At 36.1% G+C, this 72089-nt stretch overlaps 1 protein-coding gene across 3 annotated transcripts; it reads right to left on the bottom strand.

Annotated features, from left to right (window-relative positions):
* Positions 1–31338: 31338 nt before the first annotated feature.
* RWDD3 (RWD domain containing 3) lies at positions 31339–56712 on the bottom strand. 3 transcript variants are annotated; one of them, XR_011974737.1, is made up of 4 exons: positions 56565–56694; positions 34135–34703; positions 32041–32156; positions 31339–31942 (listed from the first exon to the last, which is right to left on the bottom strand). XR_011974737.1 is itself a non-coding variant. In XM_072644073.1 (4 exons), exons 1-4 carry the CDS (start codon positions 56647–56649, stop codon positions 31828–31830), a joined length of 804 nt encoding a protein of 267 aa, XP_072500174.1. In that variant the 5' UTR covers positions 56650–56712; the 3' UTR covers positions 31339–31827. The 3 variants fall into 3 exon arrangements, 2 of the variants coding, with proteins under 2 accessions (XP_072500174.1, XP_072500175.1); XM_072644073.1 differs by having other exon boundaries at positions 34216–34703; positions 56565–56712; XM_072644074.1 differs by lacking the exon at positions 56565–56694 and adding an exon at positions 54835–55050 and having other exon boundaries at positions 34216–34703.
* Between the last annotated feature and the right edge of the window lie 15377 nt (positions 56713–72089).

Genomic DNA, 72089 nt, shown 5'->3' with positions numbered 1-72089 from the left:
TTGAGGGAAAAGTTGTCATTCTTAATTAAAAGGAGTCTTATTTTTTAGTATAAGTGCCTTCAGGTATCTATTAATACTGTAAATCATTAGATTAATAGAGAAAGATTCTGCCCCTACCTCTATTTAAAGAACACTTAGTGTGTAGCTAATATAGCTTATAACCATTTAGTAGTGTTTCTCAGGGTCCACCTCCTGGCCTACCTTTTTCTTATGATAAAGTGCTCTCCACATATTTGAAAGGATTTCTTCTATTTCATTGTGTATGCCAAAACAATTTTTTAAATGCATAAGCCATCAAAATTTAAGGAAAAAAACCTCAGTGACTGTACATTAATTATATCTTTATTAAACCTGTACTTTTCCATAGGGTTATGTGAAGATGAAAATGAGGCTTAGTTTAATAACAAAGCATGCTTCCCTAGCACTACAAAAATTATGAAATTTTAATGTTTAATGTGTTCCTTAATTATATAAAACTGCAAAGAATAACATCCTTGAAATTTACTATGCAAATGCTCCTAATTTATGACAGATTGCTACTTCAAATACAAGTATTAAATCTCTATTAGATTTGTTGAGGTAATGTACTAATATGCATCACTAAGGTCTTAAATTTCTAAGTAGCAATGCTGTTTGTTAGATGCAAATAAGGATTACCTTAATTAAAACACACCATCCCTGGTCTCTCAGAAGATTTAGCTCAGTCTTTATATAGGGCAGGTTCATTATCTATCTCAAGTTAATAAAAATATGACCTACTGTGATTATTTCCTTTAAATTTTAATTACTAATTTGTTAATAGAAATAAAGTAGTAAAGACTTTTAAAGATGATCCAAAGGCAATTTTGAAAACTTAATTAAAATACCTCCTGATACTCTCAAAAGGAATTTAGCATTAAGTGATGGTCTCAAAAATATAATATCAGATAACTCCATTAAAAGATGGCAGAATGGCATATATCAGAAATAGTATGTTCTTCAATCACCTCTTGAAACGATATTCAAATGAAGTCATCTTAAACTTTGCACATTTACTTGAAATGTTCAATATTTAAAATATTCATATTTTATATTATAAAAGATATTATTGTTACTATAGTCAGAATTTCTTTAATACTTTAAGTATTTTATCTCCCTTCAATATTACAGCAACTCAGTGGAGCAGATGTTATTATTACCCTCGTTTTACAAACTTGAGTGTGACTTGTCCAGGGTCATAGACTAGGAAGAATCTGTACTCAGCTCTTATCTGATGCCAAGTATAACACTATCTATTCCACCACTTAGATACAATAAATACTTGTTTTAAAAAAAAAAAGTAATAAATATCCTTTTATTAATATGTTTTCTTAATATATAAATGTTAAAGTGCTACAGTCAGAGATTTTCAGGAAATCAGGATTGCTTAATTCATATCACCACAGAAGGGGTTTTTTTTTTCTTTTCCCTTTCACTCAAGACCTGTGCAAAACTATGAAACTGATAATGTGGTTCATAAAATTCACCACCAGAGTTCTGAAGGCAATCACACATAAGAAAATGCAATCTGAATTTCAGGGCTGCATACATATATTGTTGATATTACCTGTGATAACACTGGTTTAGCAAGTAATCTTTAAGGCCAATGCAATTCATAGATTTTATTCAGATTCGCCACCCCTAGTCAATAGCAGTAGATACAGAAATGAGAAGGTGGCAAGCATCATGCTCTTTTCAATAAGCCAAGTTTTTATTATACTCAAAATGTATTTAGCAGCTCTTATGCAGCAAGCCTGACGATGTTATGGGTGAGTAATGCTATGTATATTATGCATCATGAGACTACTTTCAGCAACTGAAATCCCTGAATTCATTAACCATGATAAATCTTTTTCCCCACACAGATCCATTTAATGGAAAGGCACTTTGCCATAACTAAAAGTATTCCAGCACTACATTCAATTTAACATGAAATCTTTTAAATATTGGAAATCCACTCTTCAGAAATTAAAGCTACTGATTTGAGTGGAAAAAAAATTAAGCATGAAAAGAATATAATGGAGAAACAATGAACCTAAAGACCTGTTGCATGTCTATGATTAAATTCTTCCAGGAAAAATAGGAAGTTCATTTGCACAAACTTGACTGTGAGTCACACATGTTATATAGAAGTGTAAACATAGGTGCATGTAAGCATGTATTACATTTTCTCTATGACTAGACCTATCTCAGCTGAAATTGCCTACCTAAATTCTATCATCATCTCTAGTTCTCTTTTAATTCACTGAAGGAAGTTTCATCATAATACAGAATGGGAATGACCCCTACCCCACGACTATTTTAGCTCTGATACCTAAACTAGTTAAGTTTTGGGGGTTTTTTTTAATTAAATCAATCAAAACAGAGTGAACAGGACCAGTACACCTCCACCAACCAATAAAAGCCATTGTGTAAGTGGTTGGTCATTCCCAAGCAAGGAAGAATTTATCTCAGAACTGGGAGGAGATATTCTAAGGGTCTGGATTCAAGAGGTCAAGAGCAAGCATAGCATCTCCAGTATACCTTTGAAGAACAAACAAGACTAATCTGTGGCAGAGAATTGAGATGTCAAGGAACGCCATTGGTTCTACAAATATCTCAGACTGGAGGACCCAAACTGAGGGGAGTCCCAAGAAATAGCTGCTCTCCCCAACTTCCTTTCCCAGTGTTTATCCGTCTACAGACACTATAACAAAATCTGCTTTTTTGTTACCCAAATGTTTCCAGCAAACTCAATTTTGTCTCAACCACAAAGAGGCTGGGATTAACTAGAGATCAATGTAAATGTTAAGATTTGGTACAGAACCCATCATCTGCCTAGTGTTAGGAATTTCTTAACTCTTCGCTTGGAGCAAATGTCACTAAACTCAGACCTTTTCATCTAAGATAATTTCCTAAAGCTGAAGAGAGGAAACCAAGTATAGTTTATAGGGTATTATATTTCCCTGTGGGCTTATAATACACTAATTGTTGTAATAGACTATTTACAATAATAACAATTATTGTCATTTATATAATTCTTTAAGATTTGCAAAGTAATTTACATACATTATGTCATTTGATCCTCAACAATCTTGTGATGACCATAAACCCCCAAGAGTCAAATTAAAATTGTGCTTATTCACAATACAAGTAGCCTGTGAGTGAGCATAAAGCTTTCTTCAAAATTCAGCTCAGATGGCACATCTTCCATGAGACCTTTTTTGATCCCCTAGCTACTAACACTTCCCCATCCCAAAAAATTACCATATATTTCCTTTGTAAATACTTACATATGTATATGGAGTTTATCTCCAACAGACTATAAACCACTTAAGTGCAGAAATGATTCCATTTTTGGCTTTGTATCCCCAGAAAGTAACATACTGCCTGGCTTACTAAAGTACATGCTTAATAAAAGCTTGTCAATCAATTGTTTGTTTGTTTGTTTTAAGAGAGGATGAAAACCAAGGAAGTTACAACAATATTTTGATTCAAAATAATGAAGGTCTTCCTAAGAATTAATATTGCCTAAAATTTAGTAGATTGTCTTAAAAAGTAGTGCTACACACACACACACACACACACACACACACACACACACACATCCCTTTAAATACTCTAATTTCCCCATTCCTCAATCTACTCAATTCCCTAATTCTACTTTAGCTCTACATAAGGATAATCATACAACAGCTCTTTTGATCACCTACATTCTACTTTCATGCTCACTACCCAACCATATTTTCTAATATTAGATTCTAATTGAATATTTGATAAAAATTTACTTGCAAATCCATCCAGTCCTGCAGTTTTTTTCTTTGGGAAGTCCTTTAACACTTATTCAGTATCTTTTTTGGAGATTAGAGTATTTAAACTTTCCCTTTTTTGTTAACCTGGGTAATTTATGGGGCTCTTTTTTAAAATATTCCTTTATTTCATTTGTTATCAGTTTTATTGGAATCCAATTTGTCAAAATAGTTCACATAATTTCCTTTATTTCCTCTTCATTTGTTGTACTTTCTCCTTTTTCATTTTTATATTAGCACATTGATTTTTCTCTTTTTTATCAGATTAAACAGTCATTTGTCTATCTTTTTAGTTTTCTCAAAAAATCAAATGCTACGGTAGAGCCAAAATGGTGGAGCAGAAAGACATACTCTAGCTCTTCCTCCAGAGCCCATAAAACACCTGTAAAAAATGACTCTAAACAAATTCTGGAGCAGCAGAAGCCACAAAACAACAGAGTGAAAGAGATTTCCAGCCCAAGGCAGCCTGGAAGGTCAACAAGAACGGTCCATCACAAAGGGCGCTAAGTGGAGCACAGCCCATAGAGACCAACCCAGCTTTGGCCACACAGCACCAACAGGAACAGGACAAGAACAGGCCTAGAGGGCAGAATCCCTGGCAGCAGCTGTGGTTCTCAGATCCCTCAACCCACAAACACCAAAGACAGCTTCAAGGGTCAGTGAGAAAGTTTTTTCACCTGGGGGAAAAGGGAGCAGGGTCCCCTCCTAACCCCAACCCCAGGCGTCAGTGGTGGTGGCGGCAGCAGTAACATCCACTTTTGGAGCCCTTGGCCTAAAGCCCCTGGGGGAACTGAGCTGAAGAGTGCTGTCTGGCTTGGTAGAGCTGATGGAGGCTTGGGAAAGGGAATTTTACTTGAAGATCCTGGGCAGAAAAGCTTTGGTAGTTCCCAGAACAGAACACAGGCCAGGAGAGGAGTAAACTCCTCTCTCTTGATTGTGCCACCTTGGAGGAACTGAGAATTTACAGGTCCCCAGAGTATACCCTGCCTCTTGACAAAGGACTCAAATGTCAAGTAACTGGCTGGGAAAATGCCACAAAAAAGAGGAAAAAATAAGACTATAGAAGATTACTTTCTTGGTGAACAGGTATTTTCTTCCATCCTTTTGGATGAGGAAGAACAATGCTCACCATCAGAGGAAGACGTAAAAGTCAAGCCTTCTGCATTAAAAAGCTCCAAAATAAATATACAATGGTCCCAGGCCATGAAAGAGCTTAAAAAGGATTTTGAAAATCAAGTAAGAGAGGTGGAGGAAAAAATGAGAAGAGAAATGAGAGTGATGCAAGAAAATCATGAAAAACAAGTCAACAGTTTGCTAAAGGAGACTCAAAAAAATGCCAAAGAAAATAACACCTTGAAAAATAGGCTAATTCAATCAGCAAAAGAGGTCCAAAAAGTCAATGAGGAGAAGAATGCTTTTAAAAAGCAGAATCGGCCAAATGGAAAAGAAGGTTCAAAAGTTCACTGAAGAAAATAGCTCTTTAAAAATTAGAATGGAGCAGATGGAAGCTAATGACTTTATGAGAAACCAAGAAATTACAAAACAAAACCAAAAGAATGAAAAAATAGAAGATAATGTGAACTATCTCATTGGAAAAACAAATGACCTGGAAAATAGATCCAGGAGAGACAATTTAAAACTTATGGGACTACCTGAAAGCCATGATCATACAAAGAGGCTAGATATCATCTTTCATGAAATTATCAAGGAAAACTGCCCTGATATTCTAGAACCAGAGGGCAAAATATTGAAAGAATTCACTGATCACCTTCTGAAAGAAAGGCAAAAAAAGAAACTTCTAGGAATATTGTAGCCAAATTCCAGAGTTCCCAGGTCAAGGAGAAAATATTGCAATCAGCTAGAAAGAAACAATTCGAGTATTGTGGAAATACAATCAGGATAACACAAGATCTAGCAGCTTCTACATTAAGGGATCATCACAGAGCTTGGAATATGATATTCCAGAAGTCGAAGGAACTAGGATTAAAACCAAGAATCACCTACCCAGTAAAACTGAGTATAATATTTTAGGGGGAAAAAGTGGTCATTCAACTAAATAGAGGACTTTCAAGCATTCTTGATGAAAAGACCAGAGCTGAATAGAAAATTTGACTTTCAAACACAAGAATCAAGAGAAACATGAAAAGGTAAACAGGAAAGAGAAATCACAAGGGACTTTCTAAAGTTGAACTGTTTACATTCTTACATGGAAAGATAATATTTGTAACTCTTGAAACTTTTCTCAGTATTTGGGTAGTTGGAGAGATTATACACACACACACACACACACACACACACACACACACGTATATAGACAGAGACCACAGGGTGAGTTGAATAGGAAGGGATGGCATCTAAAAAAATAAAATTATGGGGTGAGAGAGGATTATATCAGGAGGAGAAAGGGAGAAATGGAATGGGGCAAATTATCTCTCATAAAAGAGGCAAGAAAGAGCTTTTTCAATGGTGGGGAAAAGGGGGGAGGTGAGAAGGGAAAAGTGAAGCTTACTCTCATCACATTTGGCTTAAGGAAGTATAACATGCCCACTCAATTTGGTATAAAAATCTATCTTACACTACAGGAAAGTAGGGGAGAAGGGAAGAGGTGGGGAAGGGGGGATGATGAAAAGGAAGGCAAATGGAAGGAGGGAACAATTAGAAGTAAACACTTTTGGGGAGGGACAAGGTCAAAAGAGAGAATAGAATAAATGGGGGGCAGGATAGGATGGAGGGAAATATAGTTAGTCTTACACAACATGACTATTATGGAAGTTGTTTGCAAAACTACACATGTATGGACTATATTGAATTGCTGGCCTTCTCAGTGGGGATGGATGGGGAGGGAGGAAGGGAGAGAAGTTGAAACTCAAAGTTTTAGGAATGAATGTTGAGAATTGTTTTTGCATACAACTGGAAAATAAGAAATACAGGTAATGGGGTATAGAAATTTATCTTGCCTTTCAAGAAAGAAGATGGGGATAAGGGAAGGGAGGGGTGTGATAGAAGGGAGGGCAGATTGGGGAAATGGATAATCAGAATGCACGGCATTTTGGGGGAGAGGGGAGAGATGGAGAGAAAATTTGGAACTCAAAATTTTGTGGAAGTGAATGTTGAAAACAAAATAAATAAACAGAAAAAGAGAGAAAATCAAATGCTAGCTTTAACAAGCAAATCATTTTCACAATTTCTATTTTTGTATTTGACTTTTTAAATTTCTTGCTCTTCCAGTTTTTAAGTTGAATGTTCAATTAATTTATCTGTTCCTTTTTGTTGTTGTTGTTAATGAAAGCATTTAGAGATACAGATTTTCCCTAAAGCTTATTTAGACTGCTTCTCAGATTTTAAGGATGTCTCATTGCTGTTGTTTTCTTTTATAAATTTTTGTTTCTATAATTACTCCCACCAATTCCTTAGGACTGAATTGTTTAATTTTCATTTTGTTTTAATCCTTTCTTCAAATGTCCTTTACTCATTATGATTTGTGTTTAATAATTTTAAAGAGGTATTTAATAATTTTCTTTTTTCCTTCTCTTCATGAAATTGTTATGCCTAGCACATGATCAATTTTTGTAAAGTTCCTTTGCACAACATATTTTATATATGTACACACACATGTGTATGTATGTGTGTATATGTGTGTATAAATATATGTATGTATGTATTCCTTTCTAGTCCCATTCTGTAACTATCAGAGGTCTATCATACCTAATATTTCTAAAATTCTATTCTGATCCTTAACACCTTTCTTGTTTATCTTTTTATCATTAGATTTGTCTAACTCTGAAATGTTGAAGTCCCCCACTACTATGCTTTTGTTATTTTTCTCTATAATTCAGTTAACTTTTCCTGTAACTGCTTAGTGCTATGCCATTTGGTGTACATATTAATATTACTTTTTGTGCATAATATATATATACTGGTATATATATTATTATATACTTAATATCTTGAATATTGACATTGTATTATCTATAATACACTTAATTACATTATGCTTATCTCATCTTTACTGTTGCCTGATCTGAAAGCATGATTGCTACTTTTGCTTTCTGAAATTAGCCTGGAGTATAATAAATTCTGCTCCAGCTCCTTATTTTAAAATTAATTTTAACTCTGTGTGAATCCTCATGTTTCAGGTGTGCTGCTTGTAAATAATATATTCTCAAATGCTGCTTTCTTTTCCATTCTACTACCTTCCTCTGTTTAATGGTGATATTCCACTTACATTTGTAGTTATGATTATTATTTCCATATTTTCCTCCATCTTATCCTCTTATAGTTCTTCTCTCCCCTGCCTTTATCTTTTTTTTTTTTTTTTTTTTTGCAAAGAATGAGGGGGCAAAGTTAAAATGGCAGAGAGGAAGAATTTTTGTCTAGCTTTCCCAGTATACCTTCTCCCCAACAACCTATAAAATGCAGGAAAACAAATTCTGATCAGAAAATCCAAGAAAACTTCACACTGAGTTATTTTTCTGGCTGACAGAAACTTAGGGAGATGGAGATATTTGTGTCACTGGAGGAGGGGTTGGCCAGGAGAGGCATGTGGAGAGAATATTAGAATATTATAATTATTGTATTATATTATATATATTATAATATTATTATTATAATAATATAAAGCACTCAGGGAAGGAAGGAGGTTCAAGACAAAGCAACAGGGAAGAATGAGATCCCAGGGGACTCCCTAACTTACACTGAATTCAGAAATGGGTCCCATCTGACAACTCTATCTCTGTCCCATTACCCAGTGACAGGTCACAGATCCAGAAGAGAGAGGAGCAGTTGTTGTGAGTGGGGTGCACTAAATGAATACTGAGGAAGGAACAAGTTCTGGAAATGTTGCTGTGTGGCTGTCAGCCCAGAAGTAGAGCAATGACCCAGTTTTGACCTAAGCTTGAAGTGGAATGACAAGGGCAGTGGAATGACCCAAAGAGTTTAATCACTCTGAACCTGTAGAAAACCTCCCCCTGGGTTAATTGTGACTGGGTACAACAGAAATCTGCTGGAGTTCAACCACACACAGGCTAACAGACAGTTGGGTAACTTCTGTTACTCTCTGAAAACTTTATTTTGTTTTATTTGGTTGGGATGTGTAGAGGGGACCTGAGCTCCTCTATAACTTTTACATTGCTATCTTAACCACATAGAGGATATCAGGAAGTATTAAAAAGGTCAGTCAAGCCCAATTTTGTTGACTCTGGCTCTTCCTAGGAAGGGGATCGGGGAACAGGGTTTTCTGGAAATGGAGGGTTCATTGATCTCTAATTGCCAAATCTAATGGCCTACTCTCAATCTTTATCCTTCTTGACATCTCTACTGGTCTGACATTGTTGATTACCTTCTCCTACTAGATACCTTTCAGATACATTGTAATTACTAGATACAGAATCAATATCAGTACCAAGATCTGCTAAGCACCTTACTGTGTGTGAGGAACTATGCTAAGCACTGGGAATACAAAGAAAGGCATAAGATTGTCCTTGCTTTCAAGGAACTCGCAATCTAATGGCAGAGACAAGACTAGAAGAAGCTGAAATGGGAGGTTACCCCGTTAGGGGCATCATGAAGTTCTGCAGGGATGGGTAATGATACAAAGATGTATGAGTTACAGAGTAGAATTAAACTGACAAAATGATGAGTTTCTGGAGATCATGAAACCCAGAGTAGCCAGGAAGAAAATGACAAGCTAAATTTCCTGGATACTCTTCTTAAATGGGGCAAGAAGATTAAGTGACTTTACCCAGAGAAATACAACCACTTTGTGTCAGAGGCAAGAATTAATTGAGGCCTTCCTGCTTTGACTCCAAGGACAAGTCTATACTCCTCATCCCTTGCTGCTTCTCTCCAGATATAATTAGACAAAAAGAGTTCTCATTTATATAGTGCATTAAAGTTCATAGCTAAGGGGGCACAGTGGATAGAGCACTGGACTTGGAATCAGGAAGACCCATCATCTTCCTGAGTTCAAATCTGACATCAGACATTTACTAGCTATGTGACCCTGCGCAAGTCATGTAACCCTGTTTGCCTTAGTTTCCAATCTTCTTTAAAAAGAGATGGAGAAGGAATTAAAAACCACTCCAGTATCTTTGCCAAGAAAACCCTCAATGGGGTCACAAGAAGTTGAACATAACTGAAATAACTGAACAAAGTACTTTCATCTCAACAAGGACTATTATAGACATTTCACAGATGGGGAAACTGAGGATCAGAAGTTATATGATTTTTTTTCTGGTCACACATCTAGCCTTCAAACCCATCTGTCTAGAGATAGAGAGATTTATGGCTCTTCCCACCCTTGTCACCTAATTGCCATATAGACTTGAATTTTTTACTTAGTCTTTCTAGTCCTAAATTTCTGTATCTGTGAAACAGAGGTAATAGTTTTCACCCTACAGGAATTCTTGCTGAATTAGATTTTTTTAATATTTATAAGTATCTTGAAGCCTTTGGCAACGGATTTTACATACACACATATATATACATACACACATACAAGTATGTGTATAGATATAGATAGAGATGAGATAGATATGGATATATAGATTAGATATAGATATATGAACACAATATTCCTAGAATCTATTTCTCAAATTTTAAAAGTTTAGGTCTTCTCAACAGCTTCCTCTGGTTCTCAAAATCAATCAACATTGCAACACAATAAATTTTTATTTCAAATTATTTTTAAGTATCTCTAATGTATGTATTTTTTTTAACTTGGATAGAAGATGTTTTCAGAATTGCTTTGGGTATTCAGAACTTTTTTCCTTAGGCAATACATGAATAAATACCTATCATATATTATTTACTTATATAAAATGTTTTCCTACTTGCTTGGAGTCTTCAGAATTGTTATTCTTTCATTATCTCTGTCTTAGAACTTGAAAATGATAAAGGTAAGAGTCAAAATGCACCTCCCAAAGTCATTGTCTACATTCTGGGTTAAATTTTTAAGGAAAAAGATTTGTCACCATGTGGGTGAAAAGTCACAGTCATAGACATAGTCAAGGTCATACACTCAGTATAATAGGTTGGGATTAAACAGGTGAAGGTCAATATGGTTGAATGAAATAGAACATCTTGTTCTCTCTTTTTTTTTTTTCTTAAGTTTGATAAAAAACGAAATTGAATATGGTTGATTAGACACTACTTATTCCCTGATAAGTTAACCTTTCTCCACTACAAGTTTCTGGTTGGAAATTTGATAGCAAAACCATCACGTGTCCTAAAATTGATCTTCTGAACTCTACTATGGGAAGACATTAAGACTTCTATGCATACTAATTAACCTCTGTAGCCTGTCATGATAACTGAAGCATAAACTTAGAGGCATGATTTATATGTCAGAGAAAGTAAAGAACCATAGAAGATGCATCTCTTCACTTTTTTTTCCTCTTTTACCTTAATTTGTCAAACATTGTGGGAAAGAAATGAGAATCCAAATCCCATAAAAACAAGACTAAGTTCTAGTTTAAACTAAGTTAAGATTTAAGAAATGGTTTTACAAGTGACTGGCCCATTAGAATGATACTGACATTGTCAAGTGTAAATTCTGACATTTTCTATTCCTCTGAAGTTTTCCTGTCCTGTTTCTCATATATGGGGCTTTTGTTTGTTGTTTGTTTGTTTTGTATAATAAAGAGGAGGCAAGTTCAGTTTTATCACTTGTGATATGGTTAAACTTTATCAATAGTACATTGATTAACTATCAATTATTTTTAAATAGGGCTTACTTTACTCACAATGATCTGTTTGACATTTTTCAGAATCAGTACCTGGCTGAATTAGTTCCTCCCTATGCTTGCACTAATATGTAATTACATGGGGAGAGGAGGAAATTTTAAAAAGAAAAACACTGCTTCTAGCCTGAAACTCTAAGTATCTCGTTTCAGCCAGCAGCAAGTTTCTGCAATTAAATTATAAACTACGAGTAATAAAGATTTATAATGGAAACACTGATAAGATCTTAACTATAGTGCCACCATCTGAAATGTTCTAATGCAGTATATGAAGAGGTTATTTGCATTAAATTATCTTTAAGAAATGCAAATAAAACAAAGGAAAACATAAAGCTTGCTGTATGATAAGCATAAAATTAAAGTCCTTGAATACATAATTGTTCCATACTCAAAGTATTAAGAGACTTTTTTTCTTGAAGTTCAAAGATTCCCTAAGTTAATGTACAAAAATGTTTTTATATTCTAGGCAATGATTTTTTTTCCCTTCCATATCAGAAAAGAGTCAGTTATGTAGTTGTGTGTGTGTGTGTTTCTTACTAGAAGAGAATACTATATGATTTACTCAATACCAACTAATATGAATACTAAAGCTTACACATATAAAAATCCAAAACAGTAACTATGGGCTGCTGTTAAAATGTTTGTATTTCCTAATTCTGCAACTACTGCTGTAGTTGATACCAATTAAATACATCCAATACTTTGCTCACAATAACTGAATTTACATAATGGAAAAAGTAAACACAAAATTATTCTAAAAACACCTTTCAGGATATCATGTAAAAGTACTTTAAAGAGATGGTACAATCTTTTTTTTTTTAAGTTTTATTGATGTTTTGTTTCTACATTACAAACATTTACAACAATCTCTTGTAACAAAACAGTTGAGGAAAAGTAACAATATAGTGACCACATGTGAAATTGCATGTAACATTACACATTTGTAGCAACTCCCCCTACCATTTTTCTGTTTAAAAAAAAAAGTTTTAAGTAACAGAAATCTATTTTCTCTTCCTCCTACCCTACCATCTCCCATGCCATTGGGGCAGGATAAAGATAAGAAAAACAAGCTCTTGGTAGAAAATATAGTCAAGCAAAACAAATTCCTTTGTTGACTATATATACAAATATGTGTGTCTATGTATGTATGTATGTATGTTGTATATATGTATGTTGCATGGGTATATAAATGGCAGCTCTATGGTTCAGTGGATAAAGTGCTGGGCCTCAAGTCAAGAAGACTTGAGTTCAACCCACATAAATCATCAGTATTTCTATATATTACTAACAAAGTCCAACCGCAAGAGATAGAAAATTCCATTTAAAATGAATGAAGACAAAAGAAAACATTTGGGAGTCTGCCTGCCAAGACAAACTGAAGATAATATGAATACAATTACAAAACACTTCTCACACAAATAAAGTCAGATCTAAACAACTGGAAAACTATTAATTGCTCATGAATAGGCCAAGCTAATAGCACCATATCAATCAAACTACCAAAAAATTATTTTATAAAGTTGGAAAAAAAATAATAAAATTCACATGGAAGAACAAAAGGTCAAGAATATCAAGGGAATTAATGAAAAAATGCAAAGGCAGGTGGCTTCAGTGAACTATATTATAATGAAGCAATCATCAGAACTATTTGGTACTGGCTAAGAAAGAGTGGTGGATCAGTGGAATATGTTAGGCACACAAGACACAGTCAATGACTATCATAATCTACAGTTAGATAAACCCAAAGACTCCAGCTTCTGGGTTGAGAACTCATTATTTGAGAAAAACTGCTGGGGAAAGTGGAAAACAGTATGGCAGAAACTAAGCATAGAGACAGACCAACATCTCACAGCCTATACCAAGATAAGGTCAAAATGGGTATGTGATTTAAACATAAAAGGTAACACCATAAGCAAATTAGGAGACGAAGGAATAGTTTATCTGTCAGGCCTATGGAAGAGGGAAGAATTTATGACCAACAATGAGATAGAGAGCATTATGAAATGCAAAGTGGATAATTTTTATTACATTAAATTAAAAAGGTTTTGCACAAACAAACCAATGCAACCAACATTAGAAGAAAAGCAAAAAAGCTGAGAAACAATTTTTATAGCCAGTGTTTTTGATAAAAGGTCTCATTTCTCAAAAACATAGAAAACTGAGTCCAGTTTATTAGAATACAAGTCATTCCCCAATTGATAAATGATCAAAGGATATGTACAGGCAATTTTCAGAGGAAGAAATAAAAGTTATCTGTAGTCATATTAAAAAAAGCTCTAAATCACTATTGATTGGAGAAATACAAATGGAAACAGCTCTAAGGTACCACTTCACACCTATCAGATTGGCTACACAAAAGAAAAATAATAAATGTTGGAGAAGATGTGGGAAAATTGGAACACTAATGCACCGTTACAGGTGGACTTGTGAACTGATCTAGCTATTCTAAAGAGTGATTTGGAACTATGCCCAAAGGGCAACCAAACTATGCATACCCTTTGATCCAACAATATCACTACTAGGTCTGTATCCCAAAGAGATCACAAAAAAGAGTAAAGGACCTACATGTGCAAAAATATTTATAGCAGCTCTTTTAGTGATGGCAAAAAATTGAAAATTAAGGGCATGTCCATCAATTGAGGAAAGGTAGAACAAGCTGTGGTATATGAATGTAATTGAATACTATTGTTCTATAAGAAATGGTGAGCAGGCAGATCTCTGAAAAACCTGGAAAGACATGAATATAAGCTGAGAGAAGTGAGCAGAACCAGAATACTGTACACAGTAACAGCAACATTGTGAGATGACCAACTTTGATAGACTTAGCTCTTCTCAGCAATACAACGATCCAAGACAATTCCAAAAGACTCATGACAGAAAATGCCCTTCCCAGTCAGAGAAAAAACTGTGGAGTCTAAATGTAGGTTGAAGCATACTATTTTCACTTTTTGTTTTTTCTTTCTTGTGGCTTTTTTCCTTTTGTTCTGTTTCTTTTTTCACAACATATCTAATGTGGAAATATGCTTAACATGATTGTACATGTATAAGCTGTATTCGACTGCTTGCTATCTGGGGAAGGGGGGGAGCAAAGGGAAGTAAGGAAAAAAATTTGGAACTCAAAATCTTACAAAAATGAATGTTGAAAATTACCTTTATGTGTAATTGGAAAAAAAATAAAATACTATTAAATTTTTTTATAAAAAAGACCTGAATTTAAATCTTGCCTCAGACACTTACTAGCTATGTTACCCTGGGCTAATCACCTAACTTCTGTTTGCCTTAATTCACTGGAGAAGGACCCTAAATCTACCACCTCTCAGTCAGGAGGTGTTTTTTCAGCATGTTTTGTCTTCAGTCCTCTGAAATTACAGATGGTTATTTTATTGATCACCATTCTTACAGGTTTCAAAGTTGTTAAAGACAGTATAATACTAAAGAAAGGATACATATGATCAAGGAAAACTTTAAATTTTAACACCAAAATAAAGCCTTACAAAACTACCACCTTTGAAGTCACATTTACTTTAGAAAAAGGAAAAGAAAAATCAAATTTAAAATTAGTTAAATCACTTCCAATTAATAAATAAATTTCTAATGTCTTGAAAATGCTGGTCTGCTTTACCTCACTTGATCGTCATTACCCACACAAATCCAAGCAGCAAAGGTTATTCTCAAGAAATCTTGCCTAGGTTTCATTTGTTTTCCAGAGTGATTTTTTTTTAATCTTGCCAGTGAAGAGTGCTAAACAGATGACCTCATTCTATCATTTTTACATTTAATTTTTTTCATATCTACAAGGTATTTGATCCTTTTTATATCTCTAAATATAGCTGCAAAAATATTGAATTTGGTATAATAGCTTTACATTTCAACTTTGGACAAAAGCTAAGGAATGTGTTCTTACAAAGAGCAGTCTAAAGCTTTCCAATCTTCATTGTTCAATCCAGCTTTTAACTTTGTGTCCCATTTGAACAAACCATATTCAGCTATGTAGGGGACCTTCATCTAGCACTATGATCACGTTTATTGCTGAATAATTAGAGACAAAAGTCTCTAGACTGTACCATTTCAAGTCTTTCAGTCATACCCTACCATTTTACATTCCTCCTTATTTCTGTATTATAACTGAAAGCAGTATTATCAACCCAAATACAAAACTGTATTACCATTTTATGTAAAAATAATTAAAAGTGAAAATGGTTTAAAATATACTTTAAAAATCTTTTTAGGGTCCAGATTGGAAAATATATACAATATAAAAAGTGCTACCAGATAAAAAAGTCTTGTTAATAATCAATTCTGCTATTGCCTCATTAAATAAGCTTATGTGGATAAAAATGACATCTACCATATGTTCCAGTAAAAATCACGTTAGAAAAATTACTACATTATTTAAGGCTTGATCAACTTAGAAGTTCCCTAGTTTCTTCCCATAATGGCTAGGAGAAGAGATTTTCTCTTGTCCAAGTTGGTCCATTAGTTAATTGCTGGTCCCAAAGTTTACATTCATTGTCAGCAAAGAAAATCACATAGTTAAATGGTTTGTTTTATAAAGATTAGTTGAAAAGTCTACCTTCTTTTGGGGAGCTAAAAAAGTTGAAGATAGATTGACCTGGAATACCTGTTATCAAGTCTTCCATAAGATAAAATTTCCAGAAACAAAACAAGGGGAAGTTTAAGTTCTTCCACACTCTGGTAACATTATACCTAGCTTTATTTTTTTAAGGGGAAACGTGACTAGAATTATAGGAAGTTTGGAAATCATATCATATGAAGAATAATTGCAGTAACTGAGGATGTTTAAAAAATATTACTGCTCTTTGTGAAGGAACCAAGAGGTGAAAATTTCAGGGAAGAAGATTTCAGCTCATTATAACTACAGCTCTCCAACGATGGAGCAAGCTACCTCAAAGATTGTGATAGTTCCATGAGTAAAGGTAATCAGGTGCAATCTAGATAACTGCCTGTCAGAGATCCATTTGGTTCAAGATTATAGTAGAAGATTTCTAAGGTCCCTTCTAAATTTTGACTCTGATTCTAAATTAAAGGAAACACACAAGTTTATGTTATAAAGGATTTCAGTGTATATTCACCATAATTACAACGAATGATTTTTTTTAAATCTGGTTTTAAAGAATAGAATATAGGTTATAGTAGAAGCACACAATGTTTTTAATTATAGAGGGAAAGATGTCCCAATTTAATTTTTTTAGAAGACTGTGACTAATAATATATAATATTTGTGAAACTAATGAAATAATTGCAGGCAGATTCTAGGACACAGGTGGCATGCTATTACAAACATAAATAAATCAAAACTATATAGTGAGGGAGCTTTTGGATTTTTGAGGAGGAAGAAATTCTAAAAGTTTACTATGAATATAATTCAGGAATAGTTCAGAAGCCAAGAGAAGACTTTTTTTAGCCTACACAAATACGCCAAAGATGTTACAAAGGGACAAACAACAAAAAGTGGCAACAGAAAAGATAAGCAATGTAAGTTGAAAAAAGAACACAAGAAGGACACCAAGGTTGCAAGCCTGGGTGACTGTGCCCTCAACACTAATTGCAAAGTCCGGAAGAATAAAAGGTTTGGGGAGAAAGAAAAAAAGTTCTGTTTTGGACATACTGATTTTGAGATGCCCAGGGAACATTCAGTTCAGGATGTCCAAAAGGCAGTTGGCTATGGAAGAGAGGTGTTCAGGAGAGAGACTAGAGATGGATATATAGATTTTTGAATCATCTTCAAAGAGATGGTAATTGAATTCATGGGAGCTAATGAGATCACCAAGAGGAAGAAGAGGGTGCAGGACAGAGCCTTGGATGACAGCCTTGGTTAGTAGGTCATCCTGGATGAATGCAATGAGGAAGGAAGGCAAAGTCCTTTCCTAGAGTCTGAACTGAACAACTGGAACCTAAGTGTAAAGTGAAATGGTAGTAATTAAAAATCACAAAGTGGTGCCAGGAGGTCAAGCCCCATAGCTTGCTGCTAGAAGAAGAAAGTGAAATTTAGTTGTATAGTGAAATCATTGTACCAAGGGAAGTAATCAATGAAGGGCAATGCAAAGACTTCCATGCCTCAATAAATGTGGAGGTCTTCCCCTTTTATATATGTCATGACAATTGCTATTCATAATGATGGCTTTTGATTTCAACTCCACAAACATGCTCCCAAGCCAGGTACCCTCTGGTGAATCCCCTTTTTCAGCTTCTTTTTGTGATTGTCTTTTCCCATTAGATTGTAAACTCTTTTAGAGCAAAGGATATCTTTCATTCTCTTATTTTGTAGCCCCAGTACTTAGCACTGTGCCTGCCACGTAGCAGGTGCTTAATAAATGAATATTGACTAGCCCTATGTAGCAGCAAGCACCCTGACATACCCAGGATGATCTACTAGCACAGGTTCTTTGATCTGTTTTTTTAAGAAGAAAGCAACTTTAAAGGAGGGGTCAACAATCTACTTCAATTACATTCACCAATGTAATTGAAAATACAAGCAGAGAAATAAAGACCAACAGACAGGGCTTCTATCTGTCTGACCATAAGCAATACATACATCACAGATCAACAGACAGATCCAACTGTCTGACCATTACATACATACAGAGTTATCAGAGAGAGAAGTACCAACATCTGGGTTTTCAAATGGGGTGGAGGGGGATCAACTCTCATTAACCTTATACCCCATTTCATCAAGAAAAGACTATATTATGCAGGTGTCCCACTCCTGAAAAAAGATTATTATCATAGAGAAATAGCTAAAGCATTTTAGAAATATCCTCATCAAAAATAGTTTACATATTATTGGCCAAAGGATTAACCTTCAGTTACCTGGGAACTTCCCTTATCCAGGACACATCATTCCCTTGATAGTACCAAATAACTAAGGTATTATTCAAAATGTATACATTCACATATATGTAGTCTACTTTTCTCTATAAGCAATGGGAAAAGATATAGTGAAAAAATATAGTGAAAAGAGCAGTGGACCTGGCACCAGGAAGACCTTGGTTACTTTGAATACCTGCTCCTATGCTGCCTAACTGTGAGATTCTGAGCAAGTCACTTAATCAGTTTGAGCCTCAGTTCCTTCCTTTGGAAAATTGGGAATAATAAGCCCTCCACTACCATATAGGGGCATTGTGATAAAAATGCTTTTAAAACTTTAAGGGACTAATATGAATATAAACTACTATATTATACCTTTCTGATTGGCTTTCTAGGAAATAAGTATTTGCATGGACTGACTAAACCAATACAAATCAAACAATGAGCCTTGTGAAAACCAAAGATTATAGAGTTAGAACTCAGATCCCTGAGTTCAACCCCTTTGTTTTAAAGATAAGGAAAATCGGGCTGAAGGGAGCTGAGCGATTTGCTCAGGGTTCCATAAGCTCTTAAGTGACTGAGACAGAATTTGAACAGACCTCAGTCTCTGTAATTCTTGGTAAAACTCTATCCACTATGACATGTAGCTGCCTTTCAAGAGACTTAAAATTTTCTCCTTTTCTCCTTCCTTTTAAGGATTGTTATGAAAACTGTACTTTGTAAGCCCTAAAATAATATAAAATCTAAATTGTCATTGTCATAATTATCATAATTCAAAATACATTTGCACAAGAAAAATGCCTAATTTAGTATAGTCTCACTGGCTATTGTCTTAGTACCTACAAATTTTTTAATATACATTTGCTGTTGTTTTCTTGTTTTGGTTGGGTCCAACTCTTCATGATCCCACTTGGGATTTTCTTAGCAAAAGTACCAGAGTGGTTTGCCATTTCACTCTCTAGCTTGTTTGACAGATGAGGAAATTAAGGTAGAGTTAAGTGAATCGCTCAGAGACATGCAGCTAGTAAAAACCTGAGGCCACATTTGAACTTAGGCCTTCCTGACTCCAGGTTCAGTGTTCCATCCACTGCACCATCTAGCTGCTTTTTATATATTTACAGAACACTGGAAGATTATTTAAAGCTTATTAAGTTGATTTCCACTTTCCTAAAAACATAGGTGAAATCTAAGAAAGTATCAAGTGGTATTTTGGAATATGTACAAGTACACAGCTTGTACCTCTGACCTCTGGTCAAAGGGCAGTTATTACAGAAGTCTCAATTGCCAACTGACAAATGATCAAAGGATATTGACAGGCAGATTTCAGAACAAGAAATTCACTCTATGAATCGCCAGATGAAAAAATTTTCCAAGTCACTATTCATTAGTGAAATGCAAATAAAGCAGCTCTGAGGGCCTACCTCATACTCAACAGACTAGCATACTTGATTTTTTAAGAAAGAAACAAATGTTGAAGAGGCTGTGGGGAAACAGGAACATAATGTACTATTGGTAAAACTGTCAATTTGTCTAGTCATCCTGGAAAGCAATCTAGAACTGTACCTCAAAGGTTACAAAATGTTTATAACCTTTTATCCAGGAACACCACTACTCAGTTTATGCCCTAAAGAAATTCTTTTTAATAGAAGAATTCATGTGTACCAACATATTTATGGCAGCTCTTTTTTTACTGACAAAGACCTAGAAATTAAGGGGGTACCTGTCAATTGGGAAATAGCTTTGCTCTCTACAAAATGACAAAGGGGACAGTTGTAGAGAAATCTGGGAAAACTTGTATGAATTGATGCAGAGTAAATTAAGCAGAATCAGAAGAGCAATTTATATTATAACATCAAAAATGTAATAAGAAATGGGGTAAAAAACAACTTTTTAAGACTAAGAATTCTAACCACAATTCCAGAGAATTAAACGTCCTAACTACCTCTCTGACAGAAGTGTGATGGACTCAAGGTACAGACTGAGACATATGTTTTTGGATATGGCAATGCTAGAATTTAGTCTGAGTGCTAATTTGTCATATTTGTTACAAGGATTTTGTTTTTCCTTTTTTTCCCCCTAGGGATGGAGGTGGGAAAAAGAAAATCTATTTATAGATTTTTTAAAAAATAAAGAAATTGTAACAACCAAAAAGAAACAATTCAAGTGTTGTGGAAATACAATCAGGATAACACAGGATTTAGCAGCTTCTATGCTAGGGGATCAAAGGGCTTGGAATATGATATTCCAGAGGTCAAAGGAGATAGGATTAAAGCCAAGAATCACCTACCCTCTCAAAAGTGAGTATAATACTTCAGGGGGAAAAAAATGGAATTTCAATGAAATAGATGACTTTTAAGCATTCTTGTTGAGAAGACCAGAGCAGAATAGAAAATCTGATTTTCAAATACAAGAATCAAGAGAAACATGAAAAGGTAAACAGGAAAGAGAAGTCCTAAGGAATTCATTAAAGTTGAACTGTTTACATTCTTACATTGAAAGATGTTATTTGTAACTCATGAGATCTTTTTCAGTATTAGGGTAGTTAGAGGGAATATATATATTTGTATATGTAGGTGTATATGGGTATGTATGTGGGTGTATATTATATATGTGTAGGTATGTATATGTTCATGGCTGTATGTATGTATATATACACATGTGTATATGTGTGTATACATATATATACATATACGCAGAGGGCACAGGGTAAGCTGCATATGAAAGCAGAATACCTAAAAACAATAAAATTTACTGTTAAATGGAATGTACTAGGAGTAAGAGAAAGGGAGAGGTAGAATGTAGCAAATCATCTCACATAAAAGAAAGAAGAAAAAGCTTTTTTACAAAGGAGGAAAAGAGGAGGGAGATGAAAGGAAATAATTGAGCCTTACTCTCATGGGATTTGGCTTAAGGAGGGAATAACACACACTCCATTGGATATGGAAATCTATTTCACCCTGCAGGAAGGCAAGGAGGAAGGGGCTAGGAGAGGGAAGATAATAGAAAGGACAGCAAATTGGGAAATGGGAAAATCAGAAACAAACACTATTGTGGGAAGACAGGTCAAAGGTGAGAATGGAATAAGTGGAGGGCGTGATAGGACAGAGGGAAATGTGGTTAGTCTTTTACAGCGTAACTTTTATGGAAGAGCTTTGCATTGTTACACATGTATGACCTATATGGAATTGCTTGTTTTCTCAATGAGGGTGGGTGGGGAGGGAGAGAAAGAATACAGAACTCAAAACTTTAAGAATGAATGTTAAAAACTGTTTTAGTATGCAACTGGAAATTAAGACATACAGGAAATGGAGTACTGAAATCTATTTTGCCCTACAGGAAGATAGAGGGGAAGGGGAATGGAAGAAGGATGGGTAATAGAAGGAAGAACAGACAGGAGGAAAGGGTGGATGAGGTGCATGCTGTCTTGGGAGGCAGGGGGGCAGAAACAGGAGAGATGAGGAGAAAATTTTGAATTCAAATTCTTGTGGAAGTGAATGTTGAGAACTGAAAAATAAGTAAAATATATTTTTTTAAAAAATAAAGCAACTTTTTAAAAAAGAAGAGAAGGCAATTAAAGGAACAATTTCTCAAATTAAACTCATGGGTTTTGAAAATGAGCCATGCCGTACACTACCACTAATCTTGCTAAGATGTTTAACAATATGAACTTTCCCCTAAGGACCATGTTGGTATCGTAAGGGTTTTATAAAAAGGATATCTAGATATCACTGCCTTTCCCACATCAGTGTTCTACTATTTCAAGAAAAGCCCTACCCACATTTCATTTCATTCCTGACTCTCCTCTTTCTCTTCCTACCTACCAGCTCATCCAAAAGAGCTTTTGATTGTGGAATTTTGGGAGAAGAGATTTTGAAATTTATTAAATCTTTTAAAGGATTCAGAGAAATATTGGCAGGATCTTACACAATAAAATTCTAGAGAAGCAAGCCCAGAATGGATGGGGAGCTCTATAGAATGAAAATCTAATTCAAGGAACCCTAGTTTGTGGTCCTCTCTCTCCTTCCTCAAATTTTCCTGTATTTATTAACTCTACCAACTATATCCCTCAGTAAATATTCATATCTTAAAGTCAGGGGATGTTTTTCATTTTTATTTTTGTACACCTAACACTTAAGAGAGGTAGTGTGGCATACTAGATAAAAAGTCAGCCTAGAAACTAGGATAAATGTTTTCTCCTCTCTGTTTAGGAATATTGTGCTAATTTTTAAAAGCATTTTGTTATTTTGTTTAGCAAAAATTTCTCTTTTATTGTTCAAAGCATTATATTAAATATTTTTATTTTATGAATCTTAATTGGACTTCTAGTGCCAAGATGGCAGAGTAAGAAGCAGCTTACTAGTGCTGCAGAAAAGGTCTGTCTCACTGTGGTAGGAGGGGAGCAAAGTTCGAGAACAGCAGCAGCAGTTTCTGCCACTGCCCCACTCCTAATTCCCACACCCCTCTCCCCCCTCTCCACCCCAGGTTTGGCCCCAACTCTTCCTTTATATGTACTCTCCCATGTTGTAATATATAGTCCCACAAAGTATTCAGGATTGCCAGGTTCTGCCCATAATATCCTCTGTCTACCTTTTCACTGTTACCTCTACTTAGTGTCATAGCATCACCTCCCAGAAGTCATGGTCCTCTTCAAGAACAAAGGACAAACAACAGCCTCTGTGAATAGTACCAGCTGCCCCACTGGGGACCCAAACTGGAACTGACCAGTTGAGCAACACAACTCTTTCTTTCTTTCTTTTTCTTCCTTCTTTCTTTCCTTCCTTTCCTAGCTCTAGCCAAAGGAATGTAAATCTTGATTGCTGAAACCTCACAAGATATTTTTGGGTTTACAGGCTAGATTTTTTTCTTAAGGGCTTTGTCTTAAACACAAATCATTCTGGCTTTCATTGACTGGCCCTTAGCCACACTTGTTCATTGTTTGAGCCCTGATTGGCTCAGAGTGAATGTAAATAGCAATTGTTTCTATTTTGGTCAGAAACCCTGAGAGTCTTTCCTTCCCAGATTGATTTTTTTTTCACTATGTAAAAGAGGACTTTGTCTGCCTCATTTTTATCTCACCCTTAACCACTAAATGGGTGTTGCCTCAGTCAAACTGAGACCTACTAAAGACCCTAGCTTAAAAAGGTCATGGTCTTTTCTCATTCATAAGTCCAATTCACTTGTATATCATGGCATCGCTCCCTGATGTAATAGTCTTCTTAGAAAAGAAAGGACAAACAACAACAACACTGCATACCAAGGCAAGATCAAAATGGGTGCATGATTTACACCTAAAGGGCTATACTATAAGCAAATTAAGAGAGCATGAAATCATTTATCTGTCAGATTTACAGATAAATGAGGAACTTAGGACCAAAGAAGATACACAGCATTACAAAATGTAAAACAGATAATCTTGATCATATAAAATTAAAAAATTTTTGTACAAACAAAACCAATGCAACCAAAATTATGAGGAAAGCAGAAAAATGGGGGCGGGGGGAATTTTGCAACAAGTATTTCTCATAAAGGCCTCATTTCTCAAATATATAGAGAACTGAGTCAAATTTATAAAAAACACAATTCATCCCCCAATTGATAAATGATCAATGATATGAACAGGCAGCTTTCAGACAAGAAATTGAAGCTACAGTCATAAGAAAAAAATGCGCTAAATCACTATTGATCAGAAAAATGGCAATTAAAACAACTCTGAGGTACCACTTCACACAAATCAGAGTGGCTAATATGACAAATAAAGAAAACGTTGGATACTGGAGGTGATGTGGGAAAACTAGGACACTAATGTACTGTTGGTGGAATTATGAACCGAACCAACCATTCTGGAGAGCCCAAAGGGAAACCAAACTGTGCACACCCTTTGATCCACCAATACCACTGCTAGGTCTATATCCCAAAGACATCCAAAAAAAAGGGAGGGAAAAAGGATGTATTTGTGCAAAAATATCTATTGCAGTTCTTTTTGTGCTGGCTAAGAATCAGAAAACAAAAGGATACCCATCAATTGAGGAATGACTAGACAAGCTGTGCCATATGATTGTAATGGAATACTATTGTGCTATAAGAAAACACAAGCAGGATGATTTCACAAAAACCTGGACTTACAAGAACTGATGCATAGTGAAATGAACAGAACCAGAAGAACACTGTACATAGTACCAGCAATATTGTTAAATGAAGAACTGTGAATGGCTTAGTATTCTCATCAATACAATGATCCAAAACACCCCATAGGACTTATGATGAAGCATACTATCTACCTCAAAGAAAGAACTGATACTGATTAAATATAGACTGCAGCATACAATTTTTCACTTTCTTCTTTCTCTTTTGAGTCTTCCTATACAAAATGCCTAATATGGAAATGTTTTATATAATTGCAAAAAAGATCTTCGTTCTGATTTATGACTAAGAGGACCCCATTCTACAATTGCATAATCTACTAATGACATTGTTATTACTTTTTATTTTTACACATTTACTTTGATCTTCATGAATTAGGGTACTATCAAAAGTATATGTGGGAGTGAGGTGGGAGTATCTCTGAAGGTTATACTCTCTGAATTACTAGAGTCATTTGAACATTTGAGAACACATTAAAAAATCAGATAGGGTATAATCTTGGAAACTGGTTCACAATCCTCCATTTGAGGGGAAGAAGGTGCTACACACGCAGCAATAATGAATCGAACTGATAACAACATAGCAAGTAATTTGGATTTGAAAACAGATTTGTAGTTTCACTCATACAGAATGTTCCAGGAGACCCTTTCCTAGAATTATTCTTGAACCATGCTGAATCTACAGTCTGTAAACCAAAGATGTTTCTTTATTATCCATGGTAGAGAAGGGGTGAAGCTTCCCCAACTCAAAGAGCAAAATGGCTTAGGAAGGAAGACCAAAAGATAATTCCACCATGGTGCAGGGAGTCACCTCACCAGTAAGTCATTTGATGGCCAGAGCCCCTAAAAGGTTCTGAGATTTTCTTTCCCTTTAGACTGAAAATAGTACACATTGTTAACGACAGCAAAGATAAACCAAATCTGGGAACATTTTCAGGGAATAACCTTAGTTGTTCTGAGGAAAACTTTTAGAGAACTGGGTCAGCTATGCAATAGAACTACTATTACAGGACTGGTAGGATTCTGATAATAACAATATCTGCTAGTTAATGGAAAATTTTAAAGGCCTGTTTTTTAGCACCTTGGAGGAGTGGAGGAAAGAAAATTAAACCCTAGACTCATACTTAAAATGCATACATAAATTCAAAGTATTCTATGGTCATGACCAAACAGTGGCAATCTTGTGGCCAAACAGTAGCAATTACTGATTGAGTGGGGGGGGAGGGGAAGAGTGGGAGTGGAATTCAGCTAAGAAGAGAAGCACCATGTCAGCTCCTATCATGCGTGAACAATCATTTATCCCCAGCTAGTAGTTAAGAGTTTCTCACACTGAAATGGAAGGTCACTGAGAAATCCAAAGACTATTTGTATGGAGTGATGTTCAAGTACAGACTGACAAAAATCCACTGAGATATTCTGACCAGTGTTCTTGGATACTGTCTATCAGAAATGGATGGGAGCACTAGCCAACTAGGAATTCAATATCTAGTCCCCACTGGAAAAGATAGGAATGTAGATGCCCTATGCAGAAGGCCATGTGACAATGAACCTATGTTAATACCTAAAGGAGTGAAAGCTATATGTAACAAACAGCCCAAGGAACAGGAAGACAAGATGACAGTACAGCTGAAAGGTTCCACCAGATAATGTGCCAAAAGTACATGTGAGCCTCACTCCATTAAGTCGATGCTATTTACTTCTGTTGCCTGTGCATGACGGTGAAAAGAATAGATGGCTGATGCTGATGGAGTATATGAATGCATGATAAGAAGAAAGCAATGTCAGAGGGCTCAAATGCCAATCTCTCAAAGATACGTTATTATCAAGACAATGGTAGAACTCGGAGCTGTAAACAGGAGTACTACACTAAACTGTCCCTTATCACATGTATGATAACTAAAACCAGTTGATATTAGCTGGGGCATACCATTTTTTGGTCATGAAAACTTTATATAATGACTCTGGTTGGAAATTTGCATCAAGGAATAACCCTACAGTTGTAAGAAATATTTTTCCTGCTCAAGATAGCTACATGGGTCACCAAAAAGTGTGACTTGTACCCAGTTGTGTGCAAAGAAAAAGCACTACCAACTCACAATGTATTTTTAGAGAATGTTAACACCAATAAAATGCTAGAACTTGTCTGCATATACATTTTACTTTTGAAGGAGATAGCAAAATCAACTTATCAGTGGTAGCTGACCACTTCATAAGGTGTGTATGTAAGAAAACCCAACAAAGAAACGGAAAGCTTCCACAGATGCTAAAATATATTGAGAAAAAATTTTCAGTTTATGGACTTCCTGCCAGGACCCATTCAGACTTGGGCAGGGACCTAGAAAGTGTAGCTTTGATATTTTTAAAAATTATTTATTTTCCATTCCAAATTCTCTCCCTTTTTTGCCTCCCCTACATACTGAGAAGGTAAGAAAAAAGAAAACCCATGACAAATATGTAAGTCATACAAAACAAGTTCCCACATTTGCTATGTCCAAAAAAAAAAAAAAAGGAAGGAGAAAAGAAAATATGCTTCAATCTGCACACTGAGTTCACTATCTGGAAATAAATAGCATGTTTCAGCATGAGTTTTGGCTAGCATTAAAAAGTCTAGAAAAAAATGCCTTCCTACTATAAAGGAGATCAACTATCTTAACATTTTAGCCATAAACTGATGAGTGTAGTAGGAATACTGAAATAATAAATCTCAGCAGAGCTGGCATCTCACTTTTCTGGTAGATACATACAACTCCACCAGCAATGATGCTCCTGGTTTATGTAATAGCAGTTTAAATGGAAAGATCTTTCTTGTTCATTAATAGGCCCATGTGAGCTGCTTGAATCACCTGGAGCTCTAAGTCACATGTGGTGGGAGGAGCTTGCTGAACAGGCAGGACAGGAAAGGTGGAGCAGAACCTGGAGGAAGTGAGTGAGCATGGTTGGGGAAGAGGACACAGGCAGGCAGGCACAGCTCAGGCTCCTGAGTGTTTGTTTGCTTGTGAGAAGGCTCTGGCAGAGGGGCGAAGCTTAGGAATGACTTTGACCACTGCAGTGATCATGTTTATTAATTTCTTGATCACCATGACAGATTTTGCTTTCTGGTTCTGGAATTTGGCTTTCTGGTGTCTAAATAAATGTTTTTCTTCTGCTTCTATACGGAGAATCTTATACTTTGAGATTGAAAACTATGTCACCATATTCATAGTCACCACCAGAATATCACCATGGCGATACACTTAATACACTATTTAGTAATTTGGGGGCATAATTATGCAATACCTATCTGCTCTGTGTTTGGGAGTCTCCAAAGATTGAGAGATTGCAGAAATCAATATAACTCTCGGCTGAGAAGCTAAAGGAAACTTACCATCTACTTACAACTTCAAACCATAAGAACAATAAAAGAAACAAAATATATAAGGGCCCAAATTTGTTGGTGAAACCTTCAACAAGGCAAGAGGCTGCTAAGAAATATTGGTAGTCAGAGGATGCACAAGTTAGCAAATCAATGGAAAACCACTCCATACTTAATAGTGGAGAGAATGAGCAACTTACCTATCTATAAAATAGTTAGGGATGGGAAGTAGCTTGCAAAGATATTAAAGCATTTATTGGACTGTACCAAGCAAGCTGAGATTGATAGACATTGATCTCAGCAGATTCTAAACCATAAACACCTATTTATTACAAAGTGTGCCTGAACCAGGCAGTAGATCAAAAGCAGTCATTTCAAATGAAAATTCTGCCTATGAGTGAAGATTGTGCCTCATGAACTACTAACAACTGTGAGGTAGCCTGGTCCCTCTAGAATCAGAGGTTTAGGAAAGTAGAGAGGTATAGCCCCTGATGAATACGATCAACCAGTATCATCAACCAATACTGGTAGGGGGACAGTGATCAACAGATCACAGAAAAGCAAAGGCTATTTGAGTGGTGACCAGGCTAACTTCTAACATCTCAGGTGAAACTGGATAAACACATGTAACCAGATGATAATGCCAACTCTTACCCAAGTAATGTATGCTCTGCAGGAAATTACATGTATCCAGTTATGCACATATTCATTGCTTCATGCTTTTTGTCTTTTGCTTTTTATACAATCAAATTACCAAAATGAATCAGGTTGTATAATTTGTTAACTATTCTTACTTTGCTTTTAGCACATTAATCTGGCCACTTTGCACAGTCTGTCAATGTTACTATTTCATGAGTATGGCAATTATCCTGTTTTTTTTCAGGCTCTGTCCATAGAGTTAAACATCTCATGGATCCTTGGAAAGGCTTTAAGTACATGCAAGGAATAGTCTGGCTAAATTTACAGAAGCTCATCAATAGTTGACTGAAGAGGGATGAATTTTTTACCACAACAACTCTTGGGGACCATCTATTAAATTGCAAAGGAACTTTAAGCTGTATCAACAGGAGTACCCACATTAACAAAATTACAAATCCTTTAAGTAGTAACATTTGCGTGGATCATTGTGGCTTTCAAAAGGCAATTTTATGTAGATTATATCTTGGACTTCTACAACCACTTGAAGTAATTACTACAGACATTATTTTTGTTATTGTAGGAGAAAACAGCCTGAGAGGTTTAAGGGACTGGCCCTATCTCACTGTATTGTTAATGGATTTTTGCCTAATTTGAAGACTTTTCCCATCCATTAACAGGCTGATGTGACCTGCTTAAATCAAATGGAAGCCTAAATCACATGTGGTGAGAGAAGCTTGCCAAATGGGCAGAACAGGAAGGGTGGAGCAAAACTAGGAGGAAGTGAGAGCAGTTAGAGTGGAAGAAGAGAGGGCACAAGCAAGTAGACAGCTAGGATTGTGATTGTTTGTGGGAAGGTTGGGGAGGTGGGTAGCAGAAAGCTTGGGAATGGCAGTGCCCCTGCAATGATAATGTGCATTGACTTCTTTGTTGCTATGATGGATTCAGTCTTCTAGTGTTGGGATTTGACTTTCTGGTGTCTAAATAAATGTTTTTTTTCTGTCTTCCACATGGAGAGTCTATTATATTTTGCGATTCAGAACTATGCTAGCATATTCATATTGCTATCAGCACTGGGAATATTGACTTGGCAATACATATGGCACTACGAACAGGATGGCATGGTATAAAATCTCTTTTGGGAGGCAGAAGGGCATTACAGGAAGAAATGGATATCCCACAATGGAAGGATTTACCTTATTTCTCCCTAGCAAGGGAATGGGCTAAAAGCACCAGACCCTACGAAAACTGGGAACCAAGGTTACAGGAGGGAGAACCTAGAGATCTGGAAAGATGTTTGCAAGGAATACCAGTAAAACCAGGGAAAGAACTAGAAGAAGTGTGTAGGAGAGGCTGAATTTTATTAATAGATTAGCGTATTATGTGTAAAAGCAGAGACAAGCTGCTGAAGGAAAAGAATTCATATGGAAAGTTAGCTAGTCTGCATGGGAATTCTCAGCATTCAAGATCTCCTTTAAAAGAGCAAGCTGGAGGGTCCCAGATGGTAGAAGGAAAAAAAAAAAACTTCATTTAGCTCAGAAGATATGAAAAGCTGGCAAAAGGAATGTGCATGCAGCCCTTATACAGATCGAGCCTAGTTGCCATGGTGACTTCCAGGAGAGTGTATGGCAGGAAAATGTAACAAAGCCAAAGGAGGAAAATGAAACAACATTAGAGGAAGAGGCTTCTCAGGCAGAAGCATACCCAATACTAAGATGAAAGCAGGAGACCAGGGGGTATAATTGAGGATTTTACTTAGCAGAAGGTCACAGATATTTTGAGTCAGTTCACCCAAAGGATGGAAGAATCATTAATATCTTCAAATGGTGACAATCAGTGATGAAGGGGCTGAAGGAGTACCAATACATAGTGTGGATTACTTGAAATTCATAGGTATTAGTTCAAATCCTTTTGTACAGCAAGCTTTTAGATATTACCATATGCAAGGAGGTAACAAAATGACCAATCTGTTAGCTGTAGCAGCAGATAGATATAATAGACAATATCCTACTGATTCTATGTGGCCTGGTGGAGACAGACCCTGGTATTCACTCAGGGACTTTATGAGAAAGTTAAAGGAGGGGGTAATAAAGACTGCCATAATGACTGGAAATACAGATACCTACTATGATACCCCCTTAGCAGTTTCCCACAGAAATATCATAGTGATGATGGTTCCTCCTGCTTATAGGCACCTAATTCTGACTCTAGTAATTGAGGAGATAGGGCAACCTCTTTCAGAGGTGCTGGACAAGATTTCACAGTTAAATCACTTAAGGGACTGGGGAAAAGATAAATTTCCCTTAACTGCTCTCACCAACTTCCTCTCAGTTCTGTTCCACCCTTCCTATTCTACCCATTCAGCAAGCTCTTCCCACCATATGTGACTTAGGCTTTCATGTGATTTAAGCAGGTCACATGGGCCTATTAATGGATGGGAAAGATCTTTAAATTAAGAAACAACACATTAATAATACAATTTTAACAATTAGCTGCCTTGTGCTTCCACTCACAAATCTTGTGAGTTCCCAATCAAAACTCCCTTCGCTAGCCCCACTTTCTTGTGTGTGCTATCTCCCCCTATTAAAATGTAACATCATTAAGAAAAAGAACTTTTAAAAATTATCTCCAGCACAGTGCCCATCACGTAGTAGACATTTAATAAATGTTTTCTATTTATTCATTCATCACAAATGCCAGTTATTGCAGGGATTTTTTTGTTCAGGTGTAGGTTGAATCAGGCCTCTGAAGGATTTTTCAATTTATATTCCCTGAGAGGAAAAACCTCTGTCTCTAAGATAGCAATATTGTTTAAAAAATAAAAACATGAAAGTAAATAACTTTACACATAATTTATTTTAAAGAAAAGTGATAAAGATTTCCAGAAAAAAACTCTCATAAAAACAAGGACTTCTTCAGGTTCAGTCAGGCTACAATTAAGAAATTGATGTGTGAATGAAAGGAGAAATATATAACCTAGAAAGATGGTAGAATTTACCATCATTTCTTCACATTTTGTCTTTCAAAAATGTGTCAACAATTAAAACTCAGACTTCCTTGGTAAATATCAAGACACAGTCAAAATCATTTCTCTTTGCCTTTCTATTCCTAGGGCTTAACACACTGACTTGAACATAGGTACTTGATAAACTGCTTAATTAAATCTAACTTTTAATGAAACATAAATTGTTTTTTTTCTTGAGATGTTTTCACATTTCATTCCAAAAAAATTAAAGTTGCTCCCCAAAAGTTTTGATGTAATTGCTCACTGAAATCAATCCACGCAATTTCTGTTTTATTAAAAAGACTCCTGTGATTTTTTTATTTCATTTTACCAGTGGAAGTACAAACTCAGAGAACAGCTCCTTAAGCCCTGCAGCTTCAAATTCCTTTAGCAGCTCATCCAACGATGAATACTCTTTGACTTCAAATGCCAGGAACCTACATTATACAAGAGAAAATCATGAATATGCCTAGATTTGTCAGAATGTAATTATCGATTCAGTTGCTTTTCTATCTGCAATAATACTAAATTATACCTTCTGTGTTCCATCTGTACTTTTGTTTCAAAGAGTATACTAATCATTTTCTCTTTGCATTTCTTTCCGCTTGAGTCCACATCAACTTTGGAGGTTTTCTGAAGAATCAGGTATTCCTAAATGATAAATCAGGGCATTAAATATACATCTTACTATCTTAGAGATTTAGTTTTAAAACTCATAAACATACAGGGTTTATTTTATGTAGTAAAAAATATCCATTTCTTAGCCCATATTTTTATATAGTTACCTCTGACTTTGCATACAGATGACAGGAAGAGTCAGGTATTTTCATGCCACATTCATGGTATCAATGAATAGGTTTAGAATATATTTTTAAAAAATTGTCCCAAACTCTGATTTTATTGGTGAAGGAACTCTTACTGAGCAAATTCCCTCTTCCAACATGGATGACAATTGCTCAGTAACATATAGATGAAGAGTTACTCTAAAGCAGGTCTTATGACTTTAAAGCCAGCTCTGTATACTACAATATACTACCTCTCTTCAAATGGGTATGATTTAACCCTTCAAATTAACATAAGATCTTTTAGAAATCTGAAAACAAATATTTTTGCAGAATTCCAGTATACAGACAGGTTAAAAAAAGTGAACTATGAAAAGAGAAATTTGCCACTGTTTTGTCTATATCCACTGATAAGTGTTCCAAATCACATAAGATGCTTGCTGACTAACTTACCCAAATTAATTTGTCTATTATAATTTCATTTAGTCTTTCTTTTGAGAGGCAGTATGGTCTCACCTTGAACTTAGGAACATGTGGGTTCCAGTATAACCTAAGAAATATCTACTATGTAACTCAGGGTAAGTCATCTAACCTCTCTGGGTCTTAGGCAGTTGTCTGAGACTATATCTATAGATGGTTTGCCATCTGTGTAAATGGAGGAATATTCCTATACCAGGATTCCAACACTGAACAAATCACAAGTCCCTGATGTCTAAGAGTGGTATATGTATAAGGAAATGGCTCTGGATCTCTATCTAAATATTTGCCTATAAAGATCCAATTAGCTTAAATTCAATGCAAATTACCTTGAAATACACTGAACCCTTTCACAGCCTCCAAAAAAGGATACAAATAAAATCTGATCATTTGTTTTAACTACATAATTCAATACTAATCTGGATAAATACCAAGATAATACTGTATAAAAAGATTATTCTATGAAGCAGCAATATCAAAGTTCTTAAGTCTTTATGATTACAGGTTATAACATGATACAAATTAAATTTTTTTTTGTTACTTTGACTTACGTGGAAGAACAAAACTTATTAATATACTATAACTGTTAAATACTTTAACTTTAATAATAATTTTTCTCCTCTGGTCCTCAAGAAAAAAATGTTAAAAATTTCAAGAGATATACAAAATGTAAAAAGGGACTGATTTTGAAAGCAGCTGCTCAGACAAGTCAGCTAGAAAAGAAAAGATGGTAGATAATGAAGAGACGAGAGAGATAATGAACTGATGGCAATAATACTTCTACATCTCTGAAACTAAATCTCAGTTACAAGACACAGACCACTCTAACTAGAATGAATAGATGCCCCCCCCCACTCAAAATGTCACATTGATTTTTTTAAATTGCCAAGAGAAAAAAGAAATATTGCTTATTCCAAACATAATATACTATTCCCTCCTGTGCCTATCTATGAGGAGCTATATATAAAAACATACTTATGTGCCTTTATAATATATATATATATAGAAATTAATATTGTTACTTCAAAAGATGTTATTTCATTAATGTGAATACTATTTCTGTTAGAAGTTCTTTCATGTGTCATTATGGCCATAAATTAATCATCTAAGCTAACGTTTTGGCAATGAGTCTCTCTAAATTTAGGCTAATGCTTGAATGAAAATAAAATACTGGGACAAAACTTAAAGTCTCTCCAACACTGTAAGACATAGGAAATGGAATAATTTAATAAATAAAAACAACTCTTCAAGGCTTCATAGATTTGTTGTGTGTAACCAGTAGACAAAGACATTCTTTCAAAGAAAAGAAAGTCTTACAACAACAGTAATATAGACTACAGATATATCCCTAATAATTTGCTCATACTTACTAACTGATATGAAACACTCTTATTTATCCACTTTTAAGTAACAAAATAACCAAACTTTCATTCAGTATTCAATTTTGGCACCTTGATACTGTTTCTGTCTCCTTGTAGAAGAATGAGTATTATTTTGCCCCAAAACATCAGTCTTCCAGTAAGTCTTAAATTTGAAGTCCACTTCTCCACCGTTTTGACATACTTAGTCTTTGCTCTCATGTGATCTAAATGCAAAAGGGCTATCCATGTTCCATTATCCATGGATGCACTGGCTGACAAAGTGCAGTCTTCAGAGTTAACAGCCATTTTTGGTTGTTCAATGATGTGCTTGAGGTTTTGTTGAATCCAGAGAACCAGCTCATGTACCATTGGCTCAGACAAAAGTTTTTTTGCTTGTTCAAGTAACTTCTCTTTTATAACTATACACTGTGCCCTGGTAAGGTGCTGAGAGTTAACTGAGATCCCTGGTAGAGAAAACGGGTAAGTAGCTGGTAAATGAAATGATAGTTTTAATGGTATATTTTCATCCAAAAATCCTTGTCCACTTGTGTTAATTCTGAATGAAGTGCCATCTGTTTCTGGAAGAGATCCAAAATAATAATCAACTGTGAATAATTCAGTTTAAATAGAACATTAATAACAGTATAGTCAATCAATAAACATTTTTAAGCACATATTATGTGCCAAGCACTGTGTGCTAAGCACTGGGGCCAGACCCTGCCCTCAAGGAATTTACAATGGAATGGGAGAGACGACATGCAAAGAAATATATACCTAACATGCTATACACAAGATAAATAGGAAATAATTAATGGAGGGAGAACATTGGAATTAAAGAGGGTTAAGTAAAACTTATTTCTAAATATTTTAGCATAATTCAGTGTGAAAACTTTTATGTCATGAGATGTCACTGACAGCTAACAAAAGTTTTATTTACAAATTATTTCCTTTAAGTACTTAACAATTATATTCAATATACCTATTCCTGACAAAAAATTAGAAAGTACAAATTCTCATAAACTTTTTTCTTGAACTTGGGTGAAATGCTGATTACTGATAACAAAAATTTAAATTTTCAAAGAAATTGCACATTATATGTGCAAGTCAAGAAATGATGTGACATCAAATCAGGAAACAAATAGACTGATGAATACTGAAATAGAAAAAAATATCAGTCATTAAAGGAAATACAGTAAGTATATATATGTCAATGTTCCTAATAGATCTTTTTTCTTTAAACATATCCAAGTCAATATAGCAGTAAGGTCGTATCATGAAATAAAAATGAGTGAATAGCAGCCAAACCCACTCTAGCTCTTTAAGAACAAGGAAAAAAGCAGACACCAAGTATTAAAGAATTCTGTTCTCTTTCAGATCTGCTCTACTTCACCCCTTTGATGTGTTCTACTTCATTTCACCTCACTTTTCAAAAAAGTTGATAAAATGTCAGACTGATTCATTCTACAGGGGGCAGAAGCAAACAGATCAGAAAGACAGAATACAACAGAACTGGGTGCACAAATGAATTTCTTTGAAGTTCAAGTTACTGCCTATCTCAACCTCTTTCTTTGCATGTACTTGTTTTACTCTCTTTTTTCACATGATAGGAAGTCAAATGCTTTCTCATTTTCATACCTGAAAATCATTGTTCACCAGCTTCAGGACTAAGAAAAAACCACTGCAATGCCAATTTAATATAGTTATAATTCCATTTTAAGATATGTGATATTAAAATTTCCTTACATTCACAAATGAATTCATAAATTCACATTTTCTTACATTCATAAATGAAAATCTGTGATGAACACTGACTCCTTCAACTCTTATTATTAAGAATTCCATGAAAAAATGTTACAATTGACTACAATAGCTTTAAGTATTAGAGATTTAAAACTATACAATTGACATAATTTGTTAAATACAAGTGGAAATATTAGTTTTAATTGCCATCTAAAGCAATAATTCAAAAAGCAGACTCTAACTAATGGAGAACGAAGAAAGCAACCTAACACCACCCTCTCCCAAGAGAGTGCCTTTGTGGGATCCAAATTCTCAACTAAAGTTGATGCATTATCTAAATTTTTGGTTTGACCCAAACCATAACAAGGGCAGACATTATAAACAGGTTAAAAAAAATGAGAAGTCTGTCCTCCCCACTCCAATGATAACCTCAACTGCCCAAAAGGTATTTTTCCCATCAAGAGCTTTCTCCTAGTGAATTAAATGCCACATCTGAACAATACTTAAGCATGGTTCATGAGAGTACTTTTTTGGAGTAAAAACGTCATTAAAGTCCAAAGGAGCATTATATAATACCTCCAACATGTAATTATAGGCACTGCTTTAACTCATTTGAAGGAGATTACAAATGATTTTATGTTGCATTTAGTACTCTGTAAGCTTCCATTTCAAGTAACCATCTATATAGCACCTGATACCACAGGGGAACCTACTTTGATTACAAAGGTTTTTAGAAAGTACAAGAATTGTAATTATTTATGAAAGGAATGATTATGAGAAGTTTGAAATCAAGTGAAAAGAAATTACCCCAGACAGTCTTTGGGGCTGCAGTTACCAGTGGCTGTTGTTGTTTTTCATTCATTTCAGTTAAGTTCAACTCTTCAGGACCCCATTTAGGGTTTTCTTGGCAAAGATACTGGAGTGGTTTGTTGTCTCCTTCTCTAACTCATTTTAAGATGAAGAAACTGAGGCAAACGGAACTAAATGACCTGCCTAGGGTCACACTAGTCTAGTAGTAAGTGGCAGAGGCTGGATTTACATTCAGGTCCTCCTGACTCCAGGTCAGGCACACACTCTATCCACTTCACCACTTAGGTGCCTTCAGTTTCTGGTAGAACACTATTTTGAGGATTATCACTTTAACATGAAAAATGGAGTTCAACTCCTATAGCTGTGTGACTCAGGTAGGTCACTTAACCTCTCCAGGTTCTAAGCATCCAGGTTGGTACAACAGATAAAGCTCTCCATCTGGAGTCAGGTACAACAGATAAAGCTCTCCATCTGGAGTCAGGTCTTAGGCCTGAGTTCTCAGACACTTAGAGCTGTGTGAATAGATAAGTCATTTAACCTGGCTGTCTCAGTCTCCTCATCTGTAAAATGAGGATAACAGTACTTACTTCCCAGAGATATTGTGAAGATAAAATGAGACAATATATTTAAAGAGCTTTGCAAATCTTAAAGTTCTACATAAATATTCCATAAAAGGCTACTGTTGTTATCACCTTGACTTGATGTCCTGAAATACTCTCTTCTCTGCCCATCCCAGAAATTAAACTCTTAAAACAAAAACATTTTAAAAAAAAAAAAGTTCAGCAAAAATAACAAATATATCAGCTAAGTCACTTCTTCAAAATTGAAAAGAAGGTATATTTTCACATCTCTTGTGAAGTCCCAAACTTGATCATTCCTATTACACAACATTTGGTTATGACTGTTTAGTGTTCTTTCTATTTATATTGTGGCAATCACTATTTATAGTTTTCCTGACTCTACTCACTTCACTTTTAGTTTATGTTTTTTCATGCTCTTCTGGATACAGTATATTCATCACTGCTTATTGTACAATAATAATATTCCATTATATCCATGTACCACAAATGTTTACCATTCCCCAACCATCATCTACATTATTTTTATCTGCTTTTTACTACAAAACAAATGCTGCCATAAATATGATAATCTGATATATTGCTACATGTGATACATTTTTATCAATGACCTTGGAGTTTATACTTAGCAATGGTATCTCTGAATTAAAGGATATGGACATTTTAGTCACTTTCTTAAGATGATCCTGAATTATATCTAGAATGTTTACACTAGATCACAACTCCACCGATTGTTCATTACTGTGTCTTTCCTTGACCCTTACAAAAGTGACTATCCCCATCTTTTGTTTCCTTTTTCCACTACACGAGATGAAATCTTACAGTTGTTTTCACTTACATCTTTATTTACTCATTTAAAGCACTGTATGTGGTTCTTAATAGTTGGAGAAGTCTATTTTCATCACAGAATCTGACTTCCTATCATGTGAATGAGAATAAACCAAGTACACGTAGCAAAAGATAAAACAAAATCTTAATGTTAAGAGGCAAAAAATATTAACACTGAAAAATCTATAAAATAATATTTTTGAAATAGTAAAAACAGTATAAAATGGGGGTAATTTTAAAATAAGAATTGTAACAAACTAGAATTCTTATTATAAAAGAACTCACGCATAGTTAGAGGGCCAGGATTGACATAGTGTAGAGAAAAGAGCACTGGATTTGGATGTAAAGGAGTTAAGTTTGGATCTTGGCACTTCTAGTCACTTCTATGCACTCAAGCAAGTCATTTAACCTGTCTTGGCTTCAGTGTCCTCATTTGTAATATTAGTAAGTGGGATGATATCATCTTTAAAATCTCTTCTGGGTCTCAATATATAATCATTTGATTAACTGATTCTATGTGATTTTCCTGTGTTCAAAACAATTGAGAAAACTCTAGAAATTCATGGTTGGTAGACTCTTCAAGAAGTGACAAAGAAAAGGTGCCTAATGAATACCCAAAGTAGCTGCCTACCTATGCTTCTTTAATATGGTAAATTATTCTCTGAAAAGCAGCACAACATCCATATCCTGGGGTGCTGTCTCAAAACAAGATGGAAATAACTATCTAAAACTTTTACTATTTTCATTTAGTGCAGTCATTCTCTAATTTTAAAATTAAAATTTCTAATTTTTGTTTGGAAAAAATGTTTAGAGTTTTTATTTAGAAAGATAGATATTATAACAAACTGCAAAAGATGGAAGCAAGATCAGGGAACAGTCCTATAAAAATAGTAATTGTCAGGAATAATAAAACTCAGAATAAGCTGAGGTTAGGGAAAGATGTTAAGGACAGCAAAAAAGGATTTTGTTGTGGGGGTTTTATCCCCCTTCCCTACTCCCAACCCCTGCCCTATGAGAAAAAGGAAGATCAAAGAAGTGATAGGAGCTTTCCTTAGGGCATACTGGAGAACGATAACTGACAATAAAGAAGAGAGAACTGTCAATTCTATTTTTTTCTCTTCTCTCTGACATAACCTTTAAATAAGAAATGACAGAACAAACATGACTAACAGGGAATTGGTACCTAAGATAAGTAAAGGCATAGTAAGAGGTGTACCTAAGATGCCCTTGAATTCAAGTCACCTTGCCCAGATTTACTATAGCCTTGAATCCTGGAAGACCTTGGCAGATATAGTTACTGAAGTCACTGCCAGCGATATTTGAAAGATCAAGGGAAGCAGGAGAGTTACCAAAAAATTGGAGAAAGACTTTTCCCAATTTTCAAAAAGGAATAGTATCTGAAAACTACAGGCCAGTAGAGAACTTTATTTTGATTCCCAGGTAAATTCTAGATGGTTCACTAAGGATAGCTGGAACACCTAGAAAGAAAAGCAAAGATTGCAGACCCAGCACGGCTTTGTCAAGAACCTGTCATACAAGACGATCCTCGTTGCCTTTTTTAACAAAATTTGAAGTTAGTAGAGGAGAAGAATGAAGTAGGTATAGAGTTCCTCAATTTTAGCAAAGATTTTGATAAAGTATCTCATACTATTTTTGTGAAGAGGAGAGAGAGAGATATAGACCATAATACAATCAAATGGATTCAGAACTAGTTGGATAACCAGACTCAAAAAGTAAATGATTAAATGTCAATGTGGTGGGAAGTCTCTATAGGAGTACCCCAGGAATTTGTGCTTAGCCTTTCTATGCTTGCCATCTTTATCAACGTCATGGATAAAGGAATAGATGGCATGCTTGTCAATTTTGCAGATGACACAAAGCTAAGAAGGAAAGATATTCCAGTAGATGATTCAGGGTACAAAAGGATCATGACAGGCTAGAGCAGGGGTTCTAAACCTGAGATTCGGTTCAGGTTCTTAATGTGAATTATTTTTTTAAATGTTGATTATTCAATTAATTGATTTTCTTTGAAATCCTAATCTTAAAAGAGTTATACATTTTAAAATGTTATATTGTGAGAAAGGGCCCACAGGCTGGTGATTGCCAACAGATTTCCATGACACATAAAAGAAAGAATTTCAGTGCTAGTGCACTGGACTAAATCTAACAAGATGAAATTCAGTATGGATAAATGAAAAGTGCTACTCTTAGGTACAAAAAAATCAACTTCATGAATATAAGATGTAAGAAATGTGGTTGTTTCAAAAAAGATCTGGGGTTTTTTAATGGACTGCAAGATCAAAATGTATCACTGTGTGATGTGGAAGCCAAAAAAGGCATGACTTTCAGACCACAGCAGCCTTCTCACCTTGGAAGTTCATATCACTCCTGCAACCCCTTCCTAAGTAGCTGGCTCATCCTAGAACCTCCATTTTAAAGAAAGTGCTCCAGCCAACCATGTCTTCCTTCCTTTCCAGGGACCACTTCTGACTCTCAAAGTTTTCTCTCCCATGTCCTCACTCAGGTACCTTCTTTCTCTCCTTTCTCCTACTGTACTCACCCACTCACTGCTTTTTCAGGTTCCTTTTACAAGCTGTCTTCCCAGAATATAAGCTCCACAAGGGCAGGGACTGTTTTTGTTCTTATATATGTATTCCTAGTGCCTGGCACATAGTTAAGTGCATAATAAATGGCTGACTTGAAATGATAGTCTTACTAGTGCCCTAATCAGATCTCATTTGGAGTACTGTGCTCAGTTCTGGCTAAGAGATAAAGAAAACAGAGCACTAGATTTACAGTGAGGAATAGGGAAGATCAAAGTTCAAATGCATCCTCATAGACACTTATTGGCTGTATTACCATGAGCAAGTCATTTAAACTCTCTATGCCTCAGTTTCATCAACTATAAAATAGAGCTAATAATAGCACTATCTCCCGGGTTACTGTGAGGATAAACATTAAAGTACCTTAAAGCGCTACACAAATGCTAGCTGTTACTGTTGAAGTTATTGACACCAAGGGGCACTGATAAGCTACAGAGTCCAGAAAGCAACCAGGATTGTGGCATATGAGGATCAATTGAAAGAATTGGGCATACTCAGCCTAGAGAAAATAAGACTCAAACAGGACATGAAAGCTATAATCAAGTAACTAAAGGGCTGTCATCAGGAGGAAAGATTAAATTTGTTGTTCTGCTTGGCCCCAGAGGGCAGAACTAGGAGCAATAACGGGTAAAAGTTGCAAAGAGGCCAATTTAGGTTTGATGTTAGGAAAAACTTGCTAATAATTAGAGCTGCCGCCAAGTGGAAAGGGCTACCTCAAGCAGCAGTGGGTGACCCATCCTTGGAGCTCCTTAAACAGGCTGAACACCCACTTTTCAATCTATGTAATACTGAAGATTCCTTTACTATATGGGTCTGACCAACCAGCTACTGAGTTTTTCTTCTCACTTTCAAATTCTGTGATTCTGTGAAATGCAGCATGGTACAGCAGATAGACAACTAGCCTTGGAGTCAGGAAGACCAATATTTAAGTACCTCTTGATGATCCTTGTAACTCCAAAAAATGATAAGACACTTAAGAACTGCTATCTGAATCAAAAGGATTTCTTACATTGTCCAATGCAAAAACAGGTTTGAACCAAAACTAAATGGCATAAACCATAAGTGATCTAAAGCTTGGAGAAGTTGTCACAAAAAACTTTATAGAAGACTTGGGAATTGAACTGGACCCTGAAGAGGCAGGATTTGGAAAGGCAAAGAAGAGAAGAGAATATTATTGTGCTGGAATTGAGAAAATCATGATATATGAAGGTAACAGGAATAGCCACCTTCTTCATGAAGCACTTTCTTCTCATGGATAATAATGCTAGACTTGGAGTGAGGAAGATCTGAGTTCAAATCCCACCTCAAATACTTACTTGCTATGCAACTTAACCTGTCGTAGCTTCAATTTCTTCATTTGTAAAATGGAGATGATAATAGCACTTGCCTACCTCCCAGGGCTGTTATGAGGATCAGATAAGACAACTTATGTAAAGTGCTTTGCAAATCTTAAAGTGCTATATAAAATCTATTACAGTTGTGGTTTTATAATCATCATCATTGCCATTATTGCTTTCCTTATACTCATTCCATAATTACAGTGTTACCTTTTATATTTAGGTCACATAGCCATCTGAAGTTTATTAAAGAACAAGATATGCCACGCAATACACATGGGCAGGTTGGCCCAGAGTTGAACAAGAAGAGGAGAGGGCTGGACTGCCTTCAAGAAAATGAAAAGCTCTTTTAAAGACCCCGCAAACTTCCCATAAAAGCAAAGGTCAATCTTTCTAATAATGACATTCTACCAACGCTATTGTATGGCAACAAAACTAATCTCTAGTAGCTAGGTGGCACAATGCACAGTACTTGTTATTAGGAAGATGTGAGTTCAAATCCTGCCTCCGACACAAGCTGTGTAACCCTGGGCAAGTCATTTAACTTCTGTCTATCTCAGTTTTCTTCAATTGTAAAATTGGCATAATAATAACATCTACCTCCCAAAGTGGTTCTAAGGATCAAATGAGATACTTATCAAGCACTTAGTACAGTATCTGGCACTCAGTAGGCACTTAATAAATGCTTCTTCCTTCCCTTCCTCCCTTCCCTCAAAAGGATTAAAAATTAATCCCAGAAGAGGAAAATGGAAGGCACATGGTGACAATTATCATAACCATAATAAGATAACAATATATCATCAAGGAATTATGAAGATGAAGGAAAAAGATGGATTAGTTATGTCAAGGGATGGCAGATGGACAGATAGACAGTTTCACTTTCATGATTTCAAGATAAATTGAGAAAGGCCTCCAGCACACTGGGCAGACGTTCTATGATGAATTTATGGCAGGACATTATAATAATCACATAAGATGGGCAGGCAAGAATGAGTTGCAATCTACATCCTGGAAGGAATTTCCAAGTCAGGGAGATCACAGAGCCATTTGGAGAGTATGGTATAAGCTGCTAACCTAAACTTAATTCCTGCCAAATCACTTTCCAATTGTCTTAAACAAGGAGCTTTTCTCCCAATTTTTATTCTCAGATTTAGCAAATATTGAAACTGTTCTGTTCAACTGTTTCTGAATCTTGCTTATCTAGCCTGTTATACTGATCTTTCTATTTTAAAATAGAACTAAGTAGTTTTTAATTATTACTACTTTATATTCCAGCTGAGATCTGATGATGCTATGCCTCCCTCATTCCGTTTGTTTTTAATTTCCCTTGAGATTCTACACCTTTTGTTCCTCCAAAGGAATTGTTATTATTTTGGCTAATTATATAAGTAACCCTTGGTACATTAATTGGCAGAGCATTAAATCTGTACAATGCTCTAGTTTAGTGTCTCCACTAAATCAAACAATGTATAATGAATCTCTCTCCAATTATGTCTTCTTTCATTTTTGTGAAGAGTATTTTGCAGTTATATGTATATGAGTCCTAAGTAGTTAACATCTACTTATTTTATGCTTTTTCTATTAGTTTTAAATAGAACTCTTTCTATCAATTCCTATTAGTTTGCTTAGTACTATACAGAAATGCTGGTGGATTTATTTTATATCCTAATTCTGTTAGAAACTAGTAATAATCTTAAATTAGTCTTTGTTGACTCTATAGGGTTTTCTAAGTGAACTATCATGTTACCTGCAAATCAGCAACATGCTATCACCTTTTTGATAATGTTAACAAGCCTTAATTTTTTTTCCTCATCTTACTGCTATGGCCAGCATTTACTACGGTGAACCAAAGTTTTCAATTGTAAACATAACTGTGTTTTTAAAAAATATTTTTGTCCATCTTCTCCTTTGTAAAGCTTCTATTTCCTGCCCACTAATTCCAATTTTACTTTATGCTGAGACTTAAAGAAAGAGCCTTGAGCCAGGAATCTAAGTTCTAGTCCCAGTGCCTTACCTCAGCTACATGGCCTGAGCTAGTCATTCAACTCTTATGCTACAATTTCCTCTTCTGTCAAACATAAATAACTGTTCTTTCTAACCCTAAACAGCTGCTATGAGAAAAAAAAATCAGATTGTGAAATTAATGTAACAAGTGCTATATAATACAATTTGTTACTAAGATCATTTTGCACATATTAAAAAAGCTTAGTATTGTCACTCACTATGTATATCCATCTTTATCTATATCTAAGAACCAGGAATTAATGAAAAGTATCTTAAACCTTCATGTACCTCCAAGGTTCAAGTGCCCATTTGGTCATCTACAACCAAGTATCTTAGTACTGCTCCTCTCCCTGTACCTTTGGCCTCTTAATTCCAGAGACTTCAAACTCTTCCTAGCCCTCAAACACCAAATTAAGTGGACTCCATTGGGTCTGAAGAATCACATCTGTTTGAAATACAGGATATGAGTCAGGAACTAAGACTGTGATAAGGTACAGGCAATAATTATTGGAGCTAAGGATTACAAACAGAATCCAGAGACTTTTAAAATGGATGAATAGGATACCTAAAAAAGTCATCAAGTGTCATAAAAACACTAGTTAAAGAATTTCACTTTTTAATTTTACTACCATTCTTACCTAATTTGATGTCTCTTTCTCACCCAGGAACTTTTGCATTATTGTACTATATAAAGGTGATATTTCTCTTCTCATTTTGGAAACGTACCTATTTGGGACTAATAAATTTTCTTAAGAATCACCATTTCTAAATTACATTTTAAAGGACTGATAGTCCTACAGTAAGAAAAGAAGTTTCTGAATATATACATTTTCTCAATATGATTTTAGGTTGCACTAACTGTTTGCTAGCTGAGCACTAGCCTAGTAAAGTAAGCACCAGTAGGCTAGCTATCAACTGATAAATTGTTTGGCCATGGCAATTCATGAAAAAAATAAAAATATAAAATAGCCCTTGGTTCTATGAAGCCACCTTCCACTGCTATAGGTAAAAAAGAAGAGACAGAAAGGTCCAAGAATGACCGTTTTTAGACCATTGGTAAACAATAAATTAACTGGTGGGTACTCTGTCATAAGAATAAAGAGCTCTCTGGTTAACAGTTCAGATTGCTCAAAGTTTTTATTAGACAACTTGCCAGTTGGGAGACAGTCTGAAAAACTGGCTCAAAAGTCTCAATGTTCTGGATATTTTTAACATCAACTAAAAAGCAAATAGAAACTTCACATACAGGGGAAAGTTGGCATGAGAATGTCTATTGGGGTCCAGACTTTCTTAAGTACCAAAACTGGGATATAGTGAAGTTGCTGCAGCAAGGGAAAACGCTGTACAGCAAAGCAAAGCAACATAAAAGATTCCCATATGTTAAGCCAGCTTCTATAGTATCCCTTCTGGGACACAAAAACATAGGACTATTATGGAAAAGTGGAGCATCTTGGGATTAAAGAAGTAAGAGAGAGAAATTACTCTAACTTAATTTTAATCCTAATGGAAGGCAACAGCCAAAAAAATTAAGTACTTACATTAAGTTGGCCTTTCCAACTAGATATGCTACTAAAAAGACTAAATCATATCACTATTAACACTTACTACAAGTGAAACCAAGACATAAGGAAATTGCAATTGGAAGGACAGTTCACAGGTTCTTCTTGAAGAGGCAAATGAAGGAATTAGCAGAGTTGATTTAATCAGTGACTCAACTGCAAAAGGAAAAGACCACTGTTCATCTTTCCCTTTAATCTTTCTGATCCATATAAACAAAAAAAAAAAAATCATTAAGATAATAACAAGAGCTGATATTTTATAGGTTAAGATGTAAAAAGTCATTTATATAAAGTATCTGCATATATGATATATGCATATATAAATAAACTTCACAATAATCCTGTGAAGTAGGAGCTTCATATTTTACAAATGAGGAAACTCAGTTCACAGAAATTAAATGACTTGCCTACACAAGGATAACCTACACAGACTGAGGTAGGATTTGAACTCCATTCCTTATGACTTCAAATCAAGCTCTCTATCTTGTTATATGTCAACATATGATGCCAAAATTTAAAAGGTGACAAAATCCTACTTAAAAAAATACTCAAAAAGAACCTCTAAAACAAGAATCTGGATCATAGGATCATAATTCTAAAGCTGAAAGCACCTCAGCGGGCATCCAGTCCAATCTCATTTTACAAATGAAGACAATGAAGTGTAGGAAGATTAAGTGACTTGCCCAGTATCACACAACAATTGTCAAAGGCAGAATTTGAAGCCAGATCCTGTGACTCCAGAACCATTAGCCTAATTGTACCACATTATCTCCTAGTCAGGAGATATATTGATTTTTCCCTACTATATTTTGCATTCAATTAATTATTTTGCATTCAATCAATCAATAAGCATTTATTAACTACTATATGCCAGTCCCTGACCTAGGCATTTGAGATATATACAAAAAATGAACAATCCTTTCTCTCAAGGAATTTATGTTCTATCAACTATATCATAGGAATATAGTTTTCTCCCAAATACTTGAGTTCATGAGCTGTTCTAAATTTTGATAGGTTAGCCCAACTGAGCCTTTAAAAAAAATGTGTTTCCTATAAAACGAGTCTTTTAGCAAGGCATAGGACTAACCACATCACTTAAAGCCAAAAGAAATTATCAATATAATATATCCTATAAATTGATGCAAAAGGCAATGTTTCTGATTGGGCAAAAAACAGATTGCCTTTATTTATAGTAATTTCAAAACATTCTTAGAAAGCAATTTTCATAAAAATTCATATAAGCTATCACTCAAATAAATGTGAGGAAGTTTTTAGCAAAAATAAACTAGGAAGGAAAGAAACATCTTTACACATATGGAAGCATTGATTTTTATTCTGTTTCAGCTCCTGCAAATGTCTCCCAGATCTACATCTCTCTTCAGCCCCAGTCATATTATCACCATTTGCCAACAGGTGTATCAGTAAGCACCCCAACATACACTGGGAGGCCTGCTATCACAGGTTCTTAGATCTGCATTCATAAAAGTAAAGTAACTTTCAAGGGGTTAACAATCATTTTAATCAAGCACATGTATCATTCCTTTAACCAAGTACATTTTTCATGCAGTTAGTTCAGGGAGTCAGCACCCTAAATTTCAAAGAAAATACAGAGAAAGATCAACAGACATGGCTTCCTCTGCCTCAATTCAACAGACAATTGGACCCCAACTGTCTGACCATAGTTACCAGAGAGAGAAGCATGACATCTGGATTCTCAAAGCCAGGGGGCTCCTCAGCAGCTTCCCAGAGTCCTCATCTGACACTCAAATTTTCTTGCAAAAACTAAGTCCCAAAGTAAAACCTCACCTTCAGAGTATTTATATGTTTTTTAAAACCAGAAGGCATCCCAACTCTCTGACCCAGTGCCTCAATAGAAAGAATAAAAGGTACTTGGGACCCTCCTACAAAACAATTCCCCTAATCAAGCTTCCCACAATGGGCAAGCCCATCAATGAGTGGGAAAGATCTTTAATCACATTAAAATAATTATTAATTTTAATAATTAAAAAATAAATACAAATACATACACCATTTCTAGTTAAAGAAACTCTTGTTTCTGTACTTTACTCCTTGTAAAGACTCTTGATTGAAAAAGGCAGGATTCAATCAGAGCACTTGATTATACTAAAACAAAAACAGCAAAAGATTCTATTTTGATTGCCATCACAACTGGTCAACACTGAATAGGCATCTCAAAATCAACACAGAACTAATTTTTATTCCTGAAAAAAACAAACAAAAAACCTTCCCCTTCCTAAATTTCCTCTTTGTACTCAAAGGACCCCTATCTTTCTAGTCACTCAGCTTCACAACTTTAGAAGTCAAGTCTCTATTTTGCATTCTCCCTCACACCTCACATAAAATTAATTTCAAAGTCTTATCTCTTATCAATTCCACCTCCATACTGTATCTCATATCCATACCCTTTTCTTCATTCACACTACAACTATGTGAAGAAGGGTTTGGAAAGAAGAAAGACTAGAGGCAGGGGGACCAATTAGGAAGTTATCATAAACATAAGTTCCCAAAGTGGGTGATACCACTCCTTGGGGAGCGCTGGAACAATCGAGGGGATGGTAGTAGTCTTGGGTGCAATGGGGGGGGGGGGCACTGAATAAAAAATAAGCAGGTGATGGAAGCATAAGGAAAGAGAAGAACATTTTGATAAACTTTATGTGTTTCATCTGTTGTGTAACAGAGTTAAAGTTATAGTGATTACATTATTTTCCAAACACACAAAATGCAAGTTACAACCTATCAGTGGTCAAGTTCATCAACAGGTCTTAACAGGTAAATGTTGGCAGATGAGCCTGTCATGCACTGTTGAAAGTCCATCATGCAAGTCCAGCATGCATCAGCAGGAATATGTGCATGTAATGACTTGTTTACAATATGATACTATATGGTCACATGATACAATTTGCATTGAATCAATCAATAAGCATTTATTAACTACTACATGCCAGGCCCTGATCTAGGCACTTGAGATAAATATAAAAAATGAACAACCTTTTCTCTCAAGGAATTTAAATTCTATCAACAGCATCATAGGAATAGTTTTCTCATCATAACTTCAGTGCAAGAAAAAACCCACAAATTTACAATAAATTATTAAATTCAAAATGTGTCACTTTAAAAAATATATTTTATAATTTTTTGAAATGATGCAAATTTTTTTTAAAAATTAAAGGGTTAAAGAAAGTAGATTTCCAGGGGGAACTGAGTTTTTTTTGAAAAGGGACAATAGGCCAAATAAGTTTGTGAACCTCTGTTCTAGGTGGAAGGTGACAAGGGCCTGTATTATAATGGTGGCTTTTCATTCCAGGTAAACTGGCCTAGCTGTTCCCTGAAAACATCATTCCATCTCCCACATGTGCTTCTGCATAACCTGTGTCCCTTGCCTAGTACAGATACTCTTCTTCACCTCTGCCTCTTAGAATCTCTGGTTTCTTTTAAAGTTCAACTCAAGTATATCCTACAGCAAGCCCATTCTGTTGCCTACAAGTTGCTAATGCCCTCCCTCCCATCACAAAAAAATTACTTAGTAATTAGTAAGTTTCCACATACTTATTGCTTCCCCCAATAGAATATAAGTTCCTTCAGGGCAGTGCTTCTATTTTTGTCTTTGAATCTCTAGAACCTAGGACAATGCTTCTTATATAGTAGGCATACAATAAATACTTGTTGAATGAATGAATTTAAAACTATAAATTACAGAAAATGTACAAATCAGAATTGGTAGAGGAAGTTCCTGATTTACAGCAATGAAATTACAAGTTAGGTTCTTTTTTATAAGCGAAGAGCCATAAAAAAAAAGGAAAATATAAATTCTACCCTATGTTAAGAGACAGAAAAAAATTCTAAAGAAAGAGCAAAGTTCTGTCATTTCCTCTTTAATAACAGGAAAATGTAAGTAATAAATAAACCTAGTACCTATTTAAAAACACCTATTTTGTAAAAACAAAAAAAAAATTAAGCCAAAGTTCATACTAGATAACTGAACAAACATGGAATGATTAGATTCAAATTCAGAATTCTGTATCACTGCATTCTTATAATAGATATTTATATAGTACTCGAAGCTTTACAGTGCTTTATTATAATAAGGTTTACATATATTATTTCATGTAAGCCTCAAAATAGCCTGAGGAAGGTACCTTAGGTACTGACTGTATTATAATTCCTCCTTTACAAATGAGGAAAATGAGCATCCAAGAGGTTGTGTGATTTTGCTCATGGTCACACAACTAATAACCTACCAGGCAATCCCTATCCAGCAATTTTTTCACTGTTCTATTCTTTGCAATATAGAATCTATTTTGTGGCATGTTGAGGGTCATGCACAAAAAAAAAACTAGGCCCTACTTTAGTATGGCAAAATAGCTCACTATTTCTGCACCTAAACTACAATCCCTCTCTATATTCACTGTATCCCAGTGACAAGAGGAAGAGATGTAAATTGCGGAGTTCGGCCAGTAAAGGAAATATCAAAGAGGGAGATTATAGCTGCAAATTTCTGCTCCCTATCCCACCTTTTTATGTAATTTGGGCACTAGGCAATAGAAGCTATAAGGCCACCCTGATCTCTACACAGCATATTAAAAAACACCACTGTTAAATTCAGTGAAATGTCCCACTTTCCGATGAACTTTTCTGTAACAAAAAGTGCTATGATGTTATACTAAGTTCTTTTGTAATTCAATTACTTATTGATGCCAGAATACTGAATTAAATTAATTAGGAGGCATGGTTTTAAAGTCACGCTCAATTTAACAGCTGATAAAAAGTCCACAGTGTCCTCATTATTAAGGCACCATTCTCTTGTTTTCCACATTTGTATCACAAGTCAAAGATTTTCTTTGTTTCTCTCTGACCCAGGCAACATTTTTCAATTTCTCAGGCTTGTATCTATAACCTAAGAAACCACACCCCTAGGAATGTGCACCCATTTTCTCATAAACACATAACTGAGAGGCATAAAAAGGTAAATATGAAAATATCCTTATGTCTTTAAGTAGACTACAAAAGGTATCAAAATTTAAAAATGCAGACAGTAAAAAATAATAAATGTTTGGGAAGAAAATAGGATGTAATGAATAAGGAAATCAAGCTAAATCAAAAGAGAGAGGATGAAAGAACACTGTATTAAAACTATAAGCACCTTAAGGGCCTGACCATCATAGCTCTTTGTAACATCCCCCAAGACACACATATATATACACACACCCCCACACCCACACCCACACACAATTATGACAGAGCCATATTTGTATATCATATGTGCTAAATGAAGGGGGGGAAATGGCCTTTTTAAGGAAAAAAAATATCCCTTTTCTTCCTTTTACATAAGTGAGTCAACATAATTTTTAACCTAAAAAGCCAAGGAAAATGGTTCTGTAAAAGGTGCCTCTTCCTTGTTGGAAAATCACTTTTCCCTAGTGATGTAATCCATTTCGGTAGTCCATTAATCACTCAGATGTACAAAGAACCAACCCCCCTATAATAGCTTCCCTCCCTCAAAATATAAAAAATCCAATTTTCTGACTTTCCAGCTATAAAGGGAAAAGAGCTTCTATAACTATCTGAACTTACCCTAATACTGCTCTCTGCAATCATGTGAATAACTATCCCAGTATGCACATTTTACAAATGACTAACCTAGGTAATTGTTATCTGTACTAACCATTTCACCTAACATTAGTGCTTTTCCCATGTATTACAAAGCATTTCACTGCTAATTTGTCTCTTTAATTTTCACTTTATCACCATTTCTTAGGCAGCAAGATGATACCGTTGAATAGTGTTGGGCCAATATAGTCAGGAAGACTTGAGTTCAAATGCCTTCAAATACTAACTGTATGATCCTGGGCAAGTCACTTACCATCTGTTTGCCTCAGTTTCCTCATCTGTAATAATAGTACCTACCTCCTACAGTTGTTGTGAGGATCAAATGAAATATTTGTAAGCCCCTAGACAGACTCTGGAACATAGTAGGTGCTATATAAATGGCTATTCCTTTCCCTTCTCCCCAGTATAAAAGTTAACACAACAAGGAGGGCAAAATAGCCCAGAAACAACTCCAACAAACAAATACAACTCACAAGGGCAACACTGGTTTAGTACGGAAACTGATCTGAAATATGGTATGAAGGAAGATGAGAAATGATTACAAGCAGTATCTCTATACAAACTACCGAGCAACAACAAGAGGGGAAGATGAGCATACAAAAAAGCAAGGTCAACTAAACCAGATAATTCCGTGTGTGTGTGTGTGTGTGTGTGTGTGTGTGTGTGTGTGTGTAGAGATATACATCTATATATATCTATATATCTATCTATATACACATAGATAGATAGATAGATAGATATAGATATAGATATATGGATAGATGAAACTGGAAGAAAACAAATAAATGTGAAATGGAAGTGTCTCTATAGGAATTTATGCTAATCATTCATGACCATGTAACTATCACTAACCCTAACGTTTCAGGAGCCAGTGAGGAAATGAAAAAGACAAAGACGAAGTCAGCACCAATAGAGACAGTATTTGGTTCAGAGGGGTGTCCCGTGGGGTTTGGGGGTAGATGGAGGGGGGATCTGTGGTGCCCACACCACATGCCTGCTTTAAGTAAAATAATAATCAAAATGAGAATAACACAAAGCTGGAGAGACAGAAAGTTGATTATAGTTTGGGGTGAGCAGGGAGGGTTGTCTTTGTACATTTGAGTTATCAGTGGATTATTTAAATACATGGCTAGGAAATTATTTTGGCCAAACTCTCTACAGATGTTTCATATCCCCTGATTTTTCACTGTTTTAAGAAGCAATGCTACTTACAACATTCTGCTATTTTCCTCCATATTTTACAAGTGATTTTATATTCTAAAGCAGCATTGCCCTAGGCTGCAATCATACATACTTATACACACACATATATATATATATTTCTAATAGAGGGAAATCTAGTGAAACCTTTGGCCCCTTTTTCTCAAAATACTTTTAAATACATTTTTTTAAAAAATAGGATTAGAAAAGAAACAAATTACATTGAAAGTTATCAAAATACTTTTAAAAGAATTCATAGACATCAGGTTAGGAACCCCTGCTCTAGCCTATTTTGATCCTTTTGGACCCTGACTCACCCACTGGATTACCTCTCCCTTAGCTTTGTGCCACCTACAAAATTGATGAGCATGCCATCTAAGTAGCCATACTTCATCCAAGTAGCATATGAAATATATCACAAGGCCAAGAACAAATCTCTGGGGTACTCCAGTAGAGACCTCCCACTACATTAACACTGAATGGTTTACTCTTTCAGTTTGGTCATCCAAATAGTTTGAATCCATTTGACTGCATTATGTTCTAGTCCATATCTCTCCAACTTCTCCACAAAAATAGTATAACAACACTTGTATCTTCTTGTCTTCAGTATTCCATGTTGGTCATTTTTGTGATTTCAACTGAGTAGCTATTTCTCTTGGCAGTTATTATCCCATATATCCCAAGTCAATTCACCTTTTTCTCCCAATATAAATTTGTTAAAAATCATTTTGCTGACCTTAACTTCTATTATTCCCCTCTGTTCAATTCGAGCTTTAGGACTCCAACATAAATTTAACATTCCTGACCATGCCACACTCATAAATTCACCTCCCATTACTCGGCCTTGCTTCCATCTTCCATTCACCTTTTTAAAAATCTGACTTAGTTGGTCCCTGTGCATGTACATGTGCATAGGCCTCCTCAGATATGTCCCATTTCTTCTTCTCATTACAACTGTTTTCCTTTGTGTCTTCAGTCTCATTCTTGAGGCTCTCCAATCACTCCTGGGGTGACTTTCCATGAAGTATTTTACTCTAGGGGACCCTACCTATCTTTCCTCTGAACTCTTCGAAAATTTGCTTTCTCAAAATGTAAGACTAAACTATTAAACTAAACTGTTAAACTATACCTAGATTTCTTCTCCTCCATCACAAACTTTAAAAAGGATTGGTCCCCTCTCCTCAGGTATCCATTATTTCCACTTCAGCACTTCCTCCTTGGTAGTGAGAATCAAATATAGAATAGAATTTCCCCTTGCTGGTTCTTTTTCATCTTTTGAAAATGAAAGTATCACTAAGACCAGTGAATTAGATGTTTTTCTTTTGACTGAAAGAGCTCTAACATGTTTAAAAAAATTAAGTCCTCCATCTCTAGTATATCATGCCTCTCTGCTTGTTATGTTTCCCAAACTCATCTTTCTTCTTTCTATTTGGGTGGTCTGTAATATACTCCAGGGACAATTTCTTCTTTTTCATTGACATTCACCAAATACTCTCCATCATGCTTACTTTCTGTAGTCCCTAGATTTCCTCAAATAAATGCACCTACTTACTAATTATACACTGCTTCCCACCCTATCCCCTTTCATCTATCTTGCTTCTTTGGAATAAGGTATATCCATTCAGAGAATAGGCCAGCCTTGGGTTTCATTTCTCCATATCACCACCACTTCTCCCCATCCTCACCCCTCTGTGATACCTCAGTTTCTAACTGCCACTAGGATCAAACAGAAATGTCAATAGCTTTCAAAGCCCTTTACAACATAGACCCAACATACTTTTCCCAACCTCCTTATCAGTTACTTCCTTCTAGAACTCTATAATCAAAACTGGCTTTCCCTGTCACCCATTACTGGAACGCATTTCCACCTCACCTTTACGAATACCTCTTTTCCTCCAAAATACTCCTCAAACTCCCCAAGCATCTCCCTCCTCATTAACTCATTACATATTTTAGATATTTATACATGTCTCCCTCAACAAAAGGTAAGTACTTGCAGGCAAAGACTGTTTCACTTTGGTTTTTCCATTCAGTGCTTCTAATTTAGTAGGAACTTAAGAAATGTTTGAATGATGCAGTATGAGCTTTATTTCTCCTCAGTGCAGCCACTGCTTTTACATAAGCTATACTTTTGCAAGAAATGGTGATAATAAAAGCAAGTATCTTCATCATTTTCCATTTCTCAATTTTCAGTTCATTTCATGTAAATAGGTCAGACTGAAGCTATTGCACTCATGCACGATGTCTTCTCATCTGTAGCTTTTCTTCTAATTTTATGCTGATTGTAACCCTTACTCTAACTAGTCAGTGGCATGATTATACAGACAGCTGTTTCTTTTAGAATTTCACATCAGTAACTAGCCATTTCCTGTCTGTTTAGATATAGTTAATTTCATTTTTTATGATGTTTTTCAGTGCTCACCATGTCTAATGCCTTTCCAATGAGTTTCTGGAAGAAAATATTCATTATATATAAGCATGAAGTTTCTGAAAGGCTTCCTTATCTGTGGCACCTTTGAGCCATACTTTCCAATGTTTTTCAGCATTCTTCTCTGTGCCCATCTTTGCACTGAAATCACCAAAAACCAAAGAATATGTTGACTTGCTTTGGAGGATCTTTTCCATTTTTTTTTTTGTTTGTTTTGAGGATTTATAATCTCCCTACCTTTTCATCCTCCTCAGTAGATGATGACAAATAAATTGCAACTATCTTCAAGGTAGTCTTATGCCTATGCTCAAATGAGTATTTGTGAATAAGGAACTAGCATATGAAGGAAGAACTAGAAAAGGTATTGGAAATAAAAGGCAAACAAGTGAACAGGATATATAGTAACAGGGTTGTTGTTATTGTGTTTGTCCTTCATTCTCAGAAGACCCTGACATCAAGATGATGACATGACTTGCACCTGACTTTGTTCTGAGTGAGAGAGGGCTGTGCAAGGTCACCAGCTTCACTTTCTCCTCCAGAGCCATCTAAGTCCAGTGGCCTGATATTCATCAGGAAGACTGAAGATGGCTCAGGATACAATGTCCCTTGTCCCTTTCAGGCTAATGTTGTATCACATTCTCATTCTGAGTGAGACAGACCCATTCAATGAATAGACTTCTTTAAGTTACACAAGGGGTGGCCCCTTTAATTAAAAAAAAAAATCAAACTGGGAGGGGAAGACCCTCAGGGTTCCTGGCTAAAAGAGAAACAATTACTATTTAGTAACATAGTGGCAGAATGGTGCAGTAACCGCTATTTTGATGGCATACATTTTACCATATTTCCTAGAAGAGTATATAATCGAAACATAGCCATCTCATTTAATATGCAAATAGATAAATGCCCTCATCCACACACCCTTTAGCTCCTATTCCAAATATTAATCTATGCTTCAAGATTCACAAAGCCCTTTACACAGAAGTATCTCATTTCACTTTCCTGATAACCCTGTGGGGTAAGTTTGTAAGGGGATGGGGTGCAAACCTCTAATTCCGGACTCCCACAGAAGGAGACGGGCAGCTTTTCTGTAAATTACTGCTTTGGAACTGTAAATTCTCTTATATTCTGTAGGTTACAGCAACAGTGACGTGTCCTGGATCACACCTCGGCTGGAATGAGCTCTTTGGGACTCCAAAGCCAGCCCTTTTTCTAAGCCGGGCTCTACAGAGGTTATCCCCAGTTTTTCAGATAAAGAAACCGAGGGTCAGGAAGGTCGGGGGCTTAGCTCCCCCAGCTCTAACCAAGTTAGGATTTAAGACCCACGACCAGTCCCGGACCCCTAGGGCAAGTCCGGCCGGAGACGTCTTCCTTTAAACGCACAAAACCAAGGCAGATGTCATCATAATTACAAATGAAGGCAGAGGCCAGGGAAAGGAAGGCTCCGCCAGGGAACGAAGGCCTGGGGGCTCTCTGTTCCTCGACCTCTCGGGTCATTCACCGGCTCCACGGAAACGTGAGGAGCTTCCCGGATACGCGTTACAATTCCGTGGCCTCGTCCCAGCCCCGAGGCCCCGGGGCTCGGACAGCTTCCTCCGTGGGAAAATAGGATCTCTAGGGCCCCACGCGGCCGTGGGGGGGGGGGGGGGCGCCGCGGGGCTCGTTCTGACTCCCCGCAGGCCTGGGGGGCCGCGGAGGGGAGTGGGGGGGTGGGGGGAGTGGGTCACCTGAGCAGCTCACCACCTCCCACTCGTCCGGCCCACAGAAAATAGCCGCCAGAGCCGAGAGCTCCTCCTGCACCGGCTCGCCCATGACGCCGGTGGCCGGTCGGATGCACCGCCCGCCGGAGGCACCGCCCCTTCCGCCCTCTCGCCCCGCAATGCTCCTGCGCGGCCGCCAGAGGGCGCGCCAGCCCCTCCCTCTGCTCCTGCATCGCGCGAGCCCCGTGGTGGGCTCACGTGCCCCAGGACCCCGGCCCCTCCTGCCCCTTCTCGGCTTTGTGGAGCCGGGGGAGCCCCTGAGCGCCAGGCCTGGAGTCCGAAGGACTTGCGTTCAGATCCAACTTCAAACACCGGCTAGTCTGCTTGCCCCAGTGTCCTCACCTGTAAAACTAGGGGCAGGGGAGAATAAGGGCAGCCACCTGCGGGGCTGCTGTGGGAATCAAGGACATGATATTTATAAAGTGCTTAGCACCATGCAGAGGTCGTGGTGGGTCCTCTGTACTTGATGTGTGACTCTGGGAGAGGCGTTGAACCCCTGCTGGCCTCAGTTTCCTAGCCCCTGCCTTAAGGGTTGTGTATAAATGCTCTCTTTAGTCATATCCGACCCTCTGTGACCTCATTTGGGGTAATTTTTGCAAAGATATTGGAGAGGTTTGCCATTTCCTTCTCTGGTCATTTTACAGATGAGGAAACTGAGGCACGCAGGGTCAAGTGACTGGCCCAGGGGCACCCACCCTAAGTACCCGAGGCCGGATTTGAACTCAGGAAGACGAGTCTCCCCGCCTCTCCACTTCACCACTAGCCATTTTCAGGGGTGCCCAGGCCTCGTAGGGAACCTCCGATAACAGTTAGAGGCGCTGGAGCTGGGATCCTCCGACAAGGACTGGCTGTGGGCCTGACGAGAGTTTGCCAAGCCTCTCAGGCACTCATCTCTTAAAAGATAAAACCCTGCACTGCTGATCTTGGGCTACCTACGGGCAGATTAAATTACAGGTCCGAGAAAAGGAAACTAACAAAGTCTCAGGAGGAAACAGGGCAGGAGAGGTGAAACTGACGCAGTGGTGTGCGGGGTAGACGTCAGAGCCTGGGAATCGGTGCCCCCATTGGTTCCAGTTCTTCTTGTAGATATAAGCTGTTTGCTTATCATCTCCCACCGGGACTGCCAACTCCTCAAGAGCAGGGTTTAATCTTTTGTGATTCTTTGTATCCCCACTGCTTAGTAAGCACACAGTAGGGGTTTAATCAGTTTATTGACAGACTCCAAATTTAAGAGTCTTTTCACTGTATGGCTGGCATGAACATCATATAAATTAGAAATCATGGGGTACATGAAATTTTAGAGCTAGAAGAAGCTTTACAGTCTAATCTAATTCGCTAGCTTTGAAGACAGGGAAATTGGAGTCCAGATATACCCTAGACTTGTTCCATTGAGGATATACCTGTTTCTTTAAGGAGAAGAAAGGGCTGAAACAGCCTCCATTCCCTCAGACTCTAGGACCTAAAACCAGCTAAGAGCCTTTATAATGTAAGGTGTGCAACAGGCAACTTCTCAGCCGCAGCAAGAGGAGATTTTCTAGAATTTGGACTCCATGACCTGATTACTCAGTATAAATGGGAGGAAATAGCCATGGAGCTTAAGAGAAGATGTGTAATACTAATAACTAGTCTTGATGAACTTTAAAGTTCTCATGCAATAAACCCTTAAGGTAGGTAGTGTTGATAGGGTGCTGAGACAGCATCAGTATTATTATCTCATTTTATGAATAAGGGAATTGAGGCTCAAGTAGGTTAACAAGCTTCCCAAGAGCAAGTTTCAGAAGCAGAATTCGATCGAAAGTCTTCTTGACTCCAAGGCCAGTGCACTTGCCAATATGCAACTTGCCTTTCTATATGTAACATCCAAATATGTGAAACTCTCCTTCACATTCTCTGGCTTTTTTTTTGAACTGAGCACTCAAGAAATAAATCGAGAATCTGAAAGGAAATGCGCAGAACTTACAGAGAATATTAGGTGGGATAGTGGATACAGAGCAGAATAATGGACTTAAAGAGTCGGGTCAAATACTACCTCTAACATTTACTAGCTGTGTGATCCTGGGCAAGTCACTTAACCTCTCTTACCCTTAGTTTCCCCCATTTCAGTTTCCTAAGTGGGAAAATGCCTCATAGGATTCTTGTGAGAAGCAAATGAAACTTATTAGCAAAAAGAATACAGCAACTTATCACAAGAATAATATATGATGTTCAGGTAGGATTTATTTATACCAGGAATGCAGCGCTGGTTCAATATTAGGAAAACTATCAGCATTATTGATCATATCAACAACAAAACTAACAGAAGCCATACGATTATCTCAATAGATGCAGAAAAAATCTTTGACAAAATACAACACCCATTCCTATTGAAAACACCAGAGAGCATAGGGATAAATGGAGCCTTCCATAAAATAATAAGCAGTATCTACCTAAAACCATCAGCAAGCATTATATGTAAAAGGGATAAACTGGATGCATTTCCAATAAGATCAGGGGTGAAACAAGGATGTCCATTATCACCACTGTTATTCAAGATGGTACTAGAAATGTTGGCTTTAGCAATAATAGAAGAAAAAGAAATTGAAGGAATAAGAATAGGCAAAGAAGAGACTAAGTTATCACTCTGCAGATGATATGATGATATACTTAGAGAATCCCAGAGAATCAGGTAAAAAACTACTTGATATAATAAACAACTTTGGCAAAGTTGCAGGTTATAAAATATACCCACATAAATCATCTGCATTTCTGTATATTACTAACAAAGCACAACAGCAAGAGATAGAAAGAGAAATCCCATTTAAAGCTATGGTAGACACTATAAAACATCTGGGAGTCTACCTGCCAAAACAAACCCAGGGACTATATGAACACAATTACAAAACACTTTTCACACAAATAAAGTCAGATATAAGTAAATAGAAAAGCATCAGTTGCTCATGGGTAGGCTGAGCTAATATAATAAAATTACAATCCTACCTAAATTATGGCACCTATCCAGTGCCATAATAATCAAACTACCAGATAATTATTTTCTAGAGCTAGAAAAAATAATATTAAAATTCATCTGGAGGAACAAAAGGTCCAGAATATCAAGGGAACTAATGAAAAGAAATGGTAGGGAAGGTGGCCTAGCCCTACCAGATCTCAAATTGTATTATAAAGCAGCAGTCATCAAAACCACTTGGTACTGGCTAAGAAATAGAGGGGTAGACCAGTGGAATATGTTAGGTACTCAAGATACAATAGTCAATGAGTATAGCAATCTACCATTTTATAAACCCAAACACCCCAGCTTGACAAAAATTGCTGGGAAAACTGAATAACAGTGTGGTGGAAAATGGGCGGAGACCAATGCCTGACACCATACATAAGAATAAAGTTCAAATGGATACATGATCGAGGTATAAAGATTGACACTATAAGCAAATTAGGGGAGCAAGGAATAGTGTATTTGTCAAATTTATGGAGAATGGGGAAAATTTTGACTAAACAAGAGGTAGAGAACATTATGAAGTGCAAAATGGATAATTCTGATTACATTAAATTGAAAAGATTTTGCACAAACAAACCCAATTCAACCAAGTTTAGGAGGGAAGCAAAAAACTGGGAATTTTTGTAACCAGTGTCTGTGATAAAGTCCTCATTTCTAAAATATATAGAGAACTGAGTCAAATGTACAAGAATACAAATCATTCCCCAATTGATAAATGGTCAAAGGATATGAACAGGCAGAGGAAGAATTTCTTTAGAGGAAGAAATTAAAGTTATCTAATCATATGAAAAAATGCTGTAAATCACTACTGATTAGAGAGATGCAAATCAAAACTACTCTGAGGTACCACATCACCCCCATCAGACTGACAAAATAGGAAGATGATAAATGTTGGAGAAGATATGGCAGAGTTGGAACACTAATTCATTGTTAGTGGAGCTGTGAGCTGATCCAACCATTCTGGAGAGCAATTTGGAACTATGCCCAAAGGGCTACAAAAATGTGCATACCCTTTGACTCAGCAATATCGCTTCTAGGACTGTATCCCAAAAGAGATCATAAAAATGGGAAAGGGTCCCACAGGTACAAAAATATTTATAGCAGCACTCTTTGTAGTGGCCAAAAACTGGAAATCGAGGGGATGCCCATCAGTTGGGGAACTGCTGAACAAGTTGTGGTATATGAATGTAATGGAATACTATTGTGCTATAAGAAATGATGAACAGGAAGACTTCGAGAGACCTGGAAAGACTTATATGAACTGATGCTGAGTGAAAGGAGCAGAACCAGGAGAACTTTGTTCACAGCAACAACCACAGTGTGCAAGGAATTTTTCTGGTAGACTTAGTCTTTCACAGCAATGCATGGACCTAAACAATTCCCAGTGGACTCTTGAGGTAAAATGCCTTCCACATCCAGAGAGAGAACTATGGAATTGGATCGCAGAATGAAGCAGACCATTTTCTCTTGTGTTATGTTTTGTTTTGTTTTCATGGTTTCTCTCATTCGTTTTAATTCTTCTATGCAACATGACTGAGGTGAAAATGTATTTAATAAGAATGTATGTGCAGAACCTATATAAGATTGCACACCATCTCAGAGAGAGAGGAGGGAGAGAAGGAGGAAAGTGGGAGAGGGAGGGGGAATAAATCTAAGATATATGAAAGTGACTGCAGAAAACTGAAAATTAATTAATTAATAAAAAAGAATCAAATAAAACAGTATGTGTGAAGGACTTAGCAAATATATGTGTTTATATATATATATGTTTACATATTATACATATATAAATCATTATTGAGGAGGGAAGGGTAGAGGAAAAGTATTTATATAGTATCTATCGTATCCCAAGAACAGTGTTAAGTGCTTTACAAATATGGGCTCATTTGATCCTCACAACAGCCCTGCAAGGAAGATGCTGTTATTATTCCTATTTTATATTTGAGGAAACTGAGGCAGACAGATTAAAGGACTTGTCCAGCATTACACAGCTAGAAAGTATCTGAGGCTGGATTTAAATTTAGATCTTCCTGACGCCAAGCCCAGTAAGCTACTTTGCTACCTCCAATTATCTATATATTGTTGTGAATTGCCAAATCAAGGATGAAATCAATCTGCTCTTCCAGGACCACCAGAGCAATTCTAAATCTATGGAGAAGAGAAATGTCCACCAGGATACAGTGACACTGGACTGTCACACTATAAGAAAGGGGTCACCTTGGAAGATGACTAGTGGATTCTCTGATAGCAGATTCTAGCAGATCTCTCTGAAGCATGCTATACCACCTATCTTTGCCCAGCCAGAGAAGGAATAATAATAATAGTTATTGCTATATATAGCATTGAAATTGCTGTATTTTATATATATTATATATAATATGTCATATTATATATATAACATGATATTTATAATATTTATATATGATACAATAATTATAAAATAAATCTTTATTTTTATGTTTAATATTTATATAATTGTATATTATATGTTTATATAATAAGTATAATATTTATATTATAAATAAAATTATAAATTAAATAAATCAAAATTATTTTATATATTTATATAGCTACAAATTGAGGTGTATAAAGTGCTTTATTATCTTATTATACCTCACAAAAACTATGGCAGGTAGATGCTATCATCTTAATTTTACTGATGAGCAAGCTCTAAGTCTCCACAGTGCCTGCTTCAACTGCCTTCATGGATGTTGGAACAAATTGTTCTCATCCACCCATTCCACAGGGGAAAGTCTTCACATGCTTGGGGTAGACACCCTCCTTACTCACCAACAGATCTGAGGCCTGTCAGTGATGTAACCTGGGCCATGTCCAGTAGTTTTGACTTTTTTCCTGCCACTAGATTTTGATGACTCAGGAAGAAAGTGAGGCTATAATTTCACCCAACTCTGCCTCACTTAAATCCAATTCATTCACAAGTCAAGATATCACCCTTTGATGTCATTGGTCCTCTTCGAAAATGAAGAGTAGACAACAAATGATGAGGAAACTGAGGCAGAAAAAGGTTAAGTGATTCACCCAAGTCACCCAGTTGGATGAAGGATTTAAATTCAGACGTCCCTAATTTGAGTGCCAGCCCTCTAATCCCTGTACCACTATCCCCAGCTGCCTATTTGTCCACAACAGGAGACCCAGAAGAAATGAGAAGTCAGATGAGATCATTCTCTCTTCCTCCCTGATCCTTTCACTGCATTGAGGGTCTTTCAGATTCCAGATGTTGGAAACATGGTAGGGTTAAGCTTAGACCAAAGCTAGGACTACCTCAAAGCTAGGACTGCAAGTAAAACAATTATCAAAATGTCTTTTGGCTGGCCCTATTACCTAAGCGGCAAGAAGCCACTTGAGAGAATATCAATACTATATTTATCTTCTTTCTGTCTCTTGCAGTAAATGTACCTGAACTATAATGGGTACATATTTTTGTTTTAGATCACATCGGATGGAAGAGATAAACATCTTAAAGGGAAATGAGATGAGCTATATTTGGAGATTTTTTTCCTGACATTGAAAACTTCCATTTAGAGTCAGAAAGGCTTTATCATCATTATTATTATTGTTATATATAATACAATATTATTTATCATATTGTGCATTATTGTATGTAGTAATATATTATATAATAATATAAAATATGTAATTAGATTATTATTAAAATAATAAGTAATGTAGGTAATAAGTGACAGAGACTAGATTTGAACTCAGAGCCCTCTGACTCTACATTTAGTGTTCTTTCTACTGTGTCATGTCATGTTTTTTTCAAGACAGAAGAACATACTTTAAGTAAACAAAAAAAGAATGAGAAAACACTACTAATTACCAAGCCATGAGCGAACTTCCTCTCAACTCTATAAAACCTTTATGAAAATGATCTGTGCATCTGTAGAGGGTATCACTGAAGAAAATAGAAGGGAACAGGTAATGTTTTACAGACCACATCTTCACAGTAAATTGACTAAGAAGCATGTAAAATATAGATTCTCTCTATCTATTAATTCTTAATTACCAAAAAATCATTCAACTCACAGAACAAAATAGAGTCTTGAGGTCTCTCCTTAAACAAAGTGTCCCCTACATATATTTTAATAACATACAAGATTCCAAGATTGATATGGTAACCATGGAGATTATTTTGTTCAGTGATCCACTGAGAATCAACTTGAAATGAGTTGAAAAAAAAAAAAGGAAGGCATATGCTCACTACAATGGCTTCCCAGTTTCATGAAGAAGGTCCTGCACAAATGGAAAAGAGTTGGAGTTGTTCTCCAGTTGCTGTCCTTGTAGATATAGCTGTGCTAATTGCCACAAGACCTGGAATACTGTGATCTCCTCATTGGGATCCACAATCACTCAAAAGAGATCTGCCTAACAAGCCACACTAGAAAAACAAAGTGGGCAAAAATGAGGAAATAAGTGTTATAGAAACAAAAGATACCAATAAAAATTGTTAAAATAAAGGCTTTAACTTACCATAACTCTGACATATCATTTTGCTTTATGGAGTTTGTGATTCTTGTGCTCAGAGTTGTCACATAATTTGGTTCATATGGAGGTCTTTTCTAACTACTAGTGCTTTCCCTTCTAAGGTTGCCTTCTATCTACAGTATGTACCTTATACATACCTACTTAAGTGCGGTTATCTCCCCCATTAGACTATAAGCTTCTTGAAAGCAGGAGCTAGGGTTTTTTGTAACTATTAAAAGACATCAAAAGATTTGTAAAGAACTTTACAAACCTTAAAGCTAGTTATTATTCGTAGCTACAGCACCTCTCACAAAGCCTAGTACATAGTAAGCATTTCATAAATATTTGCTGGTTGGTTTTAGAAACAGTTAATATTTCTTGAGGTTAACGCAGAGAATTCACAAAGTGTGTTGTTTTGTCTCAGTGACCTCCAGAGACTAGAACTTTACTTCACTGAATCTAGCAGCTCTAAAATAAATCAGCAGTTCTATAAGTTCTTATTTGTTGTATATAACCATTAATAGTCCCAATTTTCATAGTTATCACCACCAAGAAGAGATTTGGAGAGAGAGAGAGGGAAGGAGAGAGAGAGAGAGACAGAGAGAGAGACAGACTGAGAGAGAGAGAGAGAGACAGAGACAGAGACAGAGACAGAGAGAGAGACAGAGAGAGAGACAGAGAGAGAGACAGAGAGAGAGAGAGACAGATTGAGAGAGAAAGAGAGAGAGAGGGAGAGAGACAGACAGACAGACAGACAGAGACAGAGAGAGACAGACTGAGAGAGAGAGAGAGATAACAGCGGTTATCAGCTTCAAAGACCAGAAAGGAAGTTCACTAAAATGGACTGGAGAGGAAATGCTTTTTTTCTGAGAATGCCATGGGATTTTAGTGACCCCCAGCAATTAGGAAGTCTACTCTGCATGTAATTGAAAAGACAACGATTTATTTAAAGTAATAACTATCTATGACTTTGTCAATTTGTAAAATAATCTTCTTTGAATTATTTCCTTAGGAGTCATGGTTCAAAAAGCTCACAATTGGCTGTTAAATAGTTTGAGGAAAATGAACAAGAAATGTCTTTTCTATTCATAATCTAACTACTGATTTCTTCTCTGCTTAAAATGTTAGCACTGGGTTTCTCGATTGGAGCCCTATGGTATTGTTGACTTCCTCAAAAAAGAGGTGAATCCTGGAAGCGTGATCATTTATTAACTCTCCAAAAACCAATCAACTGATCCTCACTCTTTTGGGAATAGCTCAGCTTCTTTGTGTTAAAGTGATATGTTAGGGGCCTCAGTCATGAATGAGTGAAATTATAGGAAAAACAACAGGACTACAGCTGTCAAAAAATTTTACGAGGCAGTTCCTGAAGCTTGCTGTCAGCAAGGTAGCCAGGGAAATTAGTCTTAAGAGTGCTTCAATCTATTATTAAAAATTTTCTTGTCAATAGGTTTCTCCTTCACTCTTCCTTTCTCCCTGGATTTCCTAACCTGTTTTGCATATTCCATTTTACATGTTTAAATTTTAAAAAAGAAGTCGATGTAAATGTCTTTTAAATTGACACTATCACAAGACATTGAAGTACCCATGAATAAGTTACTGCACTCTGACATTTGGAAGTAATCATCACAGAGACAGTATAATGTCAGCTTGATATTTCTCATACTATAAAAATATCAGCCACATGTCAAAGATCTAAATTCAACCTTAATGCAATAAATTTTCTTGTATTCACAGACTACTGAAAATGCTAAATATTTAAATATGGAATGAATTTCTGCAGTTACAACATAGCCTTCATATCTATTATTATTAAATTGGAAATCACGATTCTTTTCCACCTTTCCTTTCACTCCCTGTTAATATTCTTTAAGCAGTATAGGATTTGATAGAGCAACACTAGCTTTACACATTGTTTCTCCAAACATTTTTCTCCAGAGCCCAAGAAGAAGAAAAGGGTTTCAGACTTCTCATCTCTACTTACCCTACTCTTTTCAGCAGTTTTGACATTGGCATGGCTTTTAACTCTTCGGGTGACGTCATTGTCCACACTTATTTTTCTATAAATGTTTGAAAATTTACATAGTCTCAAGAGAGGAGGGGGAGGAAAAAAACCTTTCCTTTTCTATCAAATAGGATCAATCAGTGCTTTTACAGAGCTGGGATCTCATCAATTTGAGATCTTCCTCCAACAATCCAGAACATAACTAATCCATACTTACCCCGACCTATATGACTTTCATCCATGTTCTATCACTCAATTCATCACAGAGTGTCCAATCAATATACTGGATAATCAAGATACATTCTCTTGACATCACATGGATACCGTTGGAGCAAGTGGGCTATTCATCAACAATCCTTCCATTTTATTTTCAAACTGACCTTTTTTTTTGGTCATAAGACTTCTCTAATAACATTCTTTACTTTTTATTAAATTTTATTTGAATTCCAAACACCAGCTATAATGGACATTTGCCTATACATAGTAGAAAGGGGGGAAGCATTGTACATGAAATTGCTGGTCTCATGTAATAGTTTACCTGTTTAAAAAAGTCTATAACAAGATAAACCAGTAGCTTTATTTTAAAATTTAACAAAAACTGATTTTTCACTCCTTCCTACCTCCTCTTCAATGAAAAAAGAAAAACTAATCCCTTACAACAAATATTCATAATCAAGCAAAACAAATTCCCACATTGGCCATGTCCAAAAACTATATGTCTTAATCTTCATTCTGAGTCCATCACCTGATTGGATGCTTCATGCTTCATCATGAGTCCTTTAGAATTGTGGTTGGACATTGTCTTGATCAGAGTTTTTAAGTTGTTTGTCTTTAGTTTTGTTGTATAAATTTTTCTTTTCGTTCTGCTTACTTCATTCTGCATTGGTTCATTGGTCTTCTCAAGTTTCTCTGAAATCATCCTTCATCATTTCTTACAGCAAAATAGTAATTCATTACATTTATTTGCCATAATCTGTTCAGCCATTCCCCAAGTCATGGACACTACATTCCCTCCCTACACTGACAGCCCCATACGTTCCAGTTCTTAGCAACCTATGACTTTCAAAGCTTTCCTGCTTGATTGGTCTTCATTCTGGTCTTCTTTTTGTTCTATTCTCTCCATAAAAAAAAAAGAGAGAGATATTGAGGAAGAACCTTTAATGATCCTTTTTTCTTCCTCTCTCTTTTCGTTGGTGCTACCCTATCCCTTTGCCCTCCTTCCCTTCCACCCACCCAATCTCTCACTCCCACCCCTGGCATTGGAAAAGAAAAATAAGATAAGCCTCTTGAAACAAATATAGATAATCATGCAAAACAAATTCTCACATTGGCTAAGCCAAAAGATGTATATTTTATTCTGTTTATTAAGTCTAATACATCTTTGTCAAGAAATAGGTAGCAAGTTGCATCATTTTCTGGAATTGTGATTGGCTCAAGTCTTTCAAAATTTGTTTATTCTTTATTTTTTTAATTTTAGACTCAAACATCATAACTCAAATAAAGAATAGAGAAAAGAAAAGGAAACATGTCATAAACTTAAATACAAAGTAAGAAAAGGGGGGGAAAGCATGCCACCTGCACAGCAGAACATGAGAGGATTCAAAATATGTAGTGAAAAATTTTCATTTCAAGAAAGCATTGTTTTTTCTTTACATTGTTTTTATTATGAAAATTGTTTCCCTAGTTCTTGCTACATTCTGTATTGATTTATATAGATTTTCCCATCATTTCTTACAGCACAATAATATTCCATTATATTTGGAATTTTGTTTGACTGTCTCCCAGTAGATGAACACTCCCCTAATTTCTAGCTTCTTGCTACTACAAAAGGAACTGATATAGATATTTTTTGTAAATATAGGTCTTTTTCTTTTTTCTTTGATCTCTTTGGAGTAAAGACCTAGTAGTTGTATGACTGAATCAAAGGATATACACAGTGATAACATCCTCATTTGTAATATGCTGCAACCCTTTCAGCCTATTTGTATAACTCATTGCCTTGGAGACTACAGTGTTCCATGACTCTTGGCCATACAAGGTCATCTGAGGAGTACTGGAGTCAAAAATTTCAAAGAGAAGTTTGGGGTCATTCAAATAATGGTACAAGGATTACCCAACCACATGAATATCCATAGAAAGTTTCTCATAAAATCTATAGTAGAAAAGACACATACACTTTGGAGGATCTGGAAATTATAATTGCTTATTCAGTATCTAGACTGTTACAGAAACATAATCATAACAGTAAAGTGTTCAAGTTAAAATAAAATTAAGGGAAATTCAACAGCAGTCAAGAGTGCAAAGCTCATTCCTACACACCACTTTGGAACAGTGGATCAAAGATTATGCCCAGTGATAACATTCTTTTCAATAGCTGGGTCAAAGGTTGTACACTGTGATAAAACTTTATCACAGTGATTTAATCTTTATTGCAATGGAGTCAAAGGGTATCCACAGTGATAACAGTTTCTCCTAGTATAATTCCTTTCTTGTAATTTGTCACAAACCTTTCAGTCCACTGTGTCCCTTTCCATTGTTTACTTTGGAGATTGCAATGTTCCATGACTCTCAATGGACAATATAATCTGAAGAGTACTGGTCCTGCAAAGATGAGCTTTTGTTTCAGAGGGAAGTTTGAAATGATTTAAAAACCAGTACAGTTGTAGTCACTACTCTTGCCTCACTGTCACAAGTGTCCCAGCTACATCTTCCAAACAGAGTTAGTTCCAGGGGTATCTCTGTAAAGTGGAGTATGTCTTTCTCTGATGCTATCAGTTCATGCCTATATTGTAGTGTGTGTTCCTCCTACTGTTAGCTGCCATTAATATTAATTAGCTTTTACATCAATTTAGCTTTTAAATAAAGGATATTTGTTTTTAAAATATCAGAACAAGATTACAAATCGCCTCCCTCCTCCCAAAACTTCAGGGACACATTATCTTCTTAACATTTCTGTCTCTAACACTCTGTAAATTAGGTCCTAAATCAGATTCTATATAGTATTTGTCTTGCCAAGTTCACATCCAAATGCTGCATTGCTACTGAATGAGTTTTTCGCTCAGCTCCCATTGGCCTGATGTCCTACAGGAAAGTTGCTTCTCAAAGCTTCAAAGTTGAACCAGCTATATGAAACACTCTGGCATGTACTCCATTCCCAGACCTCTGAATAGCTGGCTTTCCTGATCTTCTGAAATTCACAAGGTCTCCCACGTCCTTCACCTAAAATCAAAAACACAGGTGACGCAAAGAACTAAGGCCAAATGTCAACCTTCCACAACAGCATTGTTTCTCTTTTCTCACTAGATTAAGTGGACCTGCTTACAAAACGCCTGTATCTGCTCCAAAGTCCACATAGTGATTGCATCAGAAGTACTCTAAGGATTCCCATAAAGAATCCAATTATCATAAAGTCTCCAATTATCCAAGTTGCCTCACTAGAGGAAAATATCAGCATAAAGTCATGAACAAAACACAGTTAAAAGAAGAGTCAGTCCCATCTATACCACCCATCAGCTCGATAGGTAAAATTAGGTAAGCCAAATAACTTTGGCTATGCAAAACTATCTACCTTTTACTCAGATCTCATCCCAGATATTTAAATGTTATATGCTTGTTCCACCCACTTCAATTTGTTTTGGCTCAAATCTTCAGAATGACTACATCGAAAGCTCTCATAACTTTTTATTCAACTTTTAATTAGTTCCCTATTGGTAAAGTATCCCCTTACTCTGTATCAGCTCTCCTGAGTACTAAGCTCTTAGGTCCTAAGATCTGGATAAACAGAGAAAGACATAATGGGAAAATTATTAGTCTCCATGGACTCTTTTTCATACTGAGGTTTCTCCTGAAACTAGCACTTCCACTAAACAGAAAAGTTCAAACTCTGCATTAAAATTTACATTTTTACAACCTTATTCAACCAAAACCTAAAATGCTTCTCAAAGAGTCTTCGTCTTCCTTTCCTCTTTCCACTGAAATTAAAAAACCAAACCAAACCAAAACCCAAAACCACTACACCTAGTTTGGAAACCAGAAATGGTTTCCAATAATACACTGGTTTCTTCACATATTCTTAGGTACCCAGTCTCCCTTATATTTCCCATGGCTTTCTTCCAGTTCTGGTTCCTAATCCTAACTAACTTAATCATTCTCTGTTTGGTCTGCCCAAGTTTCTCTTCTTGTTTACATTCCTCCTAACCTCTAGAAAGACAGAAGTTAAAGGGGTCACATAGTATTCTGTTTCTTGCTATATGTTAATACTTCTTAATATCTGTGTCAGCATTTACATTTAACATTCTGTGGCTTACAGCAGGTGAATTGTAGAATTTTAAAATTCCATCTAGTCTCCAACCTTTTCACTTTACAAATGAGAAAACTATGATCCAAGATGGCCCAAGGCAATGGCTCAACTCTTCTGACTCCTATCCCACTTTTTAGTCTTTCCATAATAATCTCTTGCTTCTCTAAAACAAAAAAAGAAATAAGCACATGTATTTAATTGGCTGGGAAAGTATTCTTTAAGTATATCTAATTAATGTATTTGTTACCTGTTATTATAATAACCCATTATAATCTTTTTTTTATTAAAATTAAAGCTGTCATCATCATATTTGCATTTGCAATGCAGCTTGGGATAGTGAAGAGTCAGAAAGACCTGGGTTCAAGTCTTCCTTCTGACATGCTAGCTGAGTAACCATGGACAAATTACCTATCAATTCTTCAGTGCCCCAAGAAAATTTCTAAGACCATTAGTTCTAGAGGGGTTGCTGACCTTTATTGCTGACGCAGGAAATACTTGTAGGCAAGTGAGGTTTTCAGTGCCCTTCAAATCAAAAGTGAGATAAGCACAAGATGTCAGGAAAAATCCAAGGGAAACGTCCTGACTAAGTTATCTGAAAAACTTGAAGGAGAATTTCCTTTCATTTACCAGGAGAGTTGTGCTCAAAGAAAACTTTCCACTGTAGCTGGCACTTTAACTAGAACTGAAAGCTGGACTTCTTAACCTTTTTTGTGTTATATCAATCTTTGGTAGTCTGATGAAGCCCTGTGGACACCTTCTCAGGGTTATGTTTTTAAATGCATTGAATAAACACATAGAATTATAAAGAATATCAATTATATTTAAATAAAGATGTATTTTTTTCCCATCCAAGTTCATGGTGTAGATGGGGAATAGGAAAAGTGTAAGATCAGTTTGTGTCAAGACTTGAATGTCAAACTAAGGTATTTGCCCTCTTCTGTAGGCAATAGGTAGCTATTTAATGATATGGAATGGAAAAATTGCCACAGGAAATAATTTTTAAAAACAGGTTTTTAGAAAGATTATCTAGTGATGGTATAAAGTACAGACTAAATAAAGGCCAGGAGACTAATTAGTAGGCTATTGAAATAGCCAACCATCTGTCAAAATCATTTCTTTAAGAGAGAAGGATAAAGAACAGCACTGGAACCCATGACATGCTAAAAAACTTAAAAGAAAGTTTCTGGCACATTAGATGGATCTTTCATGGAGAATTTCTAGAAGGACATAGACAAAAATTACTAAAGCTGAAAAAGTCTGTATCATTGGAGGAAGTAACCACACTGATGAGGTCATGGATCATTTGAAGGACCCAGGATTACATAATTCTGAGTCACATGAATAAACCAAAATGAACTAGAGACACCAGGTCTGTCAGGTCTCCAAACTACCTTGGATACATATTCCAGCATACCTACGTCCCTATTGTTCACATCAGGGCAATATATGACTGTTTAAGTACAATTCCTCAGCAGGGATCTGCCAATCACCATTCTTCTCTTCTTCCTGACCAGTACAGGATAGCCTCTTTCCTACTACCATCTGTAGATCTTCATCTTTTTTCCCTGGGTTCCAAAGGTGCTTTGCCTAAGAGAGTGTAGTCACATTTAATAATAATGATAATAATTTTTGTTGTTGTTCAGTCATGTCTGACTCTTCATGACCCCATTTGGGGTTTTATTGGTAAGGATACAGGGGGAAGAGGAGAAGAAA

The sequence above is a fragment of the Notamacropus eugenii genome, chromosome 2, assembly GCF_028372415.1.
Source record: "Notamacropus eugenii isolate mMacEug1 chromosome 2, mMacEug1.pri_v2, whole genome shotgun sequence".
NCBI classification, from domain to species: domain Eukaryota; kingdom Metazoa; phylum Chordata; class Mammalia; order Diprotodontia; family Macropodidae; genus Notamacropus; species Notamacropus eugenii.
The sequence above is the reverse complement of the archived record's forward strand: the minus strand, read 5'-3'. Positions and strand labels throughout refer to the sequence as shown.

Coding starts and splice junctions, on each gene's coding strand:
- RWDD3 (XM_072644074.1), bottom strand. CDS start 54,958: ATGCTGAAAAACATTGGAAAGTATGGCTCAAAGGTGCCACAGATAAGG. Junction 32,157..34,215: donor GAGACAGAAACAGTATCAAG/GTGCCAAAATTG, acceptor TTTATCATTTAG/GAATACCTGATTCTTCAGAA. Junction 31,943..32,040: donor GTACAGATGGAACACAGAAG/GTATAATTTAGT, acceptor TGTATAATGTAG/GTTCCTGGCATTTGAAGTCA.